The sequence below is a fragment of the Chiloscyllium plagiosum genome, unplaced genomic scaffold (genome assembly GCF_037043375.1).
Source record: "Chiloscyllium plagiosum isolate Xiang-an unplaced genomic scaffold, Cpla_swu_hap1 HiC_scaffold_3, whole genome shotgun sequence".
Lineage (NCBI taxonomy): Eukaryota > Metazoa > Chordata > Chondrichthyes > Orectolobiformes > Hemiscylliidae > Chiloscyllium > Chiloscyllium plagiosum.
This window is the reverse complement of record NW_028270141.1, coordinates 121353842-121425930: the sequence shown is the minus strand read 5'-3', so window position 1 is coordinate 121425930 and position 72089 is coordinate 121353842. Positions and strand designations below refer to the sequence as shown.

At 42.0% G+C, this 72089-nt stretch overlaps 1 protein-coding gene and 1 pseudogene across 1 annotated transcript; both read right to left on the bottom strand.

The window, feature by feature from the left end:
* Positions 1-31636: 31636 nt before the first annotated feature.
* Positions 31637-34689, bottom strand: gpr6 (G protein-coupled receptor 6). The gene is made up of 2 exons (XM_043687504.2): positions 34511-34689; positions 31637-33986 (listed from the first exon to the last, which is right to left on the bottom strand). Exon 2 carries the CDS (start codon positions 33953-33955, stop codon positions 32972-32974), a length of 984 nt encoding a protein of 327 aa, XP_043543439.1. The 5' UTR covers positions 33956-33986; positions 34511-34689; the 3' UTR covers positions 31637-32971.
* Positions 34690-39669: 4980 nt separating this feature from the next.
* LOC148150654 (uncharacterized) lies at positions 39670-40567 on the bottom strand (annotated as a pseudogene).
* Between the last annotated feature and the right edge of the window lie 31522 nt (positions 40568-72089).

Here is a 72089-nt window from a genome sequence, read left to right as displayed (position 1 = left end):
TTTACAGAGGGACATTGATAGGTTAGGTGAGTGGGCAAGAAATTGGCAAATAGAGTGTAATATTCGAAAATGTGAAGTTGTTCATTTTGGAGGGGAGAACAAAAGAACTGTACTATTTAAATAGATGAAAAAGCTCCATGTTTTGTCGAGTGAATCGCATGGTGCCCAGTCTGACAGCTTTCTCAAAGAATTGTACAGCAGGAGAAGTGGGAGTGGCCTTCACTGCCAGGACCTTATGGTGTTCATCTGTGTTACAGCCCAACTGCTCACCACAGACACTGCAATTCAGGATGTGTCCATCTTATGGTGTGGCTTCAACATTATCACCAAATACATGGCCCAGAGGAAAGGGAGGCTACTGCTCACTGCATGGGCAGGGACCTGGAGCTTTACTGAACAGAGTCCTAGTGGACAGGGCCCTTGATGGGCAGCGTCCTGGTGGACAGCATGGTGGGAGGAAGTCAGTTGTTGTTACAGCTGGCCATAGAGAATGTCACCAGCTGAAAGCAGCCTGGGCAGGCCAGGTTAGTGGTGTGTGCTGGCTGAAGTGAGAGGCCCAGCAAGAACTGCAGTGCTCTCTGCTACCTCATACAGAGGACCACCATTCAGTCACTGCACACACATCTCATCAAGGATCATGGCCCAAAACTTTAAGGCATTGCATTTACATTATTTCATATACTTTTAAATTCTGGATATTGTCATAACCACCTTCAGTGGTCTGACATTTTGTGCTGTCCCTCTCAGAGGGAAAACCTGGAGTATTAATTGGCAGCCAGATTTCCAGATGTATGGAACAGTAGCAGGAATATTAGGTATAAGGAAGTAGGGAGCTCGAATTTGAAATTTCAGTTTGCCAGTATGTTGTTGGGGATTTACAACCTGACATTAATGCAGTTAATTAATTCCACTTCGGAGAAAAGCAAAGTGGGGCCACGTGAGGCCACAAACAGCAACACTCGACTATTTATCAGGAAATGCTTTAATCTCTAGGATTAAGTTATCTGCCTATTATTTTTCTGAAAAAGCTCTTACCTCTGCTTTCCTGTTGAGACCATTAAAATTCTTTCAACAATACATGCGATCCTCGAGTTACTCCTTGCATAACCACAATCTTTCTTAAACATGGCTTATGTTGCAACATGTGATACCTTCTTCCCACATTCTCCACAAATTGTATGCCTCCTTTCTGTAGTAAGCTGTCACTCTCAGAAAACCAGTCTCCTTCAGCACCAACTACTTCAGGCCCTTTTCAAAATAGCAAACTTCTGCAGTCTACTTTCACCAGCACTTCAATTTGTATATCACTGTTCTCTCTTTCTTAAGCTGTCTCAGGTGAATAAAGTTTCTGACTTGACTGTTTATCAGCCTCAGCTTCTCTCTCTCTCCATTTCTCATTGTCTCGACTGCTCTGTCACTGCTCTGGTTTTTGGGCAACACATATGAATATTCCCATTGCGCCAGCTTTTAAATGGTTAGTGCGTTAAAAAAAATCAGACATGACCTGCTGGGACATAATGAAAACTTATCAACGCTCTTATCTTTTCATCTGCATGAATGTCTCTCTGCCTTTCTCTCTCTCTTTATTCTGTGTTTCTGTCTCACCATTCATCTTAGTTGCCATGTCTCCTCATTAAAAATCCACAATCAAAGGAAATGAATCAGACGCCCCCTTGTGTGCCCGTTAATAAATGGATCTGACTGCTAAAAAGTACATTTTTCTGGCAAGAGGATCTGTATGAAAGCTTTGGACCCTTATTTCTCACTGTTATTTAGAACTACTATAGCATAGTACACAACCATAAACTGAATAATTAATAGGTTGTCTTAATGTATTGTTGTACCATTGAAAATATAAAATTTATATTTCTTTCATAGGTTATAGAATCATTCCAAAACAGCAACGGATATTCATAAAGCACCTCTAACATACGTAGTACCAAAGTGCTTCACAAGAACATTACAAACTAAATGACACTAATCCTCATTGGGACATATTGGTCATATAATCATAAAGTTTGATCAAAGGAATAAGTTATAAAGAGCAAGTACAGAAATTGCTGGAGATGCTCAGCAGGTCTGGCAGCATCTGCCGAGAGAGAAACAGAGTTAACATTTGGAGTCCAGTGACTCTTTGTTCAGAAGCTTCTTGAACTTTGTTTTTCTCTCCACAGATGCTGCCTGACCTACTGAGTTTCTCCAGCACTTTCCATTTTTATTTTAAGTTATTTTAAATTTTAAATTTTGCTTTTATTTGAGAGGTTATAAAAATGTTTTAAAATGAAGTGGAGAGGCAGAGAGAGTTGTAGTGAGGGAACCTGGCCAACTGAAGGCACAGTCACTGATGGGGCAGCAGTTAATGCTCAATAAGTCAGAATATAAAGGAGTGCCGATAACCCGGTGCATTGTGGGGCTGGAGATGTGACAGCGATAGGGAGGGTGAAGCCATGGAGGGAATTGTAAACTCAAGATGTTGATTGGCCAAGAGCCAATGTAAATCAACAAGGTCTGGGTTGATTGGTGAACAGAACTTAGTGCAAATTAGGGACTGACAATCAAGTTTGGGTAACTTCAAATTTCCACAGGGTAAGATGTGAGTCGTCACTGGGAATTTATTGCACTAGCCAGTGTGGGGATAAAGAAGAACATTACAGCGCTGTACAGGCCCTTTGGCCCTCGATGTTGCACTCGATGAAGGGATGATTGGAAATGTCGAAGAGGATCTGGAAGGAGGAGTGAATTATGTCCTGGTATTGTTGCTGGACTAGTATTCCAGATCATTCTGTGGGGACCTGGGTTTGCATTGCAGAAATTCACCAATCCTTGTACAGCCACGACCAATTCCAAACCCACGACCAATTCCAAACCCACGACCAATTCCAAACCCACGACCAATTCCATCTAGAAGGACGAGGGCAATGGATACACCATCACCATCTTCAAATTCCCCTTCCAAGTCACTCACCATCCTGGCTTGAAAATATATTGCTATTACATTCACTTTCACTGGGTGAAAACCTTGCAATTCCCTCCATAAGGACATTATGGGTTAACCCACAGCAGGTGGACTGCAGCAGTTCAAGAAGGCAGCTCACCACCACCTTTTCAATGGCAACTAGGGACAGGCAATAATTCCTGACGAAGGACTTTTGCCTGAAGCATCGATTCTCCTGCTCCTTGGATTCTGCCTGATCTGATGTGTTTTCCCAACACCATACTCTCGACAATAAATGCTGGCCAGCCAGGGATGCCACATCATACTAGTGAATAAAACAAACAGATTGCAGTCTTCTGCCAATTTGATTCACTCCACGTGATGTCAAGAAACAATTGGAGGCACTGGATACTGCCAAAATAAGACTTGTGCTCCAGAACTTGCCGCTCCCTAGCTAAACTTTTCCAGTACAGTCACAACATTGGTACCTACCGACATGGTAGAAAATTGCCCAGACATGTCCTGTGCACAAAAAAGGTCACCTCTTTCTCAATTTCCCCCTCTGGTCTCCTTCCTTTCAAAAAGATGTTGTGAAACTTGAAAGGGTTCAGAAAAGATTTACAAGGATGTTGCCAGGGTTGGAGGATTTGAGCTATAGGGAGAGGCTGAACAGTCTGGGGCTGTTTTCTCTGGAGTGTCGGAGGCCGAGGGGTGACCTTATAGAGGTTTACAAAATTATGCGGGGCATGATAGGGTAAATAGGCAAAGTCTTTTCCCTGGGGTTGGGGAGTCCAGAACTAGAGGGCATAGGTTTAGGGTGAGAGGGGAAAGATATAAAAGAGACATAAGGGACAACCTTTTCATGCAGAGGGTGGTACGTGTATGGAATGAGCTGCCAGAGGAAGTGGTGGATGCTGGTACAATTGCAACATTTAAGAGGCATTTGGATGGGTATATGAATAGGAAGGGTTTGGAGGGATATGGGCCGGATGCTGGCAGGTGGGATTAGATTGAGTTGGGATATCTGGTTGGCGTGGACAGGTTGGACTGAAGGGTCTGTTTCCTTGCTGTACATCTCTATGACTCTCCTCTGCTCACCATGCAGCTTTCCACTCTGATACTTACCTTGAACCCTCTCTCTGTCATCTGGCAGACTTTCTCTCTCGCACTGCTATAAAAATTGACTATTGGAGTTGGTGTAGGCTATTCAGCCCTTCAAGCCTGCTCCACCTTTCAATATGATCATTGCTGCTCTGCTGACACAGTGTATACTATTGCTATGCTGTCACTGTCTATCACTGTAGTGTCATCATTCTGTTGGATTATTTCCATACTATCTCTCTGTAGTATTATTGTTCTCCTTTGGTTGTTATGATGTTACTGTGGTAATGCTGATCTGACATATTGATTATCTACTATTTAATCATTCTATGGTGGACTTTGTGCAGAGGTCCCAACATCTCTTGCTCCAATTTTAATGAAAATTTGTTGAAAACCTTGGGATAAGACCATTTCCCTAGAGTTTTCATTGTTGATCTGTCAATCTTAGGACCGCCTATAAAGGGAATCTGAAAAGAAATTCTTAGCATTTGCTACTTACAGTGAGGATTTAAAGTCACTACTGAAGAATACTCTATTTTTTCATTGACTGAAATATATTTCTCTTACTGTTACAAGTCAGTTAAAGTTAATTTTCCACTGGAAACATGACATATAGTAAATGCTGATGATGTGCATATTCAGGATGAGCTTCAATACTTGATTTATTGATGCTGAGGCATATTAACTGGAATATAGCTCATAAGGACAGCAAGTTTTGGTCAGTGCATGAGTGCATTGTGCTGTTGATAAATACAATACACAAGTATACAAATTATAAACAGAATAAGCTTCTACATTGTGGTTCAGGAATATAAAGTGCACATGATTATCATGTGTGTGTATATAAACCATTACTGATTAAATACAAAATGTGCACCATGAATACAATGCACTCATGCATGTGCACGGCACAGGAATACTTTGTAGATACCTTTATTAAAGCAAATGCTGATGTATTTTTCATTTAATTTGCGGGCATAATTACTTACAGACTTTATCATTAATGACAGAATAGAGGCAACAGATTACCCTGCTCTGTTGCAGATGAGGTGAAGTGCCATGTGAGCCTAACAGTGCTGTGATGTGGGAGCGTGCACAGTTTGCTGATCAGCAGGGCATTTCTATTGAAGTGCAAGTACGTGGGTTCACAGCTCTCAAGCCTCATGACTTGTATGTGTGATTCATGCTGTTTAGGCACTTGTTGTGCCTATGGTGCACAAATCTCTTGAACTGCCAATCCATAAATCTCTGCAATTTGTACTTACAGATTCATCACCATCTGGTCTGAAAATGTTTGGTCTATTGTCTTCACACTGTCTCCTGCCCTGCTCATCATTAAAGACATGTGTATTCAAAGTTACCAGTTTCCTTCTCAGTGCCCACATCCTGGATTATGACAGTGAATGTCAGAGGAATCAATGATGACTTTAGACACTGATTATTGTGATGTGACCACAGAAAAATATATTGGTTCATTTTCAATCACAATAACTGCATTATCCAAGAGAAAATCCTGCAGCATCATGGGACATGTGATTACAAATGGACATCCAACCCAATTTTTAATAACACCTGCATCTCACTGTCTGTCTCACTATTGAAATGCATTATGAGGAATGAAGGATTATGTTTGTGCAGTAGATATAACCCAAACAAACCACAAAAAAATCCCAGTATTTTTCCACTTTCTTCGAACAATAAGTTACTACTAAACATGCTGTCTGGGACTGAAAATATGAGGTCTCATTTCTTTCATTCTAATTGTTGGAGCTTAGAAAAACATGTTTGATAACAATAATGTTAAATTTGAGATTAAAGCATTATTTTTCCTTTCTTTCTCAATTTATCCAATATGTTTATCTATTTATTTCCCTTTTGTATCTAACTTGAAGTTGAATTCAATGGCTCTAATTCACATTTCATTTTAAATAGTATATATTTGATAATCCTGCACTTCAATTGGTAAAGTATATAGATAATCATTGGTCCTATTTACTCAAGTCCCAGATACACTGTTTCCTTCATTGCAGGCACCTTCAGTTCACCCATTTAGCAGTTTGCCACATGAAACAAACTCCTATATTTCAAGGATTACATCTAAATAGTGGTAAATGTTGTTCGATAGCCTGCCACAGTAAATTGTGAATCATTGAATCATCTAGTTGGTTAACAATCCATTTATACCATAGAATTCCTGCAGTGCAGAAGTAGGCCATTCGGCCTATTATGTCCACACTGACTCTCTGAAGAGCACCCCAATCAGACCCACCCCATCCCTTTATTTATCATGGTTAATCCATCTAGCCTGCACATCCCTGGACTCTAACGGGTTGCTTTGGGCAATTTAGCATGGCCAGTCCGCCTATCCCACACATCTTTGGACTGTGGAAGGTAGCCCATGCAGGAAATAGAGAGAATGTGAAAACTCAACAGTCGTCTGACAGTAGAGTGAAACCCAGGTCCCTGGTGCTGTGAGGCAGCAGTGACAATCACTGAGCTACCGTGTGGTCCATACGTTCTATTCATTTTACAGTTTCATAGTGAAACCAAACAAAAGGTACTCACATATTTATATTGAATGAAGAAACTTACATTTCTCCACTGACTATTTCACTGACAATCACCCAATCGTCGTTTGGAGATTACTACATTTGAACCATCATTGATTCTCAATATGTACCATTAAGTTTAAACAAAGCTACTCCTATAATGAAGACAAATCTGATCAAAATATTTAAACAGATTCATTATTGTACAAAAAGACAAATGTAGGTTATTATTTGAATATTAGACCTTTTGTCAAATCCTACTTCAGATTAACACTATTTTTGAATTGGCTTCTTGTTATTTCCTGCAATAAAATGTTACACGCTCACTAAACTGTGAAAACATTCTTGAGCAAGAATGCAAAATGGGCAAGCGAAAAAAAAACTGGTATCTGCCTAACATCCCAGCCAATTGTCTATTCTATGGACTTGTAAAACTTACCAACCAAGATCAGTTTTACCCCCATGGTGAGAGATAAACCTGAAGGTGCCCGTATCATTTGTGTTGGTCTCAGGACATATACCCACTGAAGAATGAAGTTCAGAAATCATGCCAACCAGCTTATTGATTACCAATTTGCTGAATATCCAGTAGAATTTGTAGTTGCACAGATTTATTGATCAGGATCACCAACTGTATCTAGTGATCAACTAGTATGCAACTCAGGCTAAAATAAAACAGAAGAAAACGAGCAAAGTGTTGAGTTTATCTTCAACCATTCTAGTTGTTACATAATACAATAATAGAGATAATGATGATAATTAATCTCAGTGGTGGAAACTATAGTTACCTGCTCCCCAAGTATGTTACACTTGCCAAGTATCAAGTCTGAAATTGTTAGAATAATCTATCCCAAAAGTACTGTTTTCTGAAAGAAAGCAATCCCTTCACTTTATATTTGAATAAATCAATACAATCTACTTCTATTGTTTTTCTTAAAAGCCTGTTCCACTATTATTTTCACTGATAAGTTTCACATTTTACTCAACTTCTAGTGAAGATGGTGTCCTACCATTCTGGAGAAATTGAACCAATTTGTTCTGGTCTCCATTATCTAGCTGTTAGAGTCCTATAAAAAAAACACTTATCCTTCTACTTTCTTAGGAGAACATGCTTAATATGAACATTGCTGAAAAATGACATGATACTGAAATGTTTTACACCCACCAGGATAAACACAAGAATATCAAATTTCAAACAATCACAGTCATTTCTGTTACAGAGACAAAGGAGCTGATTGAATTACTCTAATTGACTGAGGGAACGCAAGAGAAAACAATGGCTTTCTTAGTTCCTGAGAAATTTTAAAAAGGTACAAGACTTAAACATATTCCTTTTGTTCACAGAGAATACATTACTGTGCATGAATGTGTATCTTGTCTTTAACAGTGTAAATGGGCCATGTTACAAACTTGACTGCTTATTCCAATGGCCAATTTATACAATCATACATTGACTGTGAGGGTGGAATGTTTGTATTTCATTCTGGTTACACTCTTTACCTTTTCTAAAGTGGTAAACAATGCTGTATACAATACTCAATTTATAAACTCATTATTTTGGCTAAATATTGACCTTTTATCATGTCCTGTCATTGAGCATTGTTGTTTGAGCTTCAGTTTACTGATGTTGGCCACCCCTAGTTCTCTTTTAAACTTTTACAACGTTTTCCTCCATTTAAGTAGTAACCCCTAGGTGGCCATTTCAGCCACGGTGTGAAATCATTCTCAGTAGTGAATTTCATGTTCCACCTATTGTCCAATTTCTTAATAAACCAAAGCACTCAGCCTTATGGCTTTTTCATTTACCTTGGTGTAAATAAATCAAAGCTTCTTTCACAAAATCAACTTAAAGACTGAGGCTAGCATTTTGTTCCCAGCCATCAATTTTGCTCATGATATACTCAGGTGGGCCAGGCTGGAAAAGTTTTCACATCCTGTTAAACCTGCAGCTCTATCCAATACTGTACATTCTTGAATTTCTGCAGAACCACCTGACCTGTTCTGCTCCTCAGTCAGGCAAAACCCTTATTCATACCCTTGCCCCTTCAACAGTCAATTTTTCCAATATGTTTTTTATTGACCTCCCATCTTCTACACAACACAGATTCTTACTTATTGCTTATCTCCTTTGTAGGGTGGTGCTGTAATGGTAATGTCACTGGGCTACTAATTCAAAACCTCAGGTTAATGATCAGGGATGATAGCTAGCAATTAAATAGAAAGCTGGCATTGGGGAGGTTGGTTAACAAGGTTAATCACATGGAATAGAGGGAGAACTAGCCATTTGGGTACAGGGTGGAGGTGGATTGCTTTTCAGACTGGAGACTTGTGACCAGTGGTGTGCTGTAAGAATCAGTGCAGGAGCCACTGCTTTTCATAATTTATATAAATAACTTGGATATGAACATAGGAGGTATAGTTAGTAAGTATGCAGATAATGCAAAATTGAAGGTGTAGTGGACAGTGAAGAAGATTACCTGAGAGTACAATGAAATCTTGATCAGATGGGTTGAGGAGTGGCAAATTGAGTTTAATTTAGATAAATGTGAAGTTCTGTATTTTGGAAAGGCAAGTCAGAGCAGGACTTATACACTTAAGGTGAGGTCCTGGAGAGTGTTGCTGAACAAGGAGACCTTGGAAAGCAATTTCATAGTTCCTTGAAAGTGGAGTCACTGGTAGACAGGATAGTGAAAAAGGTGTGGTATGCTTTCCTTTATGGGTCAGAGCATTGAGCATAGAAGTTGGAAGGTCATGTTGCAGCTGTACAGGAAATTGATTAGGCCACTTTTGGTATATTGCATGCAATTCTCGTCTTGGCTGTGGGAAGGATGTTGTGAAATTTGAAAGAGTTTGGAAAAGATTTACAAGGATGTTGCCAGGGTTGGAGAGTTTGAGCTATAGGGAGAGGCTGAACATGCTGGGGCTGTTTTCCTTTGAAAGTCAGAGTCAGAGGCTGAGGGATGACTTTTATAGAAGTTTATAAAATCATGAAGGGCCTAGATCGGGTAAATAGACAAGACCTTTTCCTGGGATAGGGGAGTTCAAAACTAGAGGGTGTAGGTGTAAGGTGAGTGGGGAAAGATTTAAAAGGGACCTAAGGGGCAATTTTTTTTATGCAGAGGATGGTGCATGTATGGAATGAGCTGCTGGAGGAAGTGGTAGAGGCTGGTACAATGACAATATTTAAAAGGCATCTGGGTGGGTACATGAATATAGAGAGTTAGAGGGATATGGGCCAAATGCTGGTAAATTGGACTAGATTTATTTAGGATATCTAGTTGGCATCGACCAGTTGGACTGAAGGGTCTGTTTCTGTGCTGTACAACTCTGACTTTATGATTCTAATGGTAATCACATAACCACTGCTGATTTGTTATAAAAATCCCTCTGGTTCATTAATATGCTTTTGCAAAGGAATTCTGCCATCCTTAGCTGGTCTGGTTTACATTTGACTCCAGACCACAGCAATATGGTTCACTCTTAACTGCCCCCTGGGCAATTAGGGATACATATTAAATGCTGACCTAGATCGTGACACCCACATCCTGTGAATTTTTAAAAAGTCTCTCAGTGAACATCTGGTACGATGCCTTCAGATACTTCTGACCTTATTGTTTTTGGAATCGTTGTGACAGAAATTACAAAAAATTACAAACATTTTTGTGACCAGTGTGTGGATCCTGAAATAATATATCTTAAATCTACAATTTCTCTGCACAAATGTGATAACTGAGGTTCTGGAAGGGCTATCCTAAAAGACAATTGCTGATATTGCAGTCATTAGCTGTTGCAGTTTGAATAGGTAACTGGAAAAAAACCTTTTGGTCCATAATAGATAATAAAAGGGGTACACAGGAAAACAGAACAGCCAATCCATTGGAGTCTGAACCACATTATACTGATTCTGTTGGTGATTTCCTTTAGTCAATGAGAATCAAAGTAACCCTCATTATATGTCTTCTACTGTATTCTGATTAGTTAAGGCTATTTTTTAAAAGATGCATTATAATAAATAAATGGCCTTTTAAATTAGAAATAAACTGGATTAAAACTGTTAGCTGAGTAGTTATGAAGAGTATCCAATTATCATGTTGCTATGCCAGCCTTCATGCTTCTCAGTTGCTATGCTATTCTGTGGTGTAGTCTGTTGCTATGTTTTTCATTAGAGCAACACAATGATAGCACAATCCCAGAGAAAGATTTCAATGACTGGAGTTCATTCAAAATTATCCAGTTATCACTGATTGCTGACCTCTACAACCAGGCTTCACCCATCTTACTTGGACACCATGCTTCTCATTGAGATCTCGGTTTAATTCTATACACTTGACATATGTTTTACAGTTGTATTATCCTGAGGATTGCAAAGTTCTGCACAGATTTGGCCAAACATGACTGAGTTCTGGTAAACAAACATGAGGCTGTTCTCCACTCTATTCTCACCCAAAATCAGGATCACTGCAGAGAATGTTGAAATATTGAGGAGGTGTCATGTCAGTGATTTATTCTCTCCCACCCAGTCACAATAACTATTCTGTCTACCACATGTATGAGCTAGAGGACAGTCTTCTTCCTTGGTAGGTTTCATTCCTTCTGAAAATGTTTCCTGATACTTCCTGGGGAAGGGACAGTCAGTTTCAGGAAATGACAAGTACAGAGGGGTTCACTGATGTCAATATGATTTGCCCTCTATATATGTTGGGTGGTCTACCAGAGACACTTTAAAAGAGTATTTTGCATTGCTGAAAAAAGAGACAGGTTGCTAGAGATTTTCATCTTGCACTTAGCCCCCACTGAATCAAATGTGAGAATACCAAATTTCAAACTATCACAACAACTCATACCACAGATGAAAATGGTGCTGCTTGGTATGTGTTTTGATTCTAAATGGCTGATATATTGTTCTGCAAAACAGAATAGGCAAGTAGTTCTCTAAGCTTGGGCATCATTCAAACAAAGTGCAAAGCTTGAACATATTACTTTTGTTTGCAGAGAACAGGTTCCTGCATATGAATGTATGTCACTTCCAACAAGTGTAATTGAGCCATGTTACATTCGTGACTGAGTATGTTAAACTGGTTGTTAGAACAGCTATTAGTGCACATTGGATTATTCAGTAAATGCTACTCACTCTCAGAATCACATCAAACAAGTCCTTGTGTTTGCTGTTATGAGTGCAAGACAAAAAGTATTGGCAACACATCTCTTCAGCAATGTGCAAGTTTTGTTTTACAAGGATTATCAGAATAATTCATGTTCCGTTGATTTATGTTTTAGAGGAAGTTTGGGGATTATGGCAAAGTTCTATTTGATTGTTTTCCTTCGATACGTCATTTCTGAAATCTTGGAATTAGTGGGGAGACTGTTACTGACCAACAAGGTAGTCTCCTGTAGCTTGGCACCCATAACAATAAGTCGGTCAAAAAACTGGCTAGCAGGGATCTCAACAGACATAAAAGTCCTCGGGACTGGATGCAACAGGGAAGCCTGATCAAATTATTCAAAATACCTTCTCACTAAGGTATTGTAAGCTGGTTGGTTTGGATGTATCATGTGATGCAGTAGAAAACTATATTTATGACAATGACAAATGGTTATAGTGCCATTTGTTTGATACAGGCTGCTGCCTGTGCTGACCACAGACAATACATGTGTTGGTGTAAGAATCCTGTTCCTGTATGGCTATCCCAAACCCAATACATTTTCCAAGACCAGGGCTCAATACAGATGCCCAGCACACTGCCAGCAGGATTCCTGCTATTGTGGAAGGGCCAATGGGCAAATGTACAGCCCTCTGATACTCTGCTATGAAGAGGGAGATCAAGGCTGTAAACAGGTTCAGTTCAAACCAGGGCCTTTCTCTCAGGAAAGCTATTTCCTGAAAGTGTTTCGAGATTCTGCTTTACTGTCGAGTGTCTTGGATTGTTACATAATATTCAGGGCATTCTATGTCCACGAGGCCTGGAGGTGTGATTACTGAGTGGAGTGGAGGAGTTGTGACTTTCTTTAACATTTCAGTTTAATGAACTGAAATAATAGTGTTGTTCTCAACCTTGTATGATAGTTGAATGCTTATAATAGAAATGCAATGTTGAAGGGAGTAACTTATGTAGCAACTGTACAGATAATCTTTTCGAAAGGTTGATTTGAGACAGATGGTAAGTCACCCCAGAGGGAGAATGTGTCACTCATATCAGCTTAAATAAATGTCAGTGCTTCCAATTCAGAACAGAGATGAATGTAACTTCGATAGAAATTCCTGATAATAAATAATTCACACCTTGCCTCTCAACAAGTAATAAGCAAATCAAAATCAAACCCCAACAATTCTCAAGTTCAGTAAGAAGCAACATCAGCAAATACCAGCAGTAACAAAATACAATACAAAATACAATACAGGATGTAACATAATACAATGCAATCCAACAGAATATAACATACTACAATAAGATTCAATATTTTATAATACAGTATTATACGATATAATGTATAACAGCAAAATACTGAGGATTCTGGAAATCCTAAATGAAAATGCTGGAGAAACTCTGCAAGTCTGGCATTTGTGGACAGAGAGGAACAGAGTTAATGTTTTGAGTCTGATATAACTCATTTTCAAAGCATTACTTGTACTGAGCAGTTTTGATGTTATTTGATCTGAGACAATTCCCTGTCAGATCTACTTGGGGATTTTGTAATCATCCAAGTGGGACAGATCATCTCCCCATCTCAGTTGAATTTTTTGAAGAATGGTCCAAATCATAGACAAGTAGCAGTGTGTAGGAGGCAATGCTGAAATGTTTGCAAGGTGGAGAAGGAAATAAAGTCACAGGAAATCAATGAGAAAAGTATGCATGAGATCCCCAATGAGTGGAATCCAAGAAATGTAGAGTTGGAAGAAATTGTAGAGGTAGGTTTTGGTAAAATAATGGAAGGGTCTGCCAATGAGGATATCAATCTTCAATTAGATACATTCAGAGAGAGGAGTCCAGTGTTAGGGCAGGGATGATGATTAAGAGGGTGAAGCACAGTTTGTGAGAGGTTGCAGTCAGTGCAATTTTGGTCAAACTGAAGTATGTTTACAACCAGTACCACTGTGAAGTGACAGAAGCATTCGATAATTATTTCAATGGTAAAGTAGTTGCTGAGGCATTAAACTAAATACTATGAATTTATTTATTTATGTAGCACTGTTAACAACAGCTGGGAGTCCCAAAACACTACAGCCAGACAAATAGTTTGAAGAGCAGTCAAGTTTGGTTTCAGATTTAAACTCTAACCTTCTGATTCAGAGGTAAGAATGTTGCCAACTGAACCATTGCTAACATGCCGTAAATGACTTTTGGTTTTCCACAAAAAATGGCACTGAAGTAATAGCTAAAGTTTTAGACCATAGACATAGGAGTGGAAGTAAGGCCATTCAGCCCATCGGGTCCACTCCGTCAATCATTCTTGGCTGATGGGCATTTCAATGCCACTTACCGCACTGTCCCTGGTGCCCTTAATTCCTTGCGAGATTAAGAATTTATCAATCTCTGCCTTGAAGACATTTAATGGTCCAGCCTCCACTGTGCTCCGTGGCAATGAATTCCACAGGCCCACCACTCTCTGGCTGAAGAAATGTCTCCTCATTTCCGTTCTAAATTGACCCCCTCTAATTCTAAGGCTGTGCCCACGGGTCCTAGTATCCCTGCCTGACAGAAACAAATTCCCAGCATCCACCCTTTCTAAGCCATGTATTATCTTGTAAGTTTCTATTAGATTTCCCCTCAACCTTCTAAACTCTAATGAATACAATCCCAGGATCATCAGCCGTTCATCGTGTGTTAGACCTACCATTCCAGGGATCATCCATGTGAATCTCCACTGGACATGCTCCAGTGCCAGTATGCCCTTCTTAAGGTGTGGGGACCAAAACTGGACACAGTATTCTAAATGGGGCCTAACCAGAGCTTTATAAAGTCTCAGTAACACATTACTGCTTTTACATTCCAAACCTCTTGAGATAAATGACAACATTACATTTGCTTTCTTAACCACGGACCCAACCTGTAAGTCAGCTTTTCGAGAATCCTGGACGAGCACTCCCAGATCCCTTTGTACTTTGGCTTTATAAATTGTCTCACCGTTTAGAAAATAATCCATGCCTTTTTTCCAAAGTGCAAGACCTCACATTTGCTCACATTGAATTTCATCAGCCATTTCTTGGACCATTCTCCTAAACTGTCTAAATCTTTCTGCAGCCTCCCCACCTCCCCACCTGCCTGTCTACCTAACTTCGTGTCATCGGCGAACTTCACTAGAATGCCCCCAGTCTCTTCATCCAGATCATTAATATTAAAAGTGAACAGCTGCAACCCCAACACTGAACCCTGCGGGACACAACTTCTCACCGGCTGCCATTCCGAAAAAGAACCATTTATCCCAACGCTCTGCCTTCTGTCAGACAGCCAATCCCCAAACCATGCCAGTAATTCACTTCGAACACCACGGGCCCTCATCTTACTCAGCAGCCTCCCGTAAGGCACCTTATCAAAGGCCTTTTGGAAGTCTAGTTCGATAATATCCATTGGGTTTCCCTGGTCTAACCTACTTGTTACCTCTTTAAAGAATTCTAACAGGTTTATCATGCACAACCTCCCCTTACTAAATCCATGTTGACTAGCTGTATTCTGACCCTGCACTTCAAAGAATTTAGAAATCTCATCCTTAACGATGGATTCTAGAATTTTACCTACAACCGAGGTTAGGCTAATTGGCTTATAATTTTCCATCTTTTATCTTGATCTTTTCTTGAACAAGGGGGTTACAATAGTGATTTTCCAATCAACTGCGATGTTCCCTGACTCCAGGGATTTTTGAAAGATTACAACCGACACCACCTCTATTTCTTCGTAATCTCCCTCAGAACTCTAGATGTAGCCCATCCAGACCAGGAGATTTATTAATTTTTGGATGTTTTAGCTTGGGATATTACTCATGTCTTCCACTGTGAAGACTGACACAAAGTATTTATTAGGTTCTTCAGCTATTTCTTTATCTTCCGGCACTAGCCTTCCAACATCAATTTGGAGTGGCCCAATTTCTACTTTTGCCTCTCATGTGTATTCTTGTGTATTGAAAGAAACTTTTACTATCATCTCTAATATTACTGGCTAGCTTATCTTCATATTTGATCCTCTCCTTCCTTATTTCCCAGTGCTCTTGGCCACTTTATTAGATTAGATTAGATTAGATTAGATTAGATTAGATTACAGTGTGGAAACAGGCCCTTCGGCCCAACAAGTCCACACCGACCCGCCGAAGCGAAACCCACCCATACCCCTACATTTACCCCTTACCTAACACTACAGGCAATTTAGTATGGCCAATTCACCTGACCCTGCACATCTTTGGATGGTGGGAGGAAACCGGAGCACCCGGAGGAAACCCACGCAGACACGGGGAGAACGTGCAAACTCCACACAGTCAGTCGCCTGAGGCGGGAATTGAACCCAGGTCTCTGGCGCTGTGAGGCAGCAGTGCTAACCACTGTGCCACCGTGCCGCCCGGCTCTCTCTTTTTATAGGCTCTCTCTTTTTGTATGATACATTTCCTGACTTCCTTTGTCAGTCATGGGCTGTCTAATCCATCCCCAGCAAAACCCCCCCCCCCCCCCCCCACCCCCACCCAGGATAATCTTTCTTTTCTTTGGGATGCATCTCTGTACTGTGTCCTCAATTACACCCAGAAACTCCTGTCATTGTTGCTCTTCCCCACTCGGCTCTGCTTCCAGTCGATTTTCATCAGTTCCTCTCTCATGCCATTGTAATTACCTTTATTTAACTGTAACACCATTACATCTGATTTTGCCTTCTCTCTTCAAACTGCAGACTGAACTCTACCAGTTATGATCACTGCCTCCTAAGTGTTCCCTTACTTTAAGATCTTTTATAAAGTCTGGCTCCTTATATAACACTAAGTCCAGAATAACCTGCTCCCTTGTGAGCTCCATCACAAGCTGTTCCAAAAAGCCATCCTGTAAGCATTCATTAATTCCCTTTCTTTGGATCCACTGACAACATTATTCACCCAGTCTATTTGCATATTGAAGTCCCCCATGATCATCATGACCTTGTCTTTCTGACATGCCCTATCTATTTCCTGGTACATTTTGCGCCCCTGGTCCTGACCACTGTTAGGAGGTCTGTACATTATGTTTTTTTTGCCTTTGTGGTTCCTCAATTCTACCCACATCGACTCCACATCATCTGACCCTCTGACATTCAGTGCCATAGATTTAATTTCATTCTTAACTAACAAGGCCACCCCGCCCCCTCTGCCCACCTCCCTGTCTTTTCGATAAGTTGTAAATCCTTGAATGTTTAACTGCCCGTCCTGAACCCCCTGCAACCACGTCTCTGTGATACCTACCACATCATAATCATTCACGATGATTTGTGCTTTAGGGAACAAAGAGTTAAATTTATACAGTACATTGTGAGTGCAACCCCAACAACACCCAGGAAGCTTAACACCATCCTGGAAAAAGCAGCCAGCATGATTCGCACCACATCCACCACCTTCAACACAACCTCTGACACTCAGTAGTAGTAGTAGTAGTAGTGTGTACCATATACAAGATGCACCCAGCAACTCACAAGGTTTCTTGAACAGCATCTTTCACACTACCTAGAAGGACAAAGGCAGCAGATACATGGAAACTCTGTGGATATATATACATCACATGGTCTTCTGCCATTCTAGAAGACAGCCAATTGCCAACTTCTCAAGGGCAATTAGGGATGAGTTTGTCCAGCGATGCCCATATCCTATGAATGAAAAAAGACAGGAAGACCCAAGCACTTTACAGTCAATCAAGTACTTTTGACAGGGAGTCAATATCACAGTGTTGGAAGCATGGCAACCAATCTTGCCCAAAGTAAGTTCCCAAAAATAACATTGAGGTAATGACCAGATGATCTGATTTTTTTTGTGTGTGTGTGATATTGACTGAGGATTAAATATTGTCGGTGATATCCAAATAAGTCACATGCTCTTTATTGTACTACTCAGGGAGTTTTTTTTACATCTACATAAGTACCTATGAATGGAGAATGGAAGTGTAGTCAGTGGGATCATCAGAAGCAGGTTTGGCTTTGATGCTGGAGCTATGTAAATGGAAAAAGTTGGTTAATCAATATTTTCCTGTGGTCTTCATAATGAAAGGGAAGGATATGACACAACACCACAGACCATCTGTTGTCAGGACACCCACTGTGCTGTTAGGAAGGAAGTTGCAGGATTTTGATCCAGCAACAGTGAAGGAAAGATGATATAGTTCCAAGTCAGAATGGTGTATGACTTCAGGGGAATTTGTATGTGGTGGCGTTTCTGCTGCCCTGGTTCTCAATGGTGGGCATCGCAGGTGCTATTCAAAACTGCCATAGCAATGATTCTATTACAAAACTTTGTTTTCTTTTGGAACTTCTATTTTAGATGAAATTGTTAAGATTCTGTGCCCTTGTAGTAAAAGGGACAGTGTTGCTTTTCTAAAATTCTCCAGAAAACTTCCTTTTGAGATTTAAAAGCATGTGATACAATGGAAATAGTCTGCTGACATTACATAATTTCAATTAGAAATGGCCACTGATTTGTTTGCACATAATATATTTTTGACTTTCTCCTCCCAGTGTTGACAGTGATCTTCTCTACTGTTGCAGATGTTGTGCAAATTTGGCATTTAGTGTAACTTTGGCCTTCCAAACTACACAAATGGCAGGTCTCCAACACAATACTGACCGCTGACAATTTCAGTGACAGAACTAGCTGGGCACATTCTAGACTGTCTTTTCTTGAATGGTACATTAAAAGCAGAGCCTGAACTGGTTTGTGTGAAAAATAAAGGAGCTTCTACCATTGCCCTGACCAACATAACGTGGAGTATCTTCAGCACATAGACTTCAACAGGTTCAAGAAAGTGACTCACCACCACCTTTTCAAAGACAATTCAGGATGCAGCAATAAATGTTGCCCTTACCAGTGAATGAATGAAAACAACATTGTTCCTTCAAGCACAAAACAATGACATGGATGCAGAAATGTTCTCGGACCTCTTTAAACCTTAACAGTAATGCTAAGCTGAAGTATTCAGTTTCCTTTGGATTTCTTATGACAAGAAAGGAAAACATATTCAATCATTGAATTAAAGGGCAGGGCATAGATGTGTCATTAAATATAAGGTATTAAGGACAGAGAGGGTTGTCAGGCTGTGAAATGCATTATAGCAGGTAGTGATTGAAGTAGACATTTGATAATAAATTGAAGGAAAAGTAAATAAAAAGATATAGGGATGGAATTAGCTACGTGGAAGTGGGACTGGCACTGATGTGGAATATAAATTAACACAGCATGGTTGGTCTCCATGTTGTAACTTCTCTCTAATGCTATCCAACTTTACAAATGTTAGAAATGTCATTGTAGCACTAGAAACTATTCACTATACGTGCGACTTCGGTTCTGCCTGTTGACTTTAAGCATGTTCATCAGATCATTTTGGTCAGCTTCAATAAACAATGTGTCATTTCCATTTTGGGCATCAGACATCTTTGTGACCTCGTTGAAGACTCCATATGGGAATATCTTTGGCTTTAATTTGAAGTGAGTTGACACAACAGGAGGAAGAAAATTTGCATTTTATGTCTCAGAAGGAAATTATTGAGCCAATCATTGCTTCTTTCACATAGCCATCAACTTGATCCCATGTTCCAGCTTTGAACATAATCCTGAAAATTAGTCTTCTGCATTTATGTATGTACAATTATATGTTCCATTGCATAAAGTTTCTATTGATTCTAATATCACTGTTCTTTTCAAGTAAGTATTGCAGATCACTACAAACATCTCCATGAACAGTATTTCCTAATTTTCCTTCTATGTCACTTACCAATGATTTTCATTCGTAATGGGTTAAAGGGTTCTGGGGAAGGGTGAGGAAAGTGGAACTGAGACCAAGATGAGATCAGCCATAACCATGTTAAATAGTGAAGCAGGTTTGAGTAACTAAATTCCTTTTCTCTGCTCCTGTTTCTTATGTTTTTATTATGTTCTTGGCCTGCTTGTCAATACAATTTCCTTATATGCCCTATTAAAATCCCATAATTTTGCAAATCTCTATTAGGACTCCTGTTAACCTTCTCTGTCCTAATTCCTAGCTTCTCCAGCTTTCTCGTATCTGAATCGTCCCAATCTGATACTGCCTTCTCCAGCCAGAAGCTGAAAATCACACAACACCAGGTTATAGTTCCAACAGGTTTAATTGGAAGCACACTAGCTTCATGAAGGAACGTCACTCCGAAAGCTAGTGTGCTTCCAATTAAACCTGTTGGACTATAACCTGGTGTTGTGTGATTTTTAACTTTGTACACCCCAGTCCAATACCGGCATCTCCAAATCATGACTACTTTCTCCAGCCAGGACATCCTCCTTATTGTTGGCTGCCAAATTGTACACAATGCTTCCACTAAGGTGAACCAAATACTTGTAAAGTTTTAGCCTATCTTCATTGTTTTTGTATTTACTTTTCCTATTTACTGATGTAACTTCTAATGCTCATGCAGCAATTTCCCATTAGCTCATTTATTATTGATTACTGTAATAGTTTTAAATGTTAATTGTCATTTTGCTCTAGTGGGGAATCAGCCACATCATTGCATTTGCATTCTCCTGTTGTGATGTTGAAACAAATTTTTTGGGTGAAGTGCAGTTCCTTTGAAGTAAGGAAATAAAAGTTCCCCTACTCCAGAAATGATCACCAATGTATTAAAGTAAGTAACACTGCTCTGTCATTAACCATTAACTAATCATGGACAATAAGGAAATAGTGACTGATCAAACCGATATTTTCATCAGTCTTTATCATAAAGGATACAAATAACATGCCAGAATAAACCGCAGGAGATGAGTATTTTGCCTCAGTGGTTACTGTGGAGAAAGATATGGAAGCTATGGTGAAATAAATAGCAACATCTTCAAAAATGTCTATATTACAGAGGAGGTGATGCTGGATGACTTAAAACGCAGAGATGGATAAATCCTTGAGACCAGATCAGGTGTGTCCTAGAGCTCTGTGGGAAGCTCGGGAAGTGATTTCTGGGGCCCCTTATTGAGGTACTTGTATCATCAATAGCCACAGGTGAGGTTCCAGAAGACAGGAGGTTGGCTAACATGGTGCCACTATTTAAGAAAGGTGGTAAGGAAAATCCAATGAACTATAGACCAGTGAACTCGACACCAGTGGTGGGTAAGTTGTTGGAGGGAATCCTGGAAAGGCAAGGACTGATTAAGAATAGCTGACAATGGCCTTGTGCATAGAAAATCATATCTAATGAACTTAATTGAGTTTTTTTGAAGACATAATGAAGAGGAATGACCAGGGCAGAGTGATTGATGTGATCTACATGGACGTCAGTAAGGCATTCGACAAAGTTTCTCATGGTAGACTGGTTAGCAAGGTCAGATCACACAGAATAGAGAGAGAACTAGCTACTTGGATACAGACTGGCTCAAAGGTGGAAGACAGAGGGTGATGGATTTCAGACTGGAGGCCTGCGACCAGCAGTGTGCCACAAGGATCGGTGCTAGGTCCACTGCTTTTCATCATTTATATTAATGATTTGGATGTGAACATAGCAGGTATAATTGGTAAGTTTCAGATGACATAAAAATTGGAGGTGTAGGGGCAGTGAAGAGGGTTATCTCAGCGAAAAATGGGATCTTGATCAGATGGGCCAGTGGATAGAGTTTAATTTAGATAAATGTGAGGTGCTGCATTTTGGAAAAGCAAATCAGAGCAGAATTTATACATTTAATGTAAGGTCCCAGGGAGTGTTACTGAACAAAGAGACCTTGGGGTGCAGGTTCATAGTTCCTTGAAAGTAGAATTGCAAGTAGATAGGATAATGACAGAAGTGTTTGGTATGCTTGCCTTTATTGGCTTGTGCATTGAGTATAGGAGTTGGGAGGTCATGTTGTAGCTGTACAGGACATTAAGTCACTTTTGGAATACTGCATGCAGTTCTGGTCCCCCTGCTTTAGGAAAGATGTTGTGAAATTTTAAAGGATTCAGAAAAGATTGGCACCAGTCTTGTCAATGTTGGAGGGTTTGAACTATAAGGAGCTGGGGCTCTTTCCCCTGGAGCATTAGAGGCTAAGGTGTGACCTTATCAAGGTTTATAAAATCATGAAGGGCATGGATAGGGTAAATAGGCACAATCTTTTCCTCATGATATGGGAGTCCAAAACCAGATGGCATAGATTTAAGGTGAGAGAGGACCTAAGGAGTAACATTTTCATGCAGAGGGTGGTACATATATAGAATGCGTGCCAGAGGAAGTGATGGTGGCTGGTTCAATTACAACATTTAAAAGGCATCTGGATGGATATATGAATAGGAAGGAGTTAGAGGGAAATGGGCCAAATTCTGGCAAATAGGACTAGATTAATTTAGGATATCTGGTCAGCATGGATGAGTTGGACTGAAGGGTCTGTTTCCGTGCTATACATCCCTATGAATTTAAGTGAAAGGGAGGGAGACACTTGAAACAATGAAAATCACTACAGACAGGATACTGAGAACATTACTCGATCTAAAAGCTGACAACTTCCCAGATCCTAATGGACTCAATCCAAGAGTCTGAAAAGTGCTATCGAAAACAGGGAGATGCATTGGTTTTAATGTTTCAAAATTCAAGAGGTTTTGGAAAGATTCCATGAGAGTGAAAAATAGCAAATATAATCCCTCCATTCAAGAAACAAGGGAGACTGAAAGCAGGAAATAACAGGCCGGTTAGTTTACCATCTGGTTATAGAGGAAATGCTGAGTTCTCTTTTAAGAGATTATAGCAGAGCACTTAGAAACACTCGATGTTATCAGACAGGTTCAACCAGATTTTGTAAAAAGAAAAATGCATTTGTCTAATTGATTAGAATTGTTTAACGAAGTCTCAAACAAAACGGGAACCAATGAATGTAGTGTACTTAAATTTCCGGAAGCTATGCAATAAGGTGCCACATCACAAGTCACTGCAGATAACAAGCTCAAGGTAGGAGGTAGGTTATTCGCATTGATGAAAGATTAGCTAGCTAAGAGGTAACCAAGAGTAAGCATAAATAGATCTTTTTCAGGTTGCTAAGATGTGATGAGTTGAGTGCAAAAGGAATCAGTGCTGGGTCTCTGAGTATTTTAATTTGTCATTTACATAAATGATTTGGATGCGAGCATGAGGTACAGTTAGTAAGTTTGCAGATGACACCAAAAGTGGAGGTGTAGTGGACAGCGAAGAGGGTTACCTCAGATTACAACAGAATCTGGACCAGATGGGCCAATGGGCTGAGAAGTGGCAGATGGAGTTTAATTCAGATAAATGTGAGGTGCTGCATTTTGGGAAAGCAAATCTTAGCAGGACTTATACACTTAATGGTAAGGTCCTAGGGAGTGTTGTTGAATATAGAGACCTTGGAGTGCAGGTTCATAGCTCCTTGAAAGTGGAGTCGCAGGTAGATAGGATAGTGAAGAAGGCATTTGGTATGCTTTCCTTTATTGGTCAGAGTATTGAGTACAGGAGTTGGGAGGTCATGTTGCGGCTGTACAGAACATTGGTTAGGCCACTGTTGGAATATTGCGTGCAATTCTGGTATCCTTCCTATCGGAAAGATGTTGTGAAACATGAAAGGGTTCAGAAAAGATTTACAAGGATGTTGCCACGGTTAGAGGATCTGAGCTACAGGGAGAGGATGAACAGGCTGGGGTTGTTTTCCCTGGAGCGTTGGAGGCTGAGGGGTGACCTTATAGAGTTTACAAAATTATGAGGGGCATGGATAGGGTAAATAGACAAAGTATTTTCCTGGGGTCGGGAAGTCCAGAACTAAAGGGCATAGGTTTAGGGTGAAAGGGGAAAGATATAAAAGAGACCTAAGGTGCAACTTTTTCAGACAGAGGGTGGTATGTGTATGGAATGAGCTGCCAGAGGATGTGGTGGAGTCTGGTACAATTGCAACATTTAAGAGGCATTTGGATGGGTATATGAATAGGAAGGGTTTGGAGGAATATGGGCCGGGTGCTGGCAGGTGGGACTAGTTTGGGTTGGGTTATCTGGTCGGCATGGATGGGTTGGACCAAAGGGTCTGTTTCCATGCTATACATCTCTATGACTCTATGACTGAATGTATAGTTGTTAAAATTGCTAAGAAATGAATATAAGTGGGAAAGTAAGTTTTGAAGAGGCTATATGAAGGCTACAAATGGATTTAGGTAGATCAAGCAAGAATTGGCAGTTAGACCTTGTCTGGAAAAATTAGAAAGCAGCAAATCATTACATTGGGAGAGACTGCAGAACTTTGAGATACAGAGAGATCTGGGTGACAGACATATGAAACATAATGTTAGAATGAAAGTAAAGCAAGTGATTAGAAAGGTAAATGGGTTGTTATTTATTGCAACAGGAATAGAATATAAATGTAAGAATGTTTTATTACGGTTGTATAAGGTTTTGCTGAGATCATATCTGAGAGTGCTGTACACAGTTTTAGTTCCCTTATTTAAGAAAGGGTATAATTGCATTTAGAAGCAATTCAAAAGGAAGTTCACTCAACCGATTGGATAGGTTTGTCCTGTATTCATTGGAGTTTTGGAGAATGGGAAGGAAGCTTATTGAAGCATGTTGGATTGTGAGGAGACTTGACAGGGTGGTTGCTGGGGGAGTATCTTGTCTTATGGAGGCACTAGGATGAAGGGAGATAGTTTAAAAATAGGGTTCTTCCACTTAAGTGTCAGATGAAGATAATGTTTTTCTCTTGGACGGTTGATTGTGGAACTATCTTCCCCAGAGACTAGGGTAGGCAGGCCATTAAATATTTTAAGGCAGAGGTAGATAGATTCTTGACTAAGAAGAGAGTCAAAGGGTATGGGAGTAGGAGGGAATGTGCCGGCTACAATTAGACATGCCATAAATACACTGAACAGTGTCAAGGCAGAAAATGACTTCTTCCTGCTCCTACTTCATATACATTAATGCACACACACCTTACTGCACCAAGTTGCTGTGCCTTCCAGTGTGACTTCCTGAGCTGGTCTGAATTGGTCCAGGTTCTGTGCTCCTGATTCTGTATAATTCAATTAGCAGGAAGGTAATAGAGGAATGGCAGCTGATGTCGGATTCCATTCCTCACAGCTAGCTTGCTGCCTTATTGTGCCTCACCCTCTCACACACTGCATCCTGGAAAAGCTCTGTCCATTCCAGAGTTTGAAAAGGGCAATAAATACTTCAGTGATCTTGTGACAGAACCAGACCCAATGTTTTAATGCTACTTGACAAAAGCAAGGGTTTTGTTTTTAAAAAGAAGACAAACTCTCCAATCCAGGCAGCATCCTGGTAAACCTTCTTTACATCCTGGTAAGCCGCCGTATCTTTCCTATAATAGGCAACCAGAGCTGGACACAATACTCCAAGTGTAGTCTCACCAGGGACTTGTAGAGCTGTAGCAAAACCTCGCGGCTCTTAAACTCAATCCCCCTGTTAATGAAAGCCAAAACACCATATGCTTTCTTAATAACCCTATCCACTTGGGTGGCAACTTTGAGGGATCTATGCACTTGAACACCAAGATCCCTCTGTTCCTCCACACTGCCAAGAATCCTGTCTTTAATCCTATATTCAGCATTCAAGTTCGACCTTCCAAAATGCATCACTTCTCATTTATCCAGGTTTAACTCCATTTGCCATTTCTCAGCCCAGCTCTGCATCCTGTCTATGTCACGCTGCAGCCTGCAATAGCCCTCGATACTATCGACGACACCTCCAAATCTTGTGTCATCTGCAAATTTACTAACCCACCCCTCAACCTCCTCATCCAAGTCATTTATAAAAATTACAAAGAGCAGAGGCCCAAGAACAGAGCTCTGCGGGACCCCACTCAACACTGACCTCCAGGCAGAATACTTTCCATCTACAACCACTCTCTGCCTTCTGTCAGCCAACCAATTCTGAATCCAGATAGCCAAATCCCATACCTCCTGACTTTATGAATGAGCCTACCATGGGGAACCTTATCAAATGCCTTGCTGAAGTCCATATACTGCATTCACTGCTCAACCTTCGTTGACCTGTCTCGTCACCTCCTCAAAGAACTCAATAAGATTTGTGAGGCATGACTTGCCCCTCTCAAAGCCATGCTGACCGTCTTTAATCATGCTATGCTTTTCCAAATAGTCATAAATCCTATCCTTCAGAATTCTTTCCAGACATAAGACTGGCTGGTCTGTAATTGCCAGGGATTTCCCTATTCCTCTTCTTGAAAAGAGGAACAACAGTCGACTCCCTCTAATTCTCTGGTAGGACTCCTGTGGAGAGTGAGGATGCAAAGATCTTCGCCAGTGGCTTAGCAACTTCTTTTCTTGCTTCCCAGAGCAACCCAGGATAAATCTGGTCTGGCCCTGGGGACTTACCAATCTTAATGTTTGCCAAACTTTCCAGCGCATCAACTTCATCAATCTTGATCTGTTCAAGCCTGTTTCCCAGCTCCTCAAAGTTCTCATTCACAACAAGGTCCCTTTCCTTAGTGAAAACTGAAGCAAAAAAAATCATTTAGGGCTTCCCCTATCTGCTCAGACTCCACGCACAAGTTCCCTACACTATCCCTAACCGGCCCTACCTTCTCCCTGCTCATTTTCTTATTCCTCACGTATGAGTAAAATGCCTTTGGGTTCTCCCTAATCTGAGAGTGGGGCAGTTGTAGATGAGGCTGTGACAGGATGTAGTGAATCTCTGCAGGAGTCCCTCAGGATAGTGTCCTAGACCCAATCACCTTCAGCTGCTTCATCAATGACCTTCTCCTCCATCATGAGGTCAGAAGTGGGGATTTTCACTGATGACTGCACTATGTTCAACACCCTTCGTGACTCCTCAGATACTGAAGCAGCTCATGTTCATGTGCAACAAGATCTGGACAATATCTAGCTTGTGCTGACATGTGATAAATAATGAGTATAAGTGATAACTGAAAGAACTGCAGATATTGTAAATCAGAAACAAAAACAGAAGTTGCTGGAAAAGCTCAGCACATCTGTCAGCATCTGTGAAGAGAAATTAGAGTTAATGTTTCGGGTCCAGTGACCCTTGCTCAGAACTGGCAAGTAATGCTTGTGCCACACAAATGCCATGCAATAACCATCGCCAATAAGAGGCTAACCACCTTAACATTTAATGGTGATACCATCACTGAATCGCCCACTAGCAACACCATTGATCCTAAACTCAACTGGACTCATGACATAAACAGAATGGCAACAAGAGCAGGTCAGAGGCTAGAAATACTGCAGCAAGTAACTGACTGCCTAACTCCCCAAAGCCTGTCCGTCATCCACAAGGCACATGTCAGGAATGTGATCGAATAATCCCACTTGCCTGGTTGAGTGCAGCTCCAACAACACTCAGGAAGCTTGACACCATTCAGGACAAAGCAGCCACTTGATTAGCACTACATCCACAAGCATCCAATCCTGCCACTACTGATGTCCAGTAGTAGCAGTGTATACTATCCAAAGGATGCAGTGCAGAAATTCATCCAAAATCCTTAGACAGCACCTTCAAAACTGATGACTACTTCCATCTGGAGGGACAAGGACAGCAGATATATGAGGACACAATTATCTTTAAGATCCCCTCCAAGCCACTCACCATCCTGACTTGGAAATATATTGCTATTCCTTCGCTGTCATTGGGTCAAAATCCTAGAACTCATTCCTTAAGGGCATTGGAGGAGGGATCAGCAATAGATCAAAAAGGCAGCTCACCACCACCTTCTCAAGGGCAACTAGGGATGGGCAATAAATACTGGACAGCCAGTAACACCCACATCCCATAAATATATTTTTTTAATTCTCTCTGAATACTGGCTGTTACAAAACAGGAAGTGGGACTGACTGTGTGATGCTGTCTGCCTTCACACAAGGCTGAGGGTGTCTCCCAGTCTGGGGGTGTGGGATGGGTGGGTGAGTGCAGGGAGTGGCCTCTGGGGACAGGGGAGTGACTGTCTCCCTCCCTCCCTAACCCAGTCTCCCACTGCACCCCACCATAAATCAGCTCAGCACAACACACTGTGGATTTCATGTGCTTAGTTAGAATAATGACCTTTTCTCAATCGTTTTGCTAAATGTCACACCGAACATTTCCCTGGTACTTATACCGGTTCTAATTGAAATACCACCCACACCACTGCTCTCGCTCTTTAAACTCAGAAAGTGAGGGCTGTGGGAGAGAGAATGATCCTAGGGCTGGGGGAGGAAGAGTGATCCTGAGGCGGGGGAGGGAGTGATCCTGAGACTGGGGGAGAGTGATCCTGGGGCTGGGGGAGAAAGAGTGATCCTGGGGCTGGGGGAGAAAGAGTGATCCTGGGGCTGGGAGAGGGAGAGTGATCCTGGGGCAGGGGGAGTAAGAGTGATCCTGGGCCAGGGAGAGAAATAGTGATCCTGAGGCTGGGAGAGAGACTGATCCTGGCACTGGGGGAGGGAGTGACCCTGGGGCAGGGTGCGGGAGAGTGATCCTGGGGCGGGGGGAGGGGGAGTGATTCTGAGGGAGGGAGAGTGATCCTGGGGCTGGGATGAGAGATATCCTGGGGCTGAGTTGGGCGCAGGGGTCGCGGCTCGAAAGAGAAAGGCAGTGAGGTGAGGATCCCGGGGCTGGTAGGAGCCGCCTCCCTTCCCACGCAGCCTTGGGGAGGGGGTTGGGGTTAGGCCTCGCTGGTCAGGGCTGGGGGGTGTTGGCGGTGTATACCGTGAAGCTGATGCCTCTTCGTCACTCTCTATCAGATGTTCAGGGCGGCTTTCCAGTCTGCAGCGTCTGTCTGTGAAAGAGCGGGAGAGCTCTAACTGGCCGCTTCTGAAGTCCCTCCTCCTATCTGCTGGAGACGCTCTAACTGTCACATTTCCCTACACGTGGCCACGAAAACAATTCATTTCCAGTCAGAAGGCCCTACTTATGCCCGGAAAAGTTATCTTCAAACTGGAAAAAAAAACTTAGCAGGTCCTTAGAAGAGTCACTGGAGCCGAAACGTTAACTTTGCTTCTCTCCACATGTGCTGCTGAGACCTGCTGAGTTTCTGCAGTAATTTACACCTTCCGCAATTCTTAGTTTTAAGGATTAATGCGTTCAGGGGATGTGATGGGTTATATTAAGAGGAAAGGTGGACGGTATCCATTGAGGTTATAAAACCCTGGGGTGGGGATGGAGAGGGTGGGGACGGAGAGGGTAGTATCGGTAGGGGCATTTCCCCCTGGCAGAGACGAGAAGCGGCTGACAGAATTTAAAGAGAAGGCATCTCCCGTTTAAGGTGGAGGCGAGGAGCCTTGTACATCTCTGAGAGGCTCCTGAGACTATGTAACTCTCTTCCCCAGAGAGTGCTAAAGGCAGAGTTATCGCATATTTCCGAAGCACAGCTAGATCGATTCTTGACCAATACGTTGTCGAGAGGGGGATCGGGGGTAGACAGAAATGTCGAGCCGACAGGAGGAGCCGAATGCCCTACTCCTACTCCATATCCATAATCTATGTGTCAGTGTCACTGGTCAAGCCAGCGCTTATTGTCCAACGGGAATCACGCTGCGGAAGTTACCTCATGTGGCTGGTACACCCCCAGTGCTGTTAGGAAGGGCTTTGACCCACAAACACTGAGGAATTAGACGTACTGCTAGAAACAGACTAGCAGTTTATATAAGGCATTGCCGTTTGCAAACTCCCCTCCAACTCTCACACTGTCTGGACTTGGAGCCGGGTCTAGTCTCTGCCAGAGGGGAAACGCCCCCGCAGCTACCATCCTGATTGGACAGTTCTTCACTGTCTCCATCAAAATCCAACACTCCCGTCCTCACAGCCCTCTCGATGTAACTAACATCACGTGGGCTGCAAGGGCAACCAAAATGTTGGTCAGTTAATGACACTAGGGGCTTTAGGAGAAGGTTGAGACGGCTCATCTACCGGATAATTCTGGCAGGAATTAGGTGCAAATTATAGAACGCCTATGGTGTGGAAACATTCGACCCAACAAGTCCACACTAACCCCTTCAAAGGGTATCCCACCCAGACCCATCACCCTAGCCTTTCCCTGTAACTCTGCATTCCCCACGGTCAATGCACCCAACAGGCAATTCAGCACGGCCAATCCACACAACCTGAGCATCTTTGGACCATGGGAGGAAACCCACGCAGACATGCGGAGAACGTGCAAATTTCATTCAGGTCTGCCTAAGAATGGAATCGAACTTGAGTCCCGCAGTGTTGTAGGCCAGCAGTGTTATCTACTGAAATACCCTGCAATACTTCAACCTGCGTCTCTGCACTAAAGTGCGGTTTCTTACAAAGTTGAGGATAACGATATTTGTGGAGTGTTCGGCTTTATTGAATTGTTTAATCGCCCATTACCATTCACGACTAAATGCAGTAGGAGTGCAGCGCTTACATTTGATCTTGTGATTATGAGATCTGTCTATTGCCTTCCGTTGCCATTGGTTACTGTACATTAGCCTGTACTTGAAGATTCACCACTTTGGCCCCTTGTTTTTAAGATGCGTGCAACGGCACTCACTGCATGCTCGCTTGTGTATAAGTAGAAAGTGTGTTTTTCACAATACAAGAAGGACCATTCCCAAACAACCAGGAATTAAAATCCTATATCAGATTCAGGTGAATATTTGCTCACATTAGTCAATGGTTTAATGGGAGTAAATCCTGGAGCGAAGGAAGAAATTATATGATTTATCAAATTGTTTCTAATTATGAAGGATATGTTGAGGTAGTGCAATGCTTAAACAGATTGATTTGTGAACAGAAGTTGGATAGTTGCATGAAACAAGCTCTTATGTCAGTTTGCATTAACATTTCCTTCAAGGCTATTTGAAAGAGAATTTAAAATAAATTTTGTTATGGTGCTTTTAATTGCAAAACACATTTTCCTTCAAGTGATTCGCTGTTTCTCACAATACATTTCCTGTTTCTTCACTGTTGTACGATTTTGTTTTCTGTAGCTGAAATGGGAAAGTGCAGACTATGAGATGAAATTCCAACTATTGGAAAGACATAATGGGGGGAGGGGGGGAGGCCTATTTAAGGCTTTTTAACTAAAGAACATCCACGGCTGGAAATCTGGAGAAAACCCCTCTGACAATGTTCGATATGTAATTAATTTTGTACATATTAACTGTAATTTTAAAATAGTGATTTACAGTATTAGAATAAACGAAGTTGTTTCGCACCTTACGTAAAGTCAACGTTTACAACTTTTTATGAATAAACTTTGTTTTTGGAAAAAAAGGTGGAATTCTTTGTGAATGGCTAGTCAAGATGTCAGTGATTAAAAAAAATCCTGTGGTATTCCAAAATGTGACAGTGTTATTAAAACTAATACAAAGGGCATTCCAAGAGTTCGCCTGCATATCGTTTACTGAGGTATACGGCAGATCTCTTTGGTATTTACATGTTATAATGGGAAACTGCACTGTGTCAAACTGCAGGCCTTTGGGTGAGGAATAGATCTTATTGGAAAGACTTGAAACAGAAATTTCACTTAGTATATTGCATTCATGGGATATTTTATGTGTTTAAAGATTTAGGAAGAAATTGGCAATAAAATGTTTTTAAACATTTGGGGTTTCTAATCCAATTATTGTTGCTATTGGATAACTAGCGATTCTTGATTGGAAGGTCTCTACCGCCTTTCTGATTGGTGGATCTTTGTTCCTTCATTGCTTGTTCAATGGTTATTTTTCTATTTGCTCAGTTGCGATTAATTGATGGTTTGCTCGCTCACATCTGACTTATTCAGATTGAGAAATGTTAGCTCCCAGGGGCCACCTGATGGAATACAACCCACCCTATCCGTGTGTGCTCAAGGCGCAATCAGTTTGCATGGTCATTGACGTGCTCTGCATTGACTTAAATATTCCGAGGGAATTTCTGCTCTAACTCTGTGCATTTGCAATCGTGAAAGATTCTGAAACATGATACAAGATCAATCATTCTAAAGGTTCATATACAAAAGACCTTTATTCTCACAGTAAACAAAATATGCACTCGGATTCACCACATAAATACAGTCAATACACAAAAATAGAATATGTTGCAGGCCACGACAATATTTCCATTCCAGTTCACCCATAAGGGTGGAGCAGTCAGTCAGTTCGACATAAAGTGCCAGTTCATTTCAATACTTCTCACGTTGTTCTCCAGAGTGTAACTTTGGAAATCTGAGCTCTTTAAAACAAGTCCCAGGGGAAATGTTTTCCTAACTTTTATTGTTGGGAGTCAGTGAAAGTGACAGTGTTCCAGCGCGACCCATCCTTCACAGGCACCATGGGTCTATATTTTATCTTGTTGAAACTGGCGTTAGCAGGGAGCTACAAATTCAGCAATCCGCCAACTTCCACACTCCACACATGACTATTTAGAGTGGGGGGGGGGGGGGGGGGGAGTAAATTTTCATCTGAAACAGGTGGAAAATGACTTAGCCACGTGAGCCGGGTGCTCAGTGTAACTGATATTCCCCACTCCAATATTAAAAGAATACTCTGCAGTCTGTGCAGACATGCCCATGCGGCCAGGGGCTACTTTTAGACGTTCTAAGGCCTGGCCGCCCACTGTAACAGTGACACGTGTGGCGATTATAGGAAGCAACAGCGTTCGCTCTGGGCTGGTACTGCTCCATGTGACTCCCCACACCCCCTTTCTCGCTTCTCGCAGGAGCTGGAATAGAAAGTTTGAGACACCCCCTCCCCCAACCCGCCCCACGACAAGTAACTGAAACTCACCCAAATGGCCTGGCAATTTCAGTTCAGATGTAACTTGAACAGCACCCACCCTGACTCATTTGCAATGAAAATCACCGACCAGGGTCAGCAGCTTGGCCCTAAGCTCTGTTCTGAGAGCCGGATTGAGGGACCCAACAGAAGCAGGCCCGGAGCACTGGGGCTCGGATCATCTGGGAGACATGGGGTCTGCTAGGTACCAGCAGACGGGGTGAGGTGGGGTGGGGTGGGGGAGTTTGAAAGAAAACCTCTCAGTGTCAACTGAATGGCCTTCGGAGTCTTGGGGGTCTTTCATTTAAACGAAAACGAGCCGCCCGACTGGGAGAGGTGAACATTTTACACATCAGGCAAAGGGAGAGCTCTGGAACTGTCAGTGAGCCTCTTCAGTGGTGTGTGTGAATACGGCGGTGAGGCAGCCCACCCTCAGGTACTTAAACTGAGAAATCAAACTATCCCACAGTGTCCCTGGGCCCAGCCCTTTCTTCCAGTTATTTCCTATATATGCTACATAAACATATATATGTAGCATTGGTATGGAGGGGCAGCAGCGGTGGACGTCTAGACATCACTCGGTGACCTTGAATGGAAGGAGGAATTGGACTGGAAACACCCACAAAATAAAACCCAGGTAGCTTTCTGGACCTCCTGATTCTTGAAAGCATAAATGATGGGGTTGATCATGGAGTTGTAAGTAGCAGGGAGGAGAGTGGCATAGGTGTACACAGTCGGGTAGGCATGATCCCCGACCAAGCAGTAAATGGCAAAAGGTAGCCAGCTGGTCCCGAAGGTGCCGACAATGATGGCGAGAGTGGAGATACTCTTCTTTGTGGTCACGTAGTAAGAGTTCGCGAAGAAGTGTTGCTGCAGGGCAATCTGCTGGGCATGGCGGCACACAATTTTGCATATTTTAATGTAAAGGTGTAACATAATGAGAAAGATCAGAAAGAAGGAAACTGACAGCAGCGTCAAGTTGCTCCTGGTCAGGGGCTTCACGATGCTGCAGGTAGATGCGTCCTTGAGGCAGTTCCAGCCCAGGATAGGGAGCAGGCCGAGGCAAAATGAAACGCCCCAGGCCGCGGCCAGCATGCTGTGGGTGTAGGCTACCGTCCTTTCCGAATAGTAAGTCAATGCGTTGTATAACGAAAGGTAGCGGTCGATCGTTATGGCTAACAGACTGTTCACCGAAGCGGAGAAAGAGCCGACTAAAAAACCCACGGTGATGAGGTTAATTGTTTCCGAGTGGATCAGGTAATGGAAAAAGAAATTCAGGATTAACCCCAGTCCAGCCAGAAGGTCCGCTGTCGCTAGGCTGCCGATCAACAAAAACATAGGCGTTCGTAAAGCCGGGGTGTAGAACAGTATTGCCACCACCAGTGCATTCTCGCAGGCAATCACAGTCCCCGAAATACACAGCATCACGTCCCAGGGATCGACCGCCAGCCGCGGCATTTGTGACTGCAGCTCCAGGGAAGAGTTACTGTGCAGGGCGGGCAGCCGGCTCGACAGGTTCACTGCCTCATTCACAGCGGCGAGGTCAGCCATCGCTTCACCAACGCCCCGTCCCGTCCCGTTCCTGAAATTCAAAACCAGCAGGTCAGGCAGAGCTGAGCAAAGTGCGCCCGAAGCCTGCACTCGGGGGCTGAGCGGGGAGACAGCGGGATGGGGATGGGCCGGGTGCTGGCTGCTTATGAGCGGCAATCGCTAAAGAGGCCGGCTGGGCGATCCGGACGGCAGAGGAAACAGGGCAAGTTTTAAAATGGTGTCACAAGACAACCTGGCAGATTTTAAACTGTTTGTAAATAAAAGGTGAAATGAAAGGGGAAGGGAGGGGAGAAAGGAAATAAGATGAGTGAACGGTAAAGAATGAAGCAAGGCGGAACAAAAGCATGAGCTGGCCATGGTGCTGAAACAGGTCAGAACCAGAAACAATGTCTCATAAAAGGTAGGGCTGAATCTAACGACAACTCTGTGAGTGTTTAATCCCGTGCACATTCTTCTGTTGGCATCAAGCATGAGAATTCAACACCACCCAAACACTCAGCGTCCACACAGGCTCACCCCCAGTGAACGAAAGCAGCTCTGTACTTTTCCACCTACCGTTCACAGATAGACAACACGCTGGGGCATCCGTGACAGTCCTTCCTCCGCTAAGGCTCGATCCTTCTATCGGAGAGGAAGGAACCTAACGTCCCTCACACCTGAGCTGCCCCTGGACTCCAATGTAAGCCGGGTGAAAGCTGACTGCAGGCTGACACATGCAGCCTGTGGGCTGGAGGCTTTGCCGGAGAAGTCCGGCTGCTGCTGCTGCGGGAAGCAGCTCCTCTCCGGCTCTGACGTCAGCCCGTGCGCAGCAGTCACGGGGTTCGCTCACTCTGTAATATCACACACTGTAATACACACACTGTAATAATACACACACTGTAATAATACACACACTGTAATATATACACTGTAATACATACACTGTAATATCACACACTGTAATACACACACTAATAATACACACTGTAATACACACACTGTAATACACACACTGTAATACACACACTGTAATACATACACTAATAATACACACACTGTAATACACACACTGTAATACACACACTGTAATACACACACTAATAATACACACACTGTAATACACACACTGTAATATCACACACTGTAATACACACTAATAATACACACACTGTAATGCATAGACTAATAATACACACACTGTAATACATACACTGTAATACACACACTGTAATATCACACCCTGTAATATCACACGCTGTAATACACACTGTAATACACACACTGTAATACATACACTGTAATATCACACACTGTAATACACACTGTAATAATACACACACTGTAATACACACTGTAATAACACACACTGTAATATCACACACTGTATTACACACACTGTAATACATACACTGTAATATCACACACTGTAATATCGCACACTGTAATACACACACTGTAATACACACACTGTAATATCACACACTATAATAACACACACTATAATAACACACACTGTAATATCACACACTGTAATACACACACTGTAATACATAAACTGTAATATCACACACTGTAATAACACACACTGTAATATCACACAGTAGTATCACACACTGTAATACATACACTGTAATAACACACTGTAATATCACACACTGTAATAACACACGCTGTAATACACACACTGTAATATCACACACTGTAATACATACACTGTAATAACACACTGTAATATCACACTCTGTAATAACACACACTGTAATATACACACTGTAATATCACACACTGTAATACACACTAATAACACACTGTAATACACACACTGTAATAATACTCACTGTAATATCACACTGTAATAACACACACTGTAATACACACACTGTAATAACACACACTGTAATATCAAACACTGGCAATACCACACACTGGTAATATCACACCCTGGCAATACTACACCCTGGTAATACCACACACTGGTAATATCACACATTGGTAATAACACACACTAGTAATAACATACACTGGTAATAACACATACTGACAATACCACACACTGGAAATATCACACACTGGCAATAACACACATTGGAAATGTCAACACTGGAAATATCACACACTGGCAATATCATGCTCTGGAGAAGCAATGGCAGAGTGGTTTAATCACTGGACCGTTAATCCAGAAACTCAGCTATTATTCTGGGGACCTGCGTTCAAACCCCGCCATGGCGGAGTTTGAGGTCACTAAATAATCTGAAATTAAAGGCATAATTATGACTGTCAATCCATTGTTGATTGTTGGAAAATCCAAATGCTTCACTGAAGTCCTTTGTGGAAGGAAACTGCTGTCCTTACTTGGTCTGGTTTACATCTGACTCCAGACCCGCAGCATTGTGGGTGACTATTAATTAAATGCTGGGGATAAGCAATAAACTTTGGCCTAGATGGAGATTGGCACACCTGAGTGAATTTAAAAAAAACTGGCAGGACTACTCACTGCTAATAATTCATATGACCACCAAGGAACATGGCAAAGAGCAGGCGTTTGACGTGCAAGGGAGAACCCCAGCCGCCCATCCAAGGGCGCTTGCTATTACATAATCAGTTCTTCTACACGTGTCAAAAACAGTATTCAGTTCAGAAGGGAACTCGACATCATTTCCCTCGAGGGTTAGGTACAGATATATCCCCAATGGCTTGTGGAAGTTCAACTGCCTGAGCCTCCCTATATTATATGTATTTCAATCGTACGGCTCATAAAGAATCATAGCCCTGTGTTAGCCTGCCACCTTTAAATGTCCCGATGTGAATTCGAACACAATTCCCGTGCGGACTTTACCACAGTGCAGTTTGTTAATAATCTGCCTCAGACCGTCTCACCAAGTCACTATAGGTACAAGTTCGTGCGTTTTATATCAGAAAGTTAACACTTATTTCAAATCCTAATCTTTCTCAGAAAGTTAATCACAAATAGGTGATAATATGCAAAGTGAAAACAAATACATCACACTTCGGGCTTTTGCTATGTCGCTAACATCACACCAAGAGGGCGGGGGTGCGCTGTTTAAACTTAAACAGCTAGGAACGGCAGCGATCAGACCAGAAAAGCAGCGCTTGCAGTCAGTCAACCTTGTTCCATTGTAATGTGAAGGTGTCTCTCACCAAGACAGCTCTTTACCTAAAATATGTGCTATGAGTTTGGCAAAACACTTTTAGACATGCAAATTGATCGTCAACTTACAGGAGGGGGTTTCAGATGTAAACAGAAAGCAGAGCTCGCTTACGGGGGATGGTGGTGGGGGAGTCTACCGTAGAGATTTTTACATTACCAGCACCGACCATTGCACGGATCATTGACACTGAGGTAAAAACAATGACTGCAGATGCTGGAAACCAGTGGTGCTGGAAGAGCACAGCAGTTCAGGCAGCATCCGAGGAGCAGCAAAATCGACGCTTCGGGAAAAAGCCCTTCATCAGGAATTGGGTGTCGATTGTATGTGTTCTAAATTAAAGAAAGTACTGGATTTTTTTTTCTCTGTTTCGGAGTCGAAATGTTATTCTTTTAGGAGATGTGAAAGTCGCTGTCAAAGGCAGCGCGCATTGCCCTTTCTTAAACACGAACAGATCAGAAGCAGGCCTGCTCCACTATCTAATAACATCATGATCAATCCGACTGAAACTGCCAGACCACACTCCTGCTTATCCGAATTAAAAATATTATAAAGTATTTACTTTGCTTCTGTAATTTTTTTTAGAAAGAATTCAAATGAATCAGACTCAGAGAGAGAGAGAGAGAAAAGTCTTTGTTTAAATGGATGGCCTGATATTTAAACAATTATCTTCATTCTGGATTCTCGCATAAGAGGAAACATCCTTTTCACAGCCACCCAATCAGGACCCCTCAGGATCTTACATGTTCCCATTCAGTAATCTCTGACTCTTCTAAACTCCAGGAAATAAAAGCCTAGTCTGTCCAACCCTCAAACGACCCTTTCCAGATATTTGTCTAATAAACATTTTCTGAAATCCCTCTAATTCATTTATATCGTTTCTTAAACAAAGTGACCATTGCTGTTTTCTCCAGGTATGGTCTCATACCAGTATCCTGCACAACTGAAACATAACCTCCCCACTTTTGTATTGTTGTCACAATAATTGATAAATTCTATTAGCTTTCCTAATTACTCACTGTTTCAATGTACCAACTTGTTGTAATGCATGCACCAAGACACCTAGATCTCTCTGCAATCTCTCACCATTTAGATAATATGCCGACTTTTTATTCTCCTGCCTAGATGGACAAGTACACTTTCTTACATTGTACTCCATTTGCTATTTCTTTGCCCATTCACTTAACCTACCAATAAACTTTTGTAATCTCCTTGTGTCCTCTCTATAGCTAATTTTCTTAGTTATCTCTGTGTCCTGAAGAAATCTAGCATTCACATCTTCTGTCCCTTTACCTATGCTATTTATATAAGTCACAGAGAGTTGAGGTCCTAGCACTGATCCCTGTGGCACACCACTTGCTGCATCTTGCCAAATTGAAAAAGACATATTTACAATTGCTGGTCTGCTTTCTGTTAGTACATAAAGCTTCTATCCATGCTACCCTCTACACTATGAGCCCTTAATTTCTGCAACAAGCTTTGGATTCAGGAAATGAGTCATTGTTGCAGACCTCCCAGAATCTGACCTGTTCATTTCGCCACAGTGTGTGTATGGTTAGTCCAGTTATGTTTCTTTATTGCTGGAACAGCACAGCAGGTCAGGCAGCATCTAGGGAACAGAAGATTCGACGTTTCGGGCACATGCCCTTCTTCAGGAATGAGCAGAGAGTGTTCAGCAGGAGAAGATAAAAGGTAGGGAGGAGGGACTTGGAGGAGGGGCGTTGGAAATGTGATAGGTGGAAAGAGGTCAAGGTGAAGGTGATAGGTCGAAGTAGGGTGGAGGCGGAGAGGTCAAGAAGAAAACTGCAGGTCAGGAAGGCGGTGCCGGGCTGGAGGGATTCGGCTGAGACAAGGTGGGGGGAGGGGGGATGAAGAAACTGGTGAAGTCCAAGTTCATCCCCTGTGGTTGGAGGGTTCCCAGTCAGAAGATAAGACGCTCCTCCTCCTCCGACCGTCGCATTGTTGTGGTTTGGCGGTGGATGAGTCCAATGACCTGCATCTCCTCGGTGGAGTGGGAGGGGGAGTTGAAATGCTGTGCTACAGGGTGATTGGGTTGGTTCGTCCGGGTGGCCCAGAGGTGCTCTCTGAATCGCTCCGCAAGTAGGCGGCCTGTCTCCCCAATATAGAGGAGGCCACACCGGCTGCAGCGGATGCAGTAGATAATGTGGGTGGAGGTGCAGGTGAATCTGTGGCGGATATGGAAGTTTCCTTTGGGGCCTTGGAGAGAAGTGAGGGGGGAGGTGTGGGCGCAAGTGTTGCACCTCCTGCGGTTGCAAGGAAAGGTGCCGGGAGTGGAGGTTGGGTTGGTGGGGGGTATGGATCTGACAAGGGAGTCGCGGAGGGAGTGGTCTCTACGGAAAGCTGATAGAGGAGGGGAGGGAAATATATCCTTGGTGGTGGGGTCCGTTTGGAGGTGGCGGAAGTGACGGCGGATGATGCGCTGTACATGGAGATTGGTGGGGTGGTAGGTGAGGACCAGTGGGGTTCTGTCCTGGTGGCGGTTGGAGGGGCGGGGCTCAAGGGCGGAGGAACGGGAAGTGGAGGAGATGCGGTGGAGGGCATCGTCGATCACGTCGGGGGGGAAATTGCGGTCCTTGAAGAAGGAGGCCGTCTGTGTTGTGCGTATTTTGAACTGGTCCTCCTGGGAGCAGATGCGGCGGAGACGAAGGAATTGGGAGAATGGGATGGCGTTTTTACAGGGGGCGGGGTGGGAGGAGGTGTAGTCCAGGTAGCTGTGGGAGTCGGTCGGTTTGTAGTAGATGTCCGTGTTGATTCGGTCGTCTGAAATAGAAACAGAAAGGTCTAGGAAGGGGAGGGAGGAGTCCGAGACTGTCCAGGTGAATTTGAGGTCGGGGTGGAAGGTGTTAGTGTAGTGGATGAACTGTTCAACCTCCTCGTGGGAGCACGAGGTAGCGCCGATACAGTCATCAATGTAGCGGAGGAAAAGATGGGGGGTAGGGCCAGTGTAGTTGCGGAAGATGGATTGTTCCACATACCCTACGAAGAGGCAGGCATAGCTGGGGCCCATGCGGGTGCCCATGGCTACTCCTTTTGTTTGGAGAAAGTGGGAGGATTGGAAAGAAAAGTTGTTCAGGGTGAGGACCAGTTCAGTCAGTCGAAGGAGGGTGTCGGTGGAAGGGTACTGGGTGGTACGGCGGGAAAGGAAGAAGCGGAGTGCTTTGAGTCCTTCGTGATGGGGGATGGAGGTGTACAGGGACTGGATGTCCATGGTGAAGATGAGGCGTTGGGGACCGGGGAAGCGGAAATCCTGGAGGAGGTGGAGGGCGTGGGTGGTGTCACGGACGTAGGTGGGGAGTTCTTGGACTAATGGGGACAGGACGGAGTCAAGGTATGCGGAGACGAGTTCGGTGGGGCAGGAGCAGGCTGAGACGATGGGTCGTCCGGGGCAGTCAGGTTTGTGGATTTTGGGCAGGAGGTAGAAACGGGCGGTTCGGGGTTGTGGTACTATGAGGTTGGAGGCGGTGGATGGGAGGTCCCCTGAGGTGATGAGGTTATGGATGGTCTGGGAGATGATGGTTTGGTGGTGGGGGGTGGGGTCATGGTCAAGGGGGCAGTAGGAGGAGGTATCTGCGAGCTGGCGTTTGGCCTCAGCGGTGTAGAGGTCTCTGCGAGCTGGCGTTTGGCCTCAGCGGTGTAGAGGTCTCTGCGAGCTGGCGTTTGGCCTCAGCGGTGTAGAGGTCTCTGCGAGCTGGCGTTTGGCCTCAGCGGTGTAGATACCTCCTCCTACTGCCCCCTTGACCATGACCCCACCCCCCACCACCAAACCATCATCTCTCAGACCATCCATAACCTCATCACCTCAGGGGACCTCCCATCCACCGCCTCCAACCTCATAGTCCCACAACCCCGAACCGCCCGTTTCTACCTCCTGCCCAAAATCCACAAACCTGACTGCCCCGGACGACCCATCGTCTCAGCCTGCTCCTGCCCCACCGAACTCGTCTCCGCATACCTTGACTCCGTCCTGTCCCCATTAGTCCAAGAACTCCCCACCTACGTCCGTGACACCACCCACGCCCTCCACCTCCTCCAGGATTTCCGCTTCCCCGGTCCCCAACGCCTCATCTTCACCATGGACATCCAGTCCCTGTACACCTCCATCCCCCATCACGAAGGACTCAAAGCACTCCGCTTCTTCCTTTCCCGCCGTACCACCCAGTACCCTTCCACCGACACCCTCCTTCGACTGACTGAACTGGTCCTCACCCTGAACAACTTTTCTTTCCAATCCTCCCACTTTCTCCAAACAAAAGGAGTAGCCATGGGCACCCGCATGGGCCCCAGCTATGCCTGCCTCTTCGTAGGGTATGTGGAACAATCCATCTTCCGCAACTACACTGGCCCCACCCCCCATCTTTTCCTCCGCTACATTGATGACTGTATCGGCGCTACCTCGTGCTCCCACGAGGAGGTTGAACAGTTCATCCACTACACTAACACCTTCCACCCCGACCTCAAATTCACCTGGACAGTCTCGGACTCCTCCCTCCCCTTCCTAGACCTTTCTGTTTCTATCTCAGACGACCGAATCAACACGGACATCTACTACAAACCGACCGACTCCCACAGCTACCTGGACTACACCTCCTCCCACCCCGCCCCCTGTAAAAACGCCATCCCATTCTCCCAATTCCTTCGTCTCCGCCGCATCTGCTCCCAGGAGGACCAGTTCAAAATACGCACAACACAGACGGCCTCCTTCTTCAAGGACCGCAATTTCCCCCCCGACGTGATCGACGATGCCCTCCACCGCATCTCCTCCACTTCCCGCTCCTCCGCCCTTGAGCCCCGCCCCTCCAACCGCCACCAGGACAGAACCCCACTGGTCCTCACCTACCACCCCACCAATCTCCATGTACAGCGCATCATCCGCCGTCACTTCCGCCACCTCCAAACGGACCCCACCACCAAGGATATATTTCCCTCCCCTCCTCTATCAGCTTTCCGTAGAGACCACTCCCTCCGCGACTCCCTTGTCAGATCCATACCCCCCACCAACCCAACCTCCACTCCCGGCACCTTTCCTTGCAACCGCAGGAGGTGCAACACTTGCGCCCACACCTCCCCCCTCACTTCTCTCCAAGGCCCCAAAGGAAACTTCCATATCCGCCACAGATTCACCTGCACCTCCACCCACATTATCTACTGCATCCGCTGCAGCCGGTGTGGCCTCCTCTATATTGGGGAGACAGGCCGCCTACTTGCGGAGCGTTTCAGAGAGCACCTCTGGGCCACCCGGACGAACCAACCCAATCACCCTGTAGCACTTCAACTCCCCCTCCCACTCCACCGAGGATATGCAGGTCATTGGACTCATCCACCGCCAAACCACAACAACGCGACGGTCGGAGGAGGAGCGTCTTATCTTCCGACTGGGAACCCTCCAACCACAGGGGATGAACTTGGACTTCACCAGTTTCTTCATCCCCCCTCCCCCCACCTTGTCTCAGCCGAATCCCTCCAGCCCGGCACCGCCTTCCTAACCTGCAGTCTTCTTCTTGACCTCTCCGCCTCCACCCTACTCCGACCTATCACCTTCACCTTGACCTCTTTCCACCTATCACATTTCCAACGCCCCTCCTCCAAGTCCCTCCTCCCTACCTTTTATCTTCTCCTGCTGAACACTCTCTGCTCATTCCTGAAGAAGGGCATGTGCCCGAAACGTCGAATCTTCTGTTCCCTAGATGCTGCCTGACCTGCTGTGCTGTTCCAGCAATAAAGTTTCAGCTTTGATCTCCAGCGTCTGCAGACCTCACTTTCTCCCAGTTATGTTTCTTGTCAATGGTAATCCTCAGGATGTTAATAGTGGGGGTTTCAGTGATGATAATGCCATTGAATGTCAAGGGACAATGATTAGATTCTTTCTTGATGGAGATGGTCATTGCTCAGTACTTACTTGGTGTGAATATTACTTGCCACTTATCAGTGAAGCCCCTAAATATTGACCAGGCCTTGCTGCAAAGTACAGACTGCTTCAGTATCTAAGGAGTTACAAGTGGTGCTGTATTGTACAATCATCAGTGAAGATCCCACTTCTGATCTTGTGAAAGACAGGCATTGATATAATGTGAGAAACAAAACTCACATATTAATAAATTTCAGTCCAAGTCAAATTCTGAAGCAGCGAATTTTATTGACACATGCTTGCAAGAAAGGGTGCCTAATGAGAAAGCACTCTGATCTGAGGGTTACATTCTGATTTATGCTGTTCAGCTGCATCTCTCGGTCCTCCCCTTTCACCCCATTGGTTACTTTTGCTGTAACGCGTAGCCTATCACGAGCTCTAGCTTCACTCCACCTTTGTCTAGCTTCTCTCCGCCTCTGTTTACTTCTCCCATTACTCTAAGCCTGTTGTCCCTTACTCTTATTTATCTCATTCCTTATATGTGACTATCCTGGCATAGTTTGCTGTCTTTGTGCGATCATCCTGCCAAACTAAATTCCATCCATTGGCCACATCCCTCCTGAGACTGGCACACTATTCTCCTGTTACTGGCACATCCCGCTACATGGTCACTCTGCCCTATTAGTCATAGATAATTCTATCTGTTTTCGCTTCCTCTCTTTTCCTATGCCTGATACATCCTGCTATACGGTTGCTCTGCCCTATTAGTCATAGATAATTCCACCTGTTTTTGCTTCTCATTGTTTAGTATTGGCATGCGCAGCCTAATTTTATAATGTAAGCTTTTGCAGAAGCAACACCTGTTCCCTTATTCTGCACAATTTTAACCCTATACCTTACAATCCCCCCCTTTTCTTCTTGGCTACTAAGTGTTGTCTTCTGCATTTGTCTCATATGTTGCCTTCCAGTTCGCTAGCATCATCCCTGAGACTTCATTTATAGTGGCTAATTCCTTAAGGTCAACCATCCCCTCATTGTTCAAGAGGTTGAGTTCCTCTGCCTGATTACCTTTTAGAGGCATTTGTTTTGCCAAGGCCGTCTCAATTAGCTGCTGGGTTAACCCTCGTACAAAAGGTATGATACAACAGCCAATTGCTGTCAGTACCCCTGCTACCACTATCAGGGAGGTGAGGATGGAGACTACCACTCCCTTCCATTTCCCAAACCATGATTCTAGCCATCTTGTGAGTGATGTGTCCACTCCTGAATTCTCAGCCAATTCTTCCGCCAAGGTGGTCAATCCTAACAAGGCACGAGAGATTGACCCGTCAGGTGCTGTATTATTTGGAATAAAGGTACAACAGCAACCTCCTAACATCACTCATACACCCCCTTTTTCGGCTGGGATCATATCTAAGGCCAGTCTGTTTTCCCAGGCCATTCTGCTGGTTGCATCAAGTTGCTCGGAAATACCCTTGACTGCATCTCTAGTGTAATTGATGAACCTTTGCTGGTTGTAAAACAAGTAGAGTTTATCCAATCCACATTCTTGTTGACCATTACCCACCAAAATAGGGCCGATTCAAAACCTGCTACAATCTGGTTGCGAGTCTTGAACTGATTGGGGACCCCTCTAGGAACTCCAATAGAGTCGAGATAAATCCTATTATCAAAGGAAGTATCTAATAACGACCTTTTACACCTCTCATTCCTTGTTACTACCACCTTCTCCTTTTCAAATGCCAAAGTGCCAATTGCACAATTGCACACATCCCTCTCCAGTCAGGAGGTAGGGTAGGTCACAGTATTCTGCCTCCACAGTACCACCAGAGATCCGCCCGGGGAACCCGGAGTGCTGAGTAGTTTCTTCCTTTGTCCGTTTCGGTGTCATTCTGAGTTTCTATACATAACCTCAGCTCCCTCAAGTCTCTGGACCAATTTGACCCCGTCGGCTTATACACGATGTGTGATTCCTGTCCATGGTCAAAAACGGGGGGGGGGGAGCTTTCAAATCTGTCTTCTCCAGGGGAGGGAACATTAAAGATAGGGATATACAATTCCTATCATTCCATGCAGTCTTATCCTGATACAGGGCTATCATACATTCCATGCCCTTCCTGTTTTGGTTCCACCCGAGCAGAAAGGGGACTATGTGAGCAACCAGTCTACCAGAGGCACATGCATAGCAATTGCTTTCATTCAGAGTTTTAACAGTGTACTTTACCCATTCAACCCAGGCATTTGCTTCCCCGTATCCAGTTTCTATTTCAATGGTCTGCTTCAAGTCCTTTACCTCTATAATTTTTACCACCTTTGGGTCATTGGGAGGGGCAAAAGGATGTATCTTATTATCAAGTTGTTTGGCTCGTTTTCTGTTTCCTACAGCTATTCGGAAACAGCAGCCCGAGAAACACTTCCCAGTGGCAGCCATTACTATCTTTAAATCGTTACTAAGGAGTCGAGACCTGTTTTTACGGGGAAAGGAGTCTTCAGAGGAGGTATTTTTGATGGTGAAATATATCGGGTGGCACTTTTTGTCAGGACAGTCTAAGGCTGGGCGAAAGGGGGCTCTATGGATAGTGATGCCAGGTGGCAGTTTTTGCGAACCATACCTTGTGTCCGGTTGGGTCCCTCTGATACTTTCCATCTCCACATTTTACTAGGCTGCAAGCATCAACTTCTATTGCTTGTGGATATTCAGACTCAGAGACCGTTAATAACAAATATGTAGATGACAGCATCGTTTGACAAAATCCCAATACTAAGAAGGCTAATACTAAGCGTCCCCAGCATCCTATAATAGTATTGAAGGACCGAGAGATTTAACACGCAATACAATATATAGATATCAAAAATAAACTATCCCGCGTCCGCATAGAAATCAGTTACTTAAAGTCTTTTGAGTCTGAGTTTCAGTGGCTCTTCAATTGATTCGGTTGTCCAGTCTTCTTCCTGAACCGGGCATTCCACTAGTCCTTTGATCCTGGTGTAGTGAGTCCAGCCTTTCTCCGCCGTGCGTATTGCTGTTTCAGGAGTCAAAAGAGCCTGGTACGGTCCCTCCCAATCTGGTTGCAATTTAGTTTCTGTCCATGACTTAATTAGGACCCAATCTCCCAGCCGGATGGGATGAACGGCGAATTCAAGGGGTGGAGTCTGTGCCAGTAATCCTTGTTTCCTAAGAAAAGACAAAGACAAAGTCAAGTCCAGTATATACTTTTTTAAGAACAGATCTTTAGTCTCCAGGGTTGGCAGTTCCCCTTCCGTTCCCAGATCGGGCAGGCCAAACAATATCTCATAAGGGGACAGCCCCATATCTTTCCTTGGGGCTGTCCGCACTCGCAAAAGGGCTATAGGTAAACAAGGGAATCCAAGGGAGTCTGGTTTCTACTATTAATTTCGATAACTGCTTCTTGAGTGTCTGGTTCATTCTCTCAACCTTTCCTGATAAAGGTGGGTGCCAAGGGGTGTGGAACTCCCAGGAGATACCTAACCCTTCATTACTCCCTGGAGTACCCTGGAAGTAAAATGAGTTCCCTGATCTGAATCTATGCATTCCACTATCCCGTATCTGGGGATTATGTGTTCAAGTATTATCTTGGACACCCCACTTGCGGTGGCAGTGGCTAAAGGGTACGCCTCATCCATCCAGATAGGTGATCAATCATTACGAGCATATACCTCAGTCTTCCCACTCGGGATAATTTGGTAATCTACTTGAATGCTCTGAAATGGTTGGAACCCAGGTTGTCTCCCTCCTGGAACTCGTTTCCTCAATACCTTCTTGTTGATTTTCTTGCATGTTATACATCCCTCACATATCTGTTTGGCTATCGTATACATCTCTTTGCATCCATATTTCCTTAAGACCAAATCACACATTGCTTGCACTCCCCATTGACTCCCTTGGTGTAAGACAGCCATAATTTCTCGCATCATCATCTTATTTAGCATCTCCCGGTCATCGGGTATCATCCAGCGCCCCTCTACTGTCTGTATAGCTCCTAGTTCTTCTAACTCTCTCTCTTGCTTAGCGCTAAATATCGATCTCCCCCCCCAGGTTCCTGCACCATCGGTACCAAAATCTATATTGTAGCGGGTTGAGGGTTCAGAGCTGCCTCCTTAGCGACTTCATCTGCCAATCTATTTCCCTTTGCTTTGGGATCATTTCCCTGCTGATGTCCATTTATGTGGACATAAATTTTGGCAATGAAAGGGAATCCAATTTCCTTTGGCAATGAAAAGGAATCCAATACTTGCTTTACCAATTTCTCATGAGCCAGTTCTTTACCCCTCCTGTTTATCAGTCCCCTCTCCTGCCACATCTTCCCAAATGTATGTGCCACCCTGAAGGAATACTTAGAATCTGTGTATACAGTTCCTTCTTTGCCTTCCAAGGTCTTAAGGGCCCTTCCTAGTGCATAAAGTTCGCAAGTCTGCGCCGATCAATCATTGGGTAGTCAACTAGCCTCAATAACACTCCCCTCTATTCCATCCACTACTGCATATCCATTGTGTCTTTTACCTTCAATCAGTCTGGAGGACCCGTCAATGAACAGCCTGGCCCCTGCATGTAGAGGGATATCTCTAAGGTCCATTTTTACTTTAGTCTGATATTCTATAATGTCGAGGAAGTCATGTTCTGGGTCTGAGGGAGCTTCATCCTCCCCTTTCCGGATGATCAGTGTAAGGTCATCCCTCTCTATTAGAATTGCTTCATATTTTAGAATTCTAGAGTCCATAAGCCACCGCCCTGCTTTCTGATTTAATATGGTCCATACCTGATGTGGGGTGCTGACTATTAAGGCTCCCCCAAAAGTAAGTTTCCAACTCTCCTCTACCAATAAGGCTGTTGCTGCCACTGCCTGCACACACTCTGGCCAGTAATGTAGCTTTCCATTCTTTAATTAACAATGAATTAATGCTGCCATGTTTTAAATTAGCTATGAATCAATGTGACAGGTCATTGAGAGAGTGTGAAGGAATCCTGTCAATTAATATTGATTCAGGCTAATACAATTGATATATTATAAATATTAATTATTCATTATATATTATATAAATAAAATAATAATTGTCTGTAATTCAGGGCGGAAACGCAATAAGTGGCTAAAACATTTTAGAAACTGTAATCACGTAGTTCTGTTTGTTTACCAGTCACTTGTGACTTCTCATTCTGTTTCTGTAATTGTTTTGCTCGAGCACATTCATTTTTAAAAACCTCAACAGCACCATTTGTAGTTAATTCAATCCCCAATTTGGTGGCAGTATCTTGCCATGAGCGCAAAACTGATTCTTTGTGCCTCTCATCACAAAACTGTCACCATAGTCCAATTAACTCTTTTCTTCCCGCTCCCATGTTACATTGCCAGATCAATTGCTGAGCCGATTTAACCAATTGAATGCATACAGCTTTAGGGCCATCTAATGACCATTCTTCATCACCCAATGTTTTGTTTAAATCTTTATTTTTTTTTAAGAAATATTGCAATATTTCTTGCTCCCTATAGCTTCAAATATCAATTTATCAATTTATGCTTGTCTAACTTTAAAGCCTGTTCCTAACTATACATTTTGGAATCTTACTTGTAAATATATATTTATATATTATAAATTCATTTATTCAGTATTCAATATTTAAAATGTAAAATGCATACAGTTCTGAACTTTGAAATCCATTATTATTACCCGGTTTTAGCCCTTAATTTAAATCCAAAATTAGTTTCCTTAAGTAGTCCTGACCAGTCATTGCTCAATTACAATCCTATAGGTCATGAAATAACCAGAGCTGTCTTAAAAGGATTTGTCTATTCAAGTTAAAAAAAAACTTATAATGCATGAATAATGGCTGAATCCAAGGTCACAGATATTGACCATAGGATTGATTTATTACAATCTAATGTTGAACTGAAACTTCAACTGTCATTGAGGGAGGGAAGTTTCTGAATAAAGCTACAGCTTAAAATTAAGTGAAAACAAATGAGTCGGAAACACAAAAAAAGGTTGTTTTCCTCCGTATTAAGCGATTTGAACTCGCTTTTATGTAAAGATAAAAGAGATTAGTTAGAAACTGATAGTAAGGCAGTCATGACCTGTAAAAAGAACAGGAGTTAACATTTTATTTCATAATCACTGTAAAATCCTTAACCTTAAAAGAAATCATGTTAAATTTCCATAATAGAAATCAGATTCAAAACAGTCCCAGATCTCAAGCTCCAGGGAACAAAGCACAAACATTCAATCGCCAACAAACAAATGTGCATTCAAACCGAATCACAAGGGGTTAAACCTTATATTAGCTGTACAGCTCTTTTCTCTCTCACACACACACACACACACAGTATCTCACAGACACTTTTTGAGGTTCCAGCAACAACAACTCTAGAGGCTTCTCTCTCCACCCCTCTATCTTCTGAATTTTTTTTTCTGGATGTAACACCCTGCTTGTTGGGGTCTCCACCTCTGTCCTTGTCCCTGTTGACTGGACCCTATGAACGGTCCTCCTCGTCCTCTACACCTTCCTCTATGTTCTACGTGCTGCCACTTCCACTCCGGTTGCTAGTCACTGATTCGATTCTTTTCTTGACTACTTCATCAACCGTGGCTACCATCATTTTTGCCTTCTGTTTTTGCTTCTCATCCTCTCTCTTTACAAACACTTTCTGTACATCTCTTAACAATTCATCAAGTGATTTCTCACTCCACCCATCTATTTTCAGAATTTTCTTTTGATGTCTGGCCATGATTTAGTTACAAAGTGTACCCTCAGGAGCCCTTCAGCTACTAGCCCTTCCAACACTAAGCATAATCTGATCCCTCCTGACTGAAAGGCTGTTTTCTGTTGACATATAAATTCAAATATTTACAAACACAGTCTTCGTCCAACCCATACTTTGGCCAGAAGACGGCGGGATGAAAAATGGATTCCTTAGTCCATACAAAGCAACAATATTTAATCATCTTTTTGCTATTTTTTCCCTTGTGCAAGTATTATTTTTCCAATTCCACAACATCCTGCCCAATGGACTTTCTGGAGGTATGTTGTCAGGGACCCCGCCTCCATTTCCATTTTTTTTCCTGGAGGCTTATACTTTACTCTCGGCACAGCCCATATTTAGTTCTTTCGTTAGACACTTATTAACTACTAGAACTCAATCCCAGCCACCAAGGCAGTACTTAAAAGTCAATTTTCCTACCTTGGTCCATGCATGGAGGTGCCTGGCTCCCTGTGCCTACTTACGTTCGCCTGGTTCAGATAGACTCTCATCGGATCTCAATCAATCAACCAGAAGGGGGATCCCGCCGCCGAGGAACACAGGACCGTTCTAAAAGGAATGGAACGCGTCTTCCCAGCCGTTGACGGTGCCCATCCTGCTGGTGATGATGGATATCCCGGACGAGCCTCCAAATTGTGAGAAACAAAACTCACATATTAATTAATTGCAGTCCAAGTCAAATTCTGAAGCAGCCAATTTTATTGATACATGCTTGCAAGAAAGGGTGCCTAACAAGTAAGTACCCTGATCTGAGGGTTACATTCTGATTTATGCTGTTCAGCTGCATCTCTCGGTCCTCCCCTTTCACCCCATTGGTTACTTTTGCTGTAGCGCGTAGCTTATCACAAGCTCTAGCTTCACTCCACCTTTGTCTAGCGTCTCTCCACCTCTGTTTACTTCTCCCATTACTCTAAGCCTATTGCCCCTTACTCTTATTTATCTCATTCCTTATATGTGACTATCCTGGCATAGTTTGCTGTCTTCGTGCGATCATCCTGCCAACTAAATTCCATCTGTTGTCCACATCCCTCCTGAGACTGGCACACTATTCTCCTGTTACTGGCACATCCCGCTACAATGGTCACTCTGCCCTATTAGTCATAGATAATTCTATCTGTTTTTGCTTCTTCTGTTTTCCTATGCCTGGTACATCCTGCTACACGGTTGCTCTGCCCTATTAGTCATAGATAATTCCACCTGTTTTTGCTTCTCACTGTTTAGTATTGGCATGTGCAGCCTAATTTTATAATGTAAGCTTTTGCAGAAGCAACACCTGTTCCCTTATTCTGCACAATTTTAACCCCATACCTTACATATAATAACTGAAAGGTGGTTGGGTCTAGAACACTACACCAAGGAACTCCTGCAGTGATGTCCAATGGCTGCACAGATTGATCTCCAACTTCCTTTGTGCTAGATATAACTTTAGTCTGCTGGGAGTTGTCCCCTGATTGTCATTGACTTCAATTTTAGGACAAAGAATAGAATAGTAGAGGTAAAGACTCTTCATCCCACCAAGACTACCATAAACAAGTAATGCCTTTCTAAACTTAAAACCTTTTGCCTCTGCACGGTCAGTAGCCCACTATTCCCTGCCTACTCATATATCTGTCAAGATGCCTCTTCAAAGTTACTGTTGTATCCGCCTTCACAACCTTTTCTGGCTAAGTGACTAAATCCAAAATGAGCAGGTAAGCAGTTTCTTGCTGTATGTATACCATTTAACAGCACTGCTGATGACATTTCCCATTACCTCGCTGAGGAGTGAGAATAGACTGGTGAGTTGCAATTAGCCAGATTGGATTTGCCTTCCTCTTGGACGGAGCTGATGATCTTACAGTAAGTGCTATGTCAGAAATGATCTTCTGAGAATCATTAATATACTTACTGAAACACATGAGAAGAGGGATTTATATTCAATATTCAGAAGACCAAATTCCTTCATTAACAAGCTGCAAATGCACATACTCCAGCCTGACTGATTAGGATTTATGATGAGTGTTTGGTAAATGTGTGTCTTGGAAGTTAGCTTTCATAAAAGATCAAAAATGAAACCAATCTCATGGTCTGTCAGATAAAAGAAAGAAAAAAAAACAGATATTGTAGATCTAAAATAAAAGACCAAGAGCTGGTGAAGCTTACTGGGTCTGGTTGCATCTGTGGAGACAGAAACAACGTTAATGTTTTGAGTCTGATATGACACTGCATTGGAAACTGTGAAACATTCATTTTGTTTCTCTCCCCACAGGTGTTGTCAGTCTGCTGTGTTTCTCCAGCATTTTCTCTTTTTATTTCATGGTATACTGTGTAATTGTGATCTTTCACTTACAGTATGGTGCTGAGAGTGCATAGAATGTACCTCAGTGGTTCCTGTGGAACATTACAGAGAAAGTGGGAGGATAGATAAACCAAAATCAGTGTGTGCTCACAAATGTTAAGGCTATGGGCATTGGCCATCAGCTTTGTTGGGCTGCCTATATAACAATAACTATTATTGATGTCCAACATCTGTTAAGCACTTTGGAACATCCTGAGGTTCTGAAAGACACTTTCTAAATGCAGTCTTTCTATTTTTCTTTTATTGCCTTACAGAGGGTGGTGCGTGTATGGAATGAGCTGCCAGAGGAGTTGGTAGACGCTGGTACAATTAAAACATTTAAAAAGCATCTGGATGGGTATATGAATAGGAAGGGTTTAGAGGAATATGGGCCAAATATGATTAAATTTAATTTGGATATCTGGTCAGCATGGACCAGAAAAAAAAGTTAAAAGTCACACAACGCCATGTTATAGTCCAACAGATTTATTTGGAAGCACTAGCTTTCGGAGCGCTGCTCTTTCATCAGGTGGACAACACCAGTCAAACACCAGCACCTCCAAATCAGAGAAGAAAATGTTGTCTTTGAAATTCAGGTCTGTCAAACAATGGTGTTGGCAGTGAATGTCAACATCTGCAGCCATTATCAACTTCCTTGTGATCTAAACTGCATTTTCTTGGAATGGGACCACTTCAGAATGTCAGCAATATTGGAAAATCATAGCTAGTGCATCCACTACCTTTGCAGCTTTCTCTTTTAGAATTCAAGGTATTGGCTCTCTGGTCTTGAAATTGTCAGGTTGTAGTCACTTAAGTTTTGCCAATAACTTTTCTTTGTTATTATTAATTTTCTTAATTTCCTCCTTATTTTAGCCTGTCGGTTGCCATTTATATCTGGAATGAAACTTGTACCTTCTGCTGTTAAAGACAGGCACAAAATATTTGATCAATGTCCTGCTATTTCCTTATTCCCTACCATTTTTCATGACAGCATTTAATGAATCATAGAGTCATAGAGATGTACAGCATGGAAACAGACCCTTCAGTCCAACCTGTCCATGCCGACCAGATATCCCAACCCAATCTAGTCCCTCCTGCCAGCACTCGGCCCATATCCCTCCAAACCCTTCCTATTCATATACCCATCCAGATGCCTTTTAAATGTTGCAATTGTATCAGCCTCCAACACATCGGCAGTTCATTCCATACACGTACCACCCTCTACATGAAAAAGTTGCCCCTTAGGTCTCTTTTATATCTTTCCCCCAATATTTACTTTAGCTACTCCCTTACTCTTCATGTCGTGTACTTATTGAAAGCTTTTTATATTTCTGGTTAGTTTACATTATACTCTATCTTTTCCTATTTTAGCAACTTTTTGGTAGTCCTTTGCTAGTTCTAAAACACTGCTGATTCTCATCTTTTGCAATATTGTCAGTCTATTTAATTTAGTACTAACCTTAACTTTCTCACTGAGCCACAGATTGATGGATTTTGCTTTTTAATGGAAAACACCTTTTTTGAGCATTTTGAATCATTTAGTCATTTGTTTCCCACTGTTCACTTATATTCAGACCTTTTTAGTTACTTTTCCAATAAACCTAAACTAGTCATACCCTCATACTTATGACGTTTACTTTATTTAAATTCAAGAATCTTGTTTGTGATGGGAGTACATTGCTTTGACATGCAATTCAGTGATATTGAGATACACTGAAAGATTTTCCAGTGGATCATTTACAGTGACTGTGATAGCTTTATCCCTATCAGTTCTACAAGGTATAGTCCACAAGAAACTGTCACAAAAGGTTCTACAAACTTATCTTCTAGACCACTCTTATCAATTTAATTTGGACAAATCTATATGAAAATGAAAACCCCTTCACAATTATTGCACTGCTTTTGTTGAAAGCTCCAAAACATTCTTGTTATATCAAATGACGTAACTACCATTAGGGGGCCTGTACTACTCCCATTAGAGTCTTGTGATTCTTATTGTTCCTAATTTCCATCCATAATGATCTTCTGAGGCCAGATCTTTTCTCAATATAGTCCTTATGTCATCCTTCACTCTTTGAGGTACTCCTCCTTCTTTGCCATTTCATCTCTCTTTCTGAAACATTCTATAACCTGAACATTTATTTCCCAATCTTGATCATCTTATAAAAATGTCTAGGTAGAAACAAATAGATCTAAATCCTCTTGAGGTCCCCATCACAGATGTCAGTCTTCAACCAATTCGATTCACTCCAGTGATATCAAAAAATGGCTAAAGGCACTGAATACTGCAAAGGCTACGGGTTCCAACAACATTCTGTCAATTGTAGTGAAGACATGGCCCAGACCTATTTGCACTTTTAGCCAAGATATTCATTACAGCCACAACATGAACATTTTCCTGACAATGTGGAAAATTGTTTAGGTATGTCCTTTGCAAAAAAGCAGGACAAATACAATCTGGCCAGATATCACCCTACCAGTCTACTCTTTATCCTCAGCAATGTGATGAAGGTGTCAGCAACAGTGCTATCAAGGAGACATTACAAACCTGCTCACTGATGCTGTATGGATTTTACCAAGGTTGCTTTACTTTTGACCTGTTTACAGCCGTATATAGGGAAACAGGAGCTGAACGCCAGAGGTTAAGGCAGCATTTGACTGAGTGTTACATCAAGGAGCTCTGGCAAAACTAGAATCAATGGGCAGCAGGGAACGCTCTCTGCTGGATGGAGTGATACCCAACATAAAGGAAGACCGTTGTATTTGTTGGAGGTCAGTCATCTCAGCTTCAGGACTGAGGGGAGGTAAGCTTCTTATGCTCAACAAACTTCATCTGCTTTCTTGATGATCTTCCCTTGATCATAAGGTAAAAAGTCAGGATATTAATTGATGATTTTGTAGTGTTCAGCACCATTTCTGACAACTTAGATACTGAAGTGATTTGTGTCCATATGCAACAAGACTTGGACAACATCCATGGCATTTGCACGACTTAATTGCAAGGTAATGACCATTTCCAACAAGAGAGAATCAAGCAATTGCCCCCTAACTATCACTGAATCCCCATTATCACCATTCTGAGGCTATCATTGAATAGAAATTGAATTGGACCAATCATACAAATGCTGTGGCTGGAAGTTTTGAACTCTGCAGCAACTAACTCACCTCCTGTCTGGAATGTGATGGCACATTCTCCACTTGCCTGGTTAAGTGCATCTCCAATAACATTTGAGAAGCTTGGTACCATTCAGGCCAAAGTAGCCTGTTTAATTGGCAGTCCATACATCACCTTCAACATTCACACCCTTTTTAATCAATGCACAATAGCAACAGTATGTTCTATCTATAAGATGCTCTACTCACCAAGTAGTGGGGACTATTAGTAACTCACCAAGTCTCCTCTGACAACACCTTCCACACTTTTATGACCTAAAAGGGCAAGGCAGCAGATGAATGGGTACACCACCACCTGCAGGTTCCCTCCAAGCCACACACCATCCTGACATGGACCTATATGGCCATTTCTTTACTGTCATTAGGTCAAATTCCTGGAACAGCAATGTAGGTGTCCCTTCATCCGAAAGACGATGGTGGTTCACCAAAGGAAGCTCATCATCACCTTCTCAAGGTCAACTAGAATGGGAAAGAATACAATACAATACAATTCAATGCAGCACAGGAACAGGCCATTTAGCTCACCAAGCCTGCGCCGATTCCTGATCTCTTTTAGGACACACTATGTATTGCCCATGCATGTTTGCCTCCGATTCATGTGTCTATCAAGATATGGCTTAAACACTGCTGATGTGTCTGCTTCCACTAGCTCCACTGGTAGTACATTTCAGGCACCCACCATCGTCTGTGTGGAACATTTTCGCCACACTTCTCCCCTAAACGTTCCCCCTCTCACTGTGAACTGTGCCCTCTTGTAGGTGACCTTTCCACCCTGGGAAAAAGCCTCTGACTATCTGCCCTATCTATGCCTCTCATAATTTTGTCAACCTCTGTCAGGTCACCTCTCAGCTTCCGTTTTTCCAATGAAAACAATCCAAGTTTATCCAATCACTCCTCATAACTAAAACCCTCCCGACCAAGACACACCTGGTCAACCTTCTCTGCATCCTCTCCAAAGCATCCACATCCTTCTGGTATTGTTGTGACTAGAACTGCACACAATATTCCAAATGTGGCTGTAACATGACTTGCCAACTTTTATATTTGTTGAAGGCAAGCGTGCTGTATGCCTTCTTGACCTTATACACCTGTGCTGCCACTTTCAGGGATCTCCGGATTTGTACATCCAGATCCCTCTGTAAATCAATGCTGCTAATGGTTCTGTCATTTATTGTATAACTTGGAGCTGAATTTGATCCTCCAAAATGCATCACCTTGCATTTGTCCAGATTAAACTCCATCTGCCATTTCTCTGCCCAAATCTGCAATTTAATACATGCAGAGTCAGCAATGTTCACATCGCAGGAATGCAAAACCCTTTATTTCTAGGTGAGCTTCCAGTTCATCTGTCTTATTGATGATGCTTTGTGCATTTAGATAAAGAACCTTTGATTTTGTTTCTCTTTTGTTTAATCCCTTATTTGATGATATATAATTTTTGTTAACTTCCCTGACACTTCCGGTACCATTCTGCTTTCTTTTACTCCCATCACCTTAAGTCTAATTTGTTGGCCATTCCCTCTGGACTTCTATATCTTCCTTCAGCTGAACAATTTACACCCCCCACCCCATCCCCATCTGCTGTTGGTTGATGTTTTTTCCCACTACTGTTACTTGACCTTCTCATCCACCCTAGCACCCATCCTTTCTTACGGTTGAAATGGGGTACCTGCCACTGGACTATTGACAGTGTCATAGCAGAATTTAATTAGCAAGGATCTGTGAGAGCAAAAGTCATCAACAATACCTGTACTCAAAATTCAATTGAACTGACAATAATCAGCCTTTATTGTATATACTGCAGCAATTTGTCTGAGACTTGGAAAGAGGTGGGGTCCAATTTGTTCCGTTTCCCTTCCAAGTTTTGCACCTTTCAAAAGAAAAGGAATACCTTATATACATTAAAAGTATGCTGAGCAATTACAGAATGTCATGAAATGTGTATCACCTGTAACACTGAACGTTAGTCTAAAAAAAATTAATCATTTGCGTCATTCCATAACTCTGTTTCTATTATACCGACCTTTAGTTTAGGCTGAGATCTGCAGTTTGAAATATACAAGGAGCTGTGAAAAAGATTACTGAAGTTTATCAAACTTATTGAATTTGTTTATATTCAGCCTGATCCTGAAAACTGTTTCTGACCTTTTGTCTTTTAACTTACTGAATTATAACTCGAGAATTGACCAACTTTTTCCCATCATGCAATGTTATATGTTGCTCACAATACCACAAAGACATTATTGAAATATAGATCAAGGCTTGACTTCTGACTGGCCTTAAGCCTTTTGGTTGGACAGGAATTGTGCCTATTGATTACTGACCACAAGAGCAAGTGATAATTGATTTCCACCATAAGTGATGTGTCATTTCATATCTTATAAGTTTAATGTTTCTTACTGAGTACGGTTGACATTTTTTCAAATTTCGAAGCAGAATTTCCAATGGAGTTTTGAAATAGTCTGATTGTGACAATTTAAAATATAAACAGCAAAGTGATAACATTATCATTGCAATTTATAATTTAAACAATAAAACTTGGAGTTATTATCTATCATACAACATTAACTGTTAATTCAGAATAAACTACAGTGAATTTATTTGGCTCAATTATTGTGGCAAATGCTCAGGAAAATATTGCTTTAGTCATTGACTACATTGTGAACAAACTTATGCTTCCTGAAGGGACATTTGTAGAATGAGCTAAGTGAATTAAATATATTTATAGATCTTAATAACATTATTATAATTACAGATTGAATACATTTGCTTTATCCTGGTAATAATGTTCATCAAACGGTAAATGGCGTCAATTAGAAAAGATTCCTAATTACTGAAATTTGTTTATCTTCAGCTTGATGAATGCTGCTTGTAAAGTAAATAAATGACAAAAGTGGAATCAATCAATGGAGTTTGTGAAGAAGGTTGCTATCGGTTGAGGAAGAATTAATAAAAGTAGGTCAATGTACGCTCCAATAAGATATGCCCAAGAATGTCAACATTTCTAGGCTGGAAGACAATAGATACAGAAAAGAAATCCCAGAAAAGTTTGGTTTCACTCACCCAGCAGTTCAGGCAGCACTGCGTAAAGAAATACATTTAATGCATCATCAGAACAGAAGTGGATTAAAAGAATGCAAGGACCAGGGCAAGTACATTGTTTCAATGAAACTACAAATTCCAAACAGTAGATGCACTTGTGCGGCTGGATTCATCTCAGTACCCACACCACAAATGATCTTTTGATCACTTAATGGACTAGCACCTAGCTTCAGAATGGAGGTGTTATATTGGGTGGTGGGGGCTATAATTTCAGATGTGAAATAGTTCTTGGACTTTTTTTATTCATTTGCAGAACGTGGGCATTGCTGACTGATCAGCATATATTGTTCACACCTAGTTGCTCTTGAGAAGGTTGTAGTGAGCTGCTTCCTAGAACTGCTGCAGTCCACCTGTTATGGGTTGGCTCAAAATACTGTTAGTAAGGAAATTCCAGGATTTTGACCTAGCAACAGTGAAGGCAGAAATGATGGTATATTTCCAAATCAGGATGGCAAGTGGCTTGGAGGGAAACTTGCAGATGGTAGTGCTCCTATGTATCTGCTGGCCTTGAATTCGAGTTGGAAGTGGCTGTTGGTTTGGAATTTGCTGTCTAAAGATTTTTGGTGACCTGCCTAGAGTCCAATGAATTTTGCTAAATTACCATTAACATATCTACTATAACTTCTACCATTTCTTTCAGCATCCTAGGATGCATTCCATCAGGACCAGGGGACTTACCTACCTTTAGAAGAATGAGAGGGGATCTTATAGAAACAAATACAATTATGAAAGGGATGGATATGATAGAGGCAGACAAGTTGCTTCTGCTGGTGGATGACACTATGACTAAAGGACAAGTCCTCAAGATTAGAGAGAGTGGATTTAGTACAGAGATGAGGAGGAACTGCTTTTCCCAGTGAGTAGTGAATCTATGAAAATCTCTGCCAAAGAAAGCAGTAGAGGCAGCTTCACTAAATATATTCAAGACACATTTGGATTTGTTTTTGAATAGTAGGCAATTAAGGGATAATGCAGGTAGGAGGAGCTGTGATGATGAATAGATTAGCCATGATCTTAATGAAAGGTGGAGTAGGCTAAACAGGCCAAATGGGCGAAAGTGAGAATTACAGATGCTGGAGATCAGAGTCTAGATTAGAGTGGTGCCTGAAATGTCGATTTTCCTGCTCCTTTGACAGGCCAAATGTCCTACTCTGCTCCTTACTTTGAAACTATGAATTCCTTATGACTCTCTACTTGCAGGAAAAGGCTGTACACAACCACTGGGGACATAGTACCATAGACGTAATGTCACTAAACCAGTACTCCAGCTGAATGTTTGAGGGTCATGGGTTCAAAGCCCATCATAGCAGATGGTAAAATTTGAATTTAATAAGAAGTTGGCCAAATGGCAACCATGTAACCCTTATTAAGTGTTGTAAAAACCCATCTGATTCACTAATGTCTGTTAGGGAAGGGAATCTGTAATACTTACCCGGCCTGCATGTGACTCCAGGCTCACAACAATATGGTTGACCCTTAACTGCCTGGAACAAATTCTTATAAAGTACCTCTTGGAGGAAGTTCCAGGGTTTTGACAACAGCAACACTGAAGGAGTGGCTTGAAGGGGTACTTGCATTGTGTTCCTATGTCTCTGTTGCCTTTGTCCTTCTATATGTATGTGGTCATGCATGTAGCATGTGCTGTCTAAGGATCTTTGATGACATCTACAAGTGCATCTTGTAGAATGTTGCTGCTGAGAGTTGGTAGTGAATATTTCTTGATGTGATGCCAATCAAATGGGTTGCTTTGTCCTGGATGATGTATTGAATGTTGTCAGAGCTTCACTCGTCCAGGCTAGAGAGGAATATGCCATCACACTCCTGACTTGTGCCTTGCAGATAGTGGACAGGATTTGGAGAATCAAGAAATGAATTACTTGCTGCATGATTCTGAACCCCTGACTTCCTTTTGTAACCACTGTATTCAGTTTCTAGTCAATGGTAATCCCTAGGATGATAAGAGTAGGGAATTCAGTGATGAAAATGCCATTGAATGTCAAGGGATGATTGTTTGAATCTCTCTTGTTTGAGATTTATAGCCTGGCAATTGTGAGGCACAAATGGTATTTACCACTTGTCAGCCCAAACCTGGGTATTGTCCAGGTTTTGCTGTATTTGGAGATGGACTGTTTCAATATCCCCATTGCTGATCTTATGATGAAGGTCATTGATGCAGCTAAAGATGGTTAAGCATGGTCACAACTCTGAGGATCTGAAAGACTCTTGTGTAGCTCTTGATCAAGAGACCTGCGTTCAAGTCCTAATTACTCCAAAGATGTTTAATAACATTTCTGAACTGCTAGATTAGAAAATCAAGCTCTTGAAGAATCTTGAAGAAGCTGGGCTCTTGTGATGCTGTGGTAATGTCCCTTTCTCTGAGGCAGGGAGCCTTGTTTCAAGTCCCACCTCTACTCTTACAGAGGTGTGTAATAACAACTCTGAATAGGTTGATTAGAAAATAGTTACCCACAGCAACTTCTGAAGTGATGTCCTGGAGCTGAGGTACAGACCTCCAACAACTCAGCCAACACCCTTTGTGCTAACTATGACTCCTACCAACAGAGAGTTTCTCCTGAATCATTTTGCCACTTGTTTTGCTAGGGTTCCTTAATACCACACACGATTCCCTACCACCTATGCTTTTCTTTCTTCATTTGCTCGGGTTATTGCTCAGGTAATTTAGATCAGACTTAACAATGTTTAAAATTGTTTAATTGAATTGTAGTGAGCACTGTTATGGGAATTGGTCAATTGTGGACAGAAGATGTCAGCTAAAAGATTGCCTTGAGAAAAATGATCAGATGAAGGATATTGACACAGATGGACATTATTGTGACCCGGGGTAAACTCTCCTGCTTGCTGTAAACCAGCAATACAGAAAACATTTATCCCGTGCAGTAATCTGTGAAAATTCAAGAGGACAAGAACTATTTAAAGTAAAAATTAACAACTTAAGTGTAACAGAAAATAATGAACAAACAACTATTTACAACTCCCCCCAACCTATTTTTTATCTTCCCTTCTATAATACAAGTCCGATAAAACTCCTGATTACGATTTACGAAACAAAACTTCTTATCTCAAAACCATGCAGCTTTCGGTTTTCTCTGTATTCCTGTCATCTTTTCTTCTTCTTGGGGATTCTGCTTCACACGTTACTGATCGATAAAGGTACCTTTGAGAGAGCCATTTTTCATGCAGTCTTTATATGCTGACAGCTTGGCAATTCTCCTCCCAATTGTTCAATTTGCCCCCCGTCTTATACCCCCAAAGCATCAGATTGTGTCATTGCCTTTTAAGATTGTCAATATACTTAATTCAAAGTGGATTGGTGTTTGCTTTCTTTCAGGGTATAATTTAAACTGATTGGCCTAATTCAAATCTATTTTGTTGTTTCTAGGCAACCAGCTACCCTAGCTACCCCAGTAGCTGGAGCACATAACATTGTATCTTTTTTCAGAACACTTGGTGTTGTCAGGTAGTTCTTGCTAGCTTTTAACTCTCTTAAAGGTACAGTACACCCACATCTTCATAACACTGTGAACATTAAAGAAATAAAGGAAAATCAATGCTAACTTACAGTCAAAAGTAAAGAATATAAAGAATGATTATGGTATGAAGATAATCATAAAGAAGGTTGAACATAGGAAACTGCAGAATATACAGCTGTGAGGGAAGAGTGTATAGCAGTAGGTTTAGATTTGAATTGCAGAAAACAAGCATCACAAAAAAAGTTAGCTTTCAGGTCCAGCAGAAATGAAGAAGGCTTTTGGAAATGCTGGTCTTTGCTGCAAAGGGACTGGAGAATAAAAGTAGGAAACATCTGCTAAAATAATACAGACCATTGGTGCCACTGCCCACAGAGCATCATTTACGGTTTTGGTCTTCTTATTTAAGGAAGGATTTGCTTGCATTGAAAGCAAGATCAGGGAAGGTTCACTTGACCGATTTATGGATAAAGAGGTTACCTTACATGGAAAGGTTGAGATGAATGAGCCAATTACTCACAAGTGGTGTAATGACGGAGTAGATGCTGGGGTGATGTTTCTAGAAATCAAGAATCAAAGGGCGCAGTTTACAAATGGGAGTGGGGGATCTCCTATTTAAGATTAAGATAATGGGTTGCTTCTCTTTAGAATTGTTTTCCCCAGACAGCAGTGGTGTCTGGATCATTCAATATATTCAAGGTTGACTGAGATCGTTACCTGATCTGCAAATCCATGAGATGTAGGAGCAGAAGTAACCTATTCACCCCACCATGTCTGATCTGCCATTCAATGAGATTAAAGTTGATCTCATTGTCTGACACGAGCTGTCAGCATAAATCCCCTAAGAATCTAATGGTAAATCCCCTAAGAATCTAATGTTTCAATAAGGTCACCTGCTCATTCTTTTATGCTCGAATAGGTACAGACTCAACCTATTCAACTTCTCCTCATATGAGAATCTCTCTACATTTGGCATTAACCTAGTGAAGCTTTTCTGGACTGCCTCCATGCTAAGATTTTTTTTCCTTGGATAAGGGGACCAATTCTATTCGCAGCATTTCAATAATCAATAATGATGGCAGACTGTCAAGAAAGTGCAATTAAGGCCACAGTCAGCTTAGTCATGAACAAAGGCTTGAAAGGACAAATCACTTCTTTCTGTTCCTATTTCCTATGAACTTATGAACAAAGACTTTGTGTAGACAGACTAGCTTCCTTGTGCATAGTAAATTTCAGGGTCCTATTGAGGCTGACTTGGAGCTGCAAAAATAGCTGAAATTTGTCGGCAATATTTGAAGAATGTATAAAGCCACAGACAACATTGGGTTGCAGGGGGAGTATTTTCTTATCATCAGCCTCTTAAAATATGCCACTGATTAAAATTAAAGTATCAGTGTTTGGTGTGATTCAGCTCATCCATGAGTAAAGGGAGTTTTCATCTTGTTACTGTGACACCTGGTCTCATTGTCACCAGATGCTCAGTTCACAAACAATGTTTAAAATTAGAGCCTGAATTAAGGTGCTGCTGAGTTGACTTTGCAAAAACTATGCAAGGAACCAGCTGAGCTTAGACACTCAACAGATGTTTCCTGTGATTGGCGAGGCCAGAACCAAGGGCACAACTTAAAAATAAGGGGGATGCTACTTAGGTCAGAGAAGAGGAGAATTTTCTTTCCTCACTGGGTTGTGAACCTTCAAAATTCGCTGCCACAGAGGGCAGTGGAAGCTTAATTTTTGAGTATAGGGTAGAGATTGATAAATTGCTGATTACCAGTGATATACAGGATTATGGGATAAGATGGATATATGACACTGAAGTGTTTGATCAGTCATTTCTATTTTTCACTTTGACCAACAAAGTGAACATCCATCCACACTGTCTAATTGTTCATTTGCTCCTTGGATATTGCAGTTGAGCACACATGCTTGATTAAAGACTTATTCCTCAGCTGACAAAATTATTGGCGGAATTATCTGTCTCTGATTCTTCTTCTCCAGTCTACCAATGCATCATTAATTAGTAATAGTGCAGATTTGGAAATCTTCAGGGACATACTGGTTGTAATTAGCCCTGTGCCATAAAAGGAACCTTGTGACAATTTTGAATGATTTTCCAAATTTCAGGTGATTGTCCTGGTGAAAACACATACTGCCTGGAAGACAAGTGTTTGCAGTAACTGGCCAGCCATCTTCATCACATAAGGGGAAAAGGCAGGAAAGTGGAGTTGATGATTATCTGATCATCCATTATCTCATTAAACAGCAGACTTGAATGGCTGATTCGCTTACTTCTGCTCCAACATCTTATGATTTCAATCTGTCTATCGCATGTTGAAGTAAATCACTATTCACCTTTACACTTAACATTTTAAAATTGGGCCCTGTACAACAAGGTCTAAATCATTGATTTAAATCAAGCAAAGCACTGATAATAATACTGACATTTGGCTCTTATTAGATTAGATTAGATTCCCTACAGTGGGGAAACAGGCCCTTCGGCCCAACAAGTCCACACTAACCCACTGACCCACTCCCTACATTCACCCCTGACTAGTGCACCTAACACTATGGGCAATTTAGCATGGCCAATTCACCTGACCTGCACGTCTTTGGAATGTGGGAGGAAACCAGAGCACCCGGAGGAAACCCATGCAGATACAAGGAGAATGTGCAAACTTCACACAGACATTTTGAACCTGGGTACCTTGTGTTGTGAGGCAGCAGTGCTAACCACTGAGCCACCCCTTTGTTTTTTTGTACATTTTCTTCTAGTCTGAAAAATAACTGTTCCCCACTACACTGTTATCTGGTAGTCTGTCAATTTTGTATCCATGCTGCTGCTGCCCCTTTATTCCAAAGATTTCAACGTTGCTGGCAAGCCTATTATATGACACTTTATTAAATGCCTTTTGGAAGTTAATTTACACTACATCAACCACATTACCCTCATCAAATCATTCTGTTGACTTATCAAAAACCTCAATATAGTTAGTTAAATACAACTGACTTACACATTCATGCTGGCTTTCCTTAATTATTCTAGACTATTTCACACAATATGTTCGTTTGGCTGTGGATCTGAGATCCCAATTCAGTTCTTGTCAAATGCCTGTTCTCATTTGGCATGAAATATGATGCAAACCTGGAAAAAAAGCAATAAATATTTTTTAAAATGCACAAGTATGAGGGCTTGGGAGTAAGAACACCAAAATAACTATAAAATGGAAGGAGCTATTATGGATATCAATAGAAGTGAATAAAAAGGGAAAAATAAATATAAAGAAGGAAGAATAGGTGGAAAGGGAGGTATGAGAAAGTAAGGAATTTTTAAAAAAATGCATTTTATACAGGACCTTTTGCAAAAGGCATAGGGTTTTTGAAATGTAGTCACTATTGTAATGTAGGAAACACAGCAATCAAGATATGCATGTAACAAATTCCCTCAAACAGCGATATGATATTTACTAGTTGATTTGTTATTTTTTGTGATGTTATATGAGATAAGTACAGGCCATTTCACCAGAGCAACTACATTTCTCTTCTTTTGTTATCTTTTATACCATTCTGAGCTGGCAAATGGGTTCTTGATTTAACATTTGATCCAATATATGGCACCTTTAACTCCACTCCCTAAATACTCTATTGGAGTGTCAGCTTTGGATTTTGTACCAAAGCTCTTGACTCAAAACCTTGTGACTCAGAGTGAATGTTACCAACTAAAATGAGAATGAGGTGAAATGGAATTCAAAACAGTAAAGGAAGAACAATACACTACATAAAGTTGCATGCTGCCCCAGAGTTACAGCATGAGTCAATGAAGGTTTATGATCGGGTGACGATACTATCCTGAAAGCAAATGTGATGAGGTGATGTTTTGGAAAAACAATTAAACAGGAAGATAAGAATACTCTGCAAGAGAAATTCATTTACATGGTGTCAAAACTATATAATTGGATAATATCATATGAAATGCCTGATCCTGGGAATTAACATAAGTTTGAAAGGTAGCACTCCAAATGAATTCCCCCCTTTTCTTCTATTAAAAGGACTCATGGTGGAGAATATAAAAATCCCATAACACTCATAGAGGAGAGCCATTAGATGGATGCTCATTGAGTCTTCACTTATAAGTCAGCTTTAGTTGCTGGACCTCAATAGCAGAAAAACCTTGATACAGATTTCTTGAAATTGCTTACTTTCTGTGGTTGACAGTCATTGTCTTGAGAGTCATTTTTAAGGAACTCTGACATGGTCTTTGCTGCTACATTCAAGAAAAATGCCAACAGTAATGGCAAAAGCTACAAACAAGTCATCATGTGAAATAGAAGCAGAAGAAGACCATTGAGCCCTTTGAACCTGCTCCATCATTCAATAAGATCATGGCTGGTCTGTTTGTGTTTTGTTGACTTACAGGTGCTTTAGTTGTCAAATCCTTAAAGCTGTAGTTTGTAGGAGGCTGTGAAAGTGTTTGATTTCATTGAAAATGGTCATTTTTGACAGAGAAAACTGGTGAGGCATGAAAAGTACAATAATCATATTCCAGATTCTTTGCTTCAACATATAAGGGAAGTGGAATATTTAGCTGTAGGTTGATCTGAGTTCTGTTGACAATATTGTCTTGCATGCAGAATTGAAGAGATCGAGAGTAGCTGCATGATTTGATAATGTCCAGCATTTTTTGGTATTACTTTTTATATCCAGCATCAGCACTTCTTCCTTTCATAGGGAGAGGCTGAACAGGCTGGGGCTGTTTTCCCTGGAGTGTCGGAGGCTGAGGGGTGACCTTATAGAGGTTTATAAAATTATGAGGGGCATGGATAGAATAAATAGACAAAGTCTCTTTCCTGGGGTCGGGGAGTCCAGAACTAGAGGGCTTAGGTTTAGGGTGAGAGGGGAAAGATATAAAAGAGACATAAAGGGCAACTTATTCACACAGAGGGTGGTATGTGTATGGAATGAGCTGCCAGAGGAAGTGGTGGAGGCTGGTACAATTGCAACATTTAAAAGGCATTTGGATGGGTATATGAATAGGAAGGGTTTGGAGGGATATGGGCTGGGTGCTGGCAGGTGGGACTGGATTGGGTTGGGACATGTTCGACATGGGGGGGTTGGACCGAAGGGTCTGTTTCCATGCTGTACATCTTTATAACTCTTTCACTCTATAATTCCTTGTGGATTTCCTTATAAAATATTTTCTATGTTAATAATCTTTTGCTTATAGTTTATCATTATATTTATATAATTCCTAGTTATAGGATGCTCTTTCACTAGTCCAGAATACAAATCCATCTCTAGAATGAATTAGTTTTTCTTAAATATTGCAGCTGTCAACTTTTGTTTCTGTATAATAATTGTACTGGATTTTAACTCTGAAGACAAAAACAATCAATTTGTACTTTGTACGTTTCCCAGACAACAAATTGTTTGTTAATAAGCTGACAGGCTTAGCAAGTCTGTGTATGGCCTTTTGTATTCATTATAGCAATGGCCTTTCTGGATAGTCCTTGGCCATGTTGTCTATTTGCCTGATACCAGATTCCAAAAGCAAATACTGAACTTGGAACTCTGCCACTGAAAAAGACACCCAAGAGGTTTGTGCAAAGGCTTTAGGATTGTACATAATGCAGCCTTTATGAGGTCAAACATTCCTGATGAATCATGGATGTCTCTGGCTTGTGACCAAACAAAATGGCGAAGGTTCAATCAGTAGGGCACCAATCAAAGAGACTTTGTCAGGAATATGAAGTATATACTTCCAAACATCTCACCTACCTAACCATTCATGCACCACAAGCCCCACAATGGCCAGTTCTGTAGATTGCTCATTGGACTATGAGCTACTTAAAATCCATTGAACCCTCGTGGAACTAGATCATTTTCCACCTTGAAGGACAACCTAAGAAGAAGACTCTTACATTGTAATCATGTCTTTTGTGGATGGTTCTCTAAGAGGCTTTAACTAAAACTTCAGAGTTTCCATCAAATACACTCGCACATCACATTCCAGATTCTCTCCTTCAGCATATAAGGAAGGTGAAATATATAGCTATAGGTTGATATGAGGTCTGTTAGCAACAATCAAGGACGAGTAAGTCTCTTGCATGCAATATTGAAGAGATGGAAGTAGCTGCATGATTTGATAGTTACCAGCATTTTCTGCTTTGTAAAAATATCCATTGAATATACATGGTTTATCAAATTTAATTCAATTTTAAGATCAATTATTTCAATTTTGTTAACTTTGTTAAGATCCCAGCTGATGGTAATACCAGACAGGTCAGATTCCAGAATAACCTTCCAGAATAATCAGACAAGTTGGGTTCCAATCCTACTTGCTCCATAACCATGTGTAATGACATCTTTGCACAAGTTGATTCAAATAAATTCTCCAGAATGAAACCTGGATTCATGGGCCAGAAGTTTTACTCTTGCAATTTGGCCTTCTTGGTGTTAACAAAAGTACGTATAAGTCTATTAAACATAAAAGGATAAATCATGAATCACTTTATGCTATAAAAACTTTGTGAAACGGTCTTATTACAAATATTAGAAATAGAGATACAATCCTTTTCTGTTCAACAATAATCATACACATACTCAAACCTTAGTGAAAAGTCAACGTTTCCCACTTAAAATTTCTTGTTCAGGTTCTTGCTCAAAATCCCTTGGCACAGAAGCATTTAGTTGCTTTCTAGCAAACCTTTGCATTCACTTAAAGCTATCCCCTTTAGTTATTAACTCTCCATGAGACCCTTATGCAAATTACTAACACGGCTCACTTACCTTGTAACATAGATTCCTTAATTCTTCTGCCACAGCCCTCTGATTCTGGAGCTCTCTTACTTACATTAAACCACTCAGGATTTATTTGCTGCTGCCTAGATCTTTCTGGAGACCTGCTAAAATGGACTTCTGGTCCTATTGGGTTTTTCTTGCTGAATGACTAACTTCTATCTGAAGGAAACCTATACACTCACTGAAAAGAAATTCTGGATGGTTCTGTGTTTTAGAATGACAGGTTTCTGTTTCTCTCTCTCTCTTTATCATAGGACATCTTGTTGTAATCCAACTTCTTCATCTCTTCTAACCTTTTTTCCTACAGCAATGAATATTCAATGCCATGGTTTCCTTTTGTTGCAAAAAGCCTCATTAAAATGAATGTAAATGGGGGATCCACGATGGTCTGCTTTGCTGGGCTCCGTAACACAGCACAAGCAAAGCAGTGCTTTAACCCACCCCATTCAAACCATTTCGCTAAATCTAAACACTGAAATAGCCAAAGAATTTTTATCAATCACTTTTTTGTTGAGTGGAAGTGACAAAGAAATGGAAAAATGTCACTTAAGTCCCAACACATGGGGCATTCACTGCGGGCCCACAGTGACATGTACCCCCTACCAGTCTGATGGACCCAATTACTCACCAGGCTCTTATTGCAGAGCTCGCAAAGATTCACCAAAAGCTCAAAGGCAGGATTGAAGAAAAGTTGAATAGTAAATTGGTCCCGCTCTCTGCCATAATTCAAAAACATAATCAGCAGCTTGAAAACCTCGAGCAGAGAATGGACGATGTTGAGCGCAGAACCACAACAGCAGAGACCACAATCAATTCATCCGAAGATCGGATCCAAGCCCTTGAAAAGCAAGCCCGTAACTTAACTGATCAAGTTGATGATCTTGAGAATAGGGACAAGAGGAAAAATGTTTGTATCATCGGTCTACCATAGGGGATGGGAGGCAGTCAGTCAGCAAAAGTTTTTAAGGACCGGCTGCTGCAGTTCCTCAAATTAGAAGTCAAAACAGGGCGGGTGAAAATCGAAATTGAAGGAGCTTACTGGGTTATAGTGCAAAGGTCAGGTACCGACCAGCGTCCTCAACTGTCCTCGTGTGGTTTCACAGCTACAGCGACAAACAAAAAATCATGGAAGCCTCTAGAACCCAGGGAAAAGATGTGAAGACTTTAGTTCATGAGAGCTCCAGGATCCTGTTTTTTTCAAGACTTTTTAGCAGCAGTGGTTAGAAAAAGAAAGTCTTGTGATGATATTAAGAAAAGATTCAGGAACCCGGGATCCAATACTCTTTAAGGTACCTAGCAATGCTTTGGTTTACTTTGAATGGATCCAGACATTCAATATTTTGTGGACACGTTAAATTAGACTGGACGGTTTAATGGATACAGACAATAATGTCTTTTTTTTTAAACAAATTCTTTTTTGGCTTCACTTTACTTCTCTCTCTTTTCAGTTTTGTTCTCTATTCTCTGGTATTAACCAATATTAAATTATACTTGGGGATGGGCAGAGTACTCACTTTTAACTCCTTTGTTAACTCTACCATCTTTTATCTTTTTGCTTGTGTCTGTAGTGTGGCTCTAGCTAGAAGGAGCTAGGAAGGTATTTGCGATGGCTAGATGCCAATTTATGGGCAGTTCAAGCCCAGTTCTTGTATTCAACTGCCCTGGTTGCCGATGCCTTTTTGGGATGTTTAGCTACCCCCTTTGAGCAGGGAGTAAGCTCCCCTTTTCAGTGCCATTGGCGCTTTGTATTTTGTTTTGTTTTTTGGTTCTTGTTGTATATTGTTTTTCTAAGTTTTGAAGGTTTGGTAATTGTAATTGTTTTAGTCTTTGTAATTTTTTTTGTAACTATATTTATTAGCAAATTTTTTGAACTTTACAAACATATAAAATTATTGAAAATACAATCAATAACAAATATCAATATATTAAAAAAAACACAAGTTACAATACAACTACTGTCTACTAACTACTAACCTACCCTATAATACAAAACAAACCCTAACACTGTGCAAAGCAACACCAAAAAAAAAGAAAAGCAAAATAAAAACCCCAAAAAACACAAAATACAGAACAGTTAGGCTTGAAGCAAAGCTCCCAAACAGAGGAACGCATTGTATATATACCCGTAATAACTCAGGACACCCCTCTCCAGGGCCCAGGGCTTGACAAATCTAACCAACCTGGTTAAACAAACGCCCTAGTTAAGATAACTGACACATCTATATCCAAGTAACTCAAGTAGGGCTGCCATGTCTTATCAAAATGGTCTGTTGTGTTGTGCACCATGTTTGTAAAAACGTCCAAGGGAATGTGCTCCATAATTAATTTCTGCCATCCCAGCAAGCCCGGTGGGTTCTCAGACACCCAATTCATCAGAATATTCTTCCGTGCACAGTATGCAAGAATATTAAATAGTTTCTTCCCATGCCTGTCTAAAGATGGTAAATTCAGTAGACCTAAGAGGAGAGATATTGGGTCTACTTTGACTTCAGTCGTCAATATCCTCCCTATCTCTCCCGTCACAGCGCTCCAATAAACACGGAGCCTGTGGCATGTCCAGAAGCAATAGGTAAGAGTATCTACACTTATTTTACATTTGGGGCACACTGAAGATGCCCTTTTTTAAACTTCGCCAGACAGTCCAGTGCCAGATGAATCCTGTGCACAATTTGTAACTGCGTAGCGCATGTTCTATTAAAGATTGAGATCTTTTGAATATTCTCCCATATGTTTTCCCATGTTTCAGAAGAGATCTCCACTCTTAGCTCTTGCTCTCAGACCTCACATAACCGGTTAATATCCTGCCAGGCCTTGCAAGCGATAGAGGGCACTAACCGAAAGGGTGCTTGTGGAACATAGCAACAACCTCTCTGTATCGGGCTTATAGGGCTTAGTGAGAAGCATAGTCTTCTTCTCGATGAAATCCCTAACCTGAAAAAAACGGCAACCCGTATTTGCAGCTCAGGTTGCTCAAACAAATCTCCCAAACTAGAAACTCCTCTTGCTGCCCATGGTTTGAACCCTGAGTCCATCATTCCTGGTTAGAACCCTGGCATGCCAACTATAGGTGTAAGTGGTGAAGTCTTGGATAAACAACCCTCACTCTGATGCATCGCTCTCTAAGCCCTGACTGTATTAATGACAATGGGGTTCCGGCAGTGATCCATAACTATCCTCATCTTATCCATGAACAACAGGTTAATAAGAGGGCATTTTGCCTGGGAGGCCTCAATGTCCAGCCATATTGAGTTTGGATCGTTACCCATCCAATGACAGACAAAGGACAGCAGGGAACTCAATTGATACCTCCTGATGTCTGGGAAATCAACTCCTCCCTCTCCTTGAAGCAACTGCAATTTAGTAAGTTTGATGAGGGGCCGCCCACGATGCCAGACAAACAAACCAAACTACCCCATAAGCTAGCGCAGCGTTGACCTGGGAAACATTATAGGGAGCATACGCATGGGATAAAG

Bases quoted from the DNA above. Each gene is read 5' to 3' on its own strand.
- gpr6 (XM_043687504.2), bottom strand. From the start codon at position 33,955: ATGGCTGACCTCGCCGCTGTGAATGAGGCAGTGAACCTGTCGAGCCGG.